The sequence below is a fragment of the Talpa europaea genome (assembly GCF_964194135.1).
Source record: "Talpa europaea genome assembly, chromosome: 5".
In the NCBI taxonomy this organism is placed as follows: domain Eukaryota; kingdom Metazoa; phylum Chordata; class Mammalia; order Eulipotyphla; family Talpidae; genus Talpa; species Talpa europaea.
In genome coordinates, this window is record NC_140071.1 from 142,582,992 (window position 1) to 142,650,187 (window position 67,196).

Consider the following 67,196-nt stretch of genomic DNA (forward strand, 5'->3'; position numbering starts at 1 on the left):
GGGGTGGGCCTAGGGAGATGGGCTTCACCTGGGCTGAGACTGGGCTTTTAGGGGCGACGTCACGGGGACGCCAGCAGAAGCCGAGAAAGAAGCAGAGGAGCAGGAGAAGAGAAGAGCAGAGAGAACGTGAGAGGTCGCCGGGGACCCCAGAGTGAAGACTTGCTGGGGGCTGGGACGCCTGCCCGCCTCCCGGCCCCCCGGCACCCCTGCCTGCCGTGTGCCTGGTAAATCCCAATAAAAGCCTACAAAAGCCACCGAGGGCTCCGGGACTCTCTCCTCCTTTCCCCGGTCCGCTGGATCATAGAAAACCTGCTCAGTGCCCTTCCTGCCTCCACACAGGGCCTGCCTCTACCCGTGGCCCCAGAGCCTGCCCCAGGACACCTGCTGGAGGGAGAGGGCCCGCATTCTCCACCCTGGGCCACTCCAGGAGCAGAGGTAAGGCGGGAGGGGCAGGGGCCGGGTGGGTGCCGGGGAGAGGCCTGTGCCCCCGCTGTGGGAAGCGCATGGGCTTCCTGGGGGCCAGGGGCCAGACAGGAGCAGCTGGCCTGAGCCAGGCCCGTGCCCTCGGGGACTGAGGCTGGGGGACGAAGGGCAGCCAGAGGCGCGGCTGGCCCTGGGGCAGGGGCGGAGCCGGAGGGGGAAGCCCAGGTCTAGCAGAGTCATGTCCCCCATGCTTCGGCTATGCCTGGTGAAGCCCTACAGGGGTCCCTCCCCAGCAACACCCTGACACCCCCAGAGATGGGGCCTGATGCCCGCTGCACAGGGGACTTCGAGCGTGACCGTGGGGTTTGCTGCAGAGACAGGGGCAGCGGCCGGGCAGGAGCTGGGGCTACAGGACACCCCCTCCAACCACGGCCCCCAGCAGCAGGGCTGGAGTTGTGGGGGGAGCAGCACCCTAGCTCTCCACTCCCGCAGCCGACCTGCTGCAGCTGGCCTGGAGCCCGGGGAGGGGCTGAGACGGAAAACAAGATTGAGATGAAAGTGCTAATTGGGGCGACTTTCCACAACCCCGGTGGCCGCCCCGACCATGGGTGATGTGAGCACTGGATCGGGGTCCGGCCCTCCTGGGCGCAGGGCGTGTCCTCACAGGCGTCCTCCGTGTGTGTCTGTGCCCTGCTCTCCCTGGGGGCCCGCCAGGTGGGGTCAGGGCCCGCCCAGTGGCCCCATCTTGCCTCTGCAAACAGCCCCGTGCTGGGCAATGGCTGAGCAAGGCGTGTGCGTCCCGAGGCTGAGCCAGGTGGCCGCTGCCCCGCAGCAGGGTCTGCGCCTGCCCGCGGCGGCTGGGCACTGGGGGCACGTGCCGCCTGCCGTGCCAGCTCCATATTTACACCCTCAGGCTCAGGTTTCTGCTCTGACGCGGTGACTTCAGATGGAAAATATACTGTTCGTCTCCTGCCAGGGTGGAAAGTTGTGAAATGCCAGGCGCTTCCCTCATCGGGGGCCGAGCCAAGCTGGGCTTCCGCACGGAACCCGGGGGTGGTGGCCGCGCGTGCCGGCTCCAGACAGCACTGGGCCCGAGGCTTCCCAGGGCCCCGCCGGGGCAGGCGCCCAGCAGTTGGAGCAGCGCCCCAGAGCCTCCCGGTCTGGGGGCCCGGCCGTGGTGGGAGGGGCTGTGGGTTTGGGCTCTCGGACTCTTCCATTTCAAGAAGGAAAGTGAGGCAAGGGGGTGTGCTGGCCGACCTGAGCAACCTCGCTCCCAGAGCTGCAGACTCAGCGCCTGTTCCCATGGCAGGAGGGACAGGCGGGCAGTAGAGGCAGGTGTCCGGGACTTGGTGTGCGTGTCCCAGGCAGGTGGAAGGGACAAGCCAGGGGGCTCCAGGGTCCGTCTGCCCCCTGCAGCCACGTCCAGCCTGCATCGAGACGTGGACACAGGCCCCGGGGCACAGGAGAGGGTCTGGTTCTCTCTGTGATGTTTGTACTGTGACCTGGACGAGAAAGCGCTGCGCAGGAGCCGGGTCCTCACCAGGACCCGCATTGGGGAGTGGGTATCAGGGAGAGTGGCTGCAGTCGGGCCAGCACTGGGCAGCGAGGACCCAGGGGCTGTGCTGGGCTGGACGTTCTCGTCTCCCCCTCCTCAGTGTCTCCCCTATAGCCAGGAGGCGACAGCTCCAGGGTGGTGCTCAGCCTCACCCCAGGCCCCCTCCCGGCTGGCCACGGGAGCACTGGTGGCCGAGAGGACCTTTGCTCGGAAGCCGTGACCCCAGCCGGGAGGGGGGACGAGCCCTCTGTGAGCACCAGGCGTGTCCCGCCCAGCTGTGGCATCAGGCCGGCCCGGGCTGCGGGCGCCATCTCTGCGCTGGTCTGGAGGCCGTCTGGGGCCAGCTGGTCTCAATGACCACAGCCCATGGCCATCAGAGCCACATGCCCAGCTGCCCCAGCCCTCCCCGGCCTCCCCCACCAGGCCCAGCCGCCCTCACTGCCCCCTTTCCCGGCCAACCAGTGTCCAGCCCCTGCCTGCTGGTCCTGAGTGCAGGAACTGGCCGTGTGCGGCACCCCAACCAGAGCCCCATGTGGAGAGCGGCCTGTGGCCCCTCAGCTGCCCCCAACCCCCAGTGCGGTGGGGCATGGGCCCAGTGGGAGGCCAGGGCAGCAGCACAGTGGCACCCAGCCCTCCCAGACCTCTCGAGCGCCCATGCGGCAGCTCCGGGGCCAGGATGGCTGGTGCCCACTTCCAGGCCTGATGCCCCAGCCGGGCAGCACCCCCAGCACCATGGCCTCTGCACTCGCCCTGCAGCCCAGGAGAGCACAGAGGACCCAGAGCCTCACGAACCCCACAACCCCATCGCGGTTGGTAGGTCCCTGGCCCAGGGCTGCTGAGCAGGCCCTTAACAGAAGGGGTCCTTGGAGGGGCCGGGGCAGCACGTGGACCCCAAGCGCCCGGGGCGGCCTCCTCATGCTCAGCCAAACGACGCGCCCTCCATCACCCAGCACCCCGAGGCAGCGGCAATGTCCGATGGAGGGGCGCCAGGCGAGGGTGAGTGTGCAGGCTGAATGGCCAGGCTGGGCAGATGCCTGGCTCTGTGGGGGCCCTTGGGTGCAGCCCAGGCTGACCCTGGAGTCGCCTGCCAGCACCTGCCGGGAGCAGGGACGGCCCAAGAAGTGCCCTTCCTGCAAGTCTCACTCTGGGGCAAGAGGAAGACTTGATTTCCAGAGGAAACACGTACACCCAGGGCCGGGGGGGGGGGCTCGCTCCCCACGGGACACCCACCCAGGGCAGGGGAGGCTCACACCCCACGGCTTTGTGAGGCCTCAGGCCAGTCTCTCTCCAAAGTGAGCCGTGGCCGGGCGCTGGCCTCCTCGTTCCAGTGTGGAGTGGACTGACACCCAAATCCAGTCAAGGGCGAGAACAAGCCCGCCTGACCCCCCGGGGCCAAGGGCGCGGCCCAGCTGGCACGGTCACTTCACCTTTGGCCGTCACGTCCTGGCCCCCGGCCCCAGAGGAACACGGGCGCCCGGGTGCCAGCTGGGCCTCCTCCCTGGGCGGCACTGGACAGTCGGGTGGAGCAGAAACCGGCTGAGGTCAGTCCTTGCACTTGAGTGGAAACAGCAGTGGAATGTTCTGGAAACCAGTAGGAACACTGGGTTCTCGGGCTCACCGACCTGACTCGGGCCACGCCCAAAGCCCAAGACCCTGCTGCGCTGCAGGACGGCAGGAGACGGGCGCAGGGGGAGCAGAGGCCGTGCGGTGGGGCAGCCCAAGGCCCTGGCCAGGCTGAGGACACCCGGTCCCACACGTCTGGGGGGGCCGTGGGCCAGGGCTGGGGTCTGAAGGTCCAGCTCCTGGACACTGTTGCCCCCTCCCAGCCTGGCAAGGTCCAGTGAAAGGGGGAGATGGCATCTGGCCCCACACCCCACGTCACCCTAAGGACGTGGCCCCACGGGACCTAGGGTGGGCCGCCGCTGGGCCAGTGAGCGGGCGAAGGGAAGAGCGAGGTGAGGGGCATCTGCCCTAGAAGCCTGGACCAGCGGGGTGCCCCCGGCTGGGCAGGGGACCAGGAGTAGGTGGGCAGCGGAGGCCCACTCCACGTGCCATCGTCCGGCCCCCACCCTGGGGAAGACCCCCTCGCCCTCCCTCCAGGGTGCCTCCGGGTCAGCGGGCAGCCTGTGCCTGCCGTGGCTCACCCTCCGCCATTCCCGCTGCCCTCCTGGAGGGCGCAGCCTCGCCAGCCCACGTGCGGGGAGATGCAGGGGCGCCAGGAGCACTCGGGCGGCCCAAGCAGGGCCCTAGGCCCTGGGCCCGCGTGCTCACTGGACCAAGCGTCCGCCTGACGAGGGGGCGCTCGCGGGGAAGCCCGACACGGGCCCGCGCGCGAGCACAAGGCTTGGCACAAGCACCGAACCCTCACTGGGGTGAAGCCGCCCGCGGTGCCAGCGTGGGCCCCGGGCAGGCATGGGTCTCGTCAAGGAAGCCTGGGCCCCGCGGCCGGCGGTCACCTCTCCCGCGGGGCGTCCGACTGCAGGCGCCCGACCAGCGTGTGGCTTTGCCGCCCGGCGCGGGGAGAGGGCGCAGGCGGTGACATTCAAGTCTGAAAATTTATTCCAATCACGTGGGTTTTTACCGCGGGATGTTTTCAAATGTCTCCTTGATTGAGGGACGCGCAACGCCGTCTCCACACCTCCAGATGCTGCACTGGGCAGGCTGCGCGTGGGGGCAGCTGGGTCCACCGGCTCCCGTCAGGCGGTCAGGGCAGGACAGACCAGGGGGCGGGGTCCCCAGCCCGGGCAGCCAGCCGGCACCGCCCCAAGGGGGCCATTTTCCGAGACAGCGCACTCGAGCGCTGGGCCCGGTTGGCCTCTGTGCCCTGGAGGCGGACTCCGTGGCTTGAGGCCCGAGACCGCCCGATGTGGCCGTGGAAACAAGCGAGGGTCTCGCCCCCCGTGGCCCCACGCGGAAGCCCGCGGCACTGAGTCCCGGAGCAGAGCTCTGCGAAGACCCTCCGGGAAGACGGGGTGTGCAGAGCCAAGGGCAGGCGCCCCGGCCGTGGGGAGGGGCCTCCCACGGGCTTCCCCAGCAGACGCGGCCGGCTCAGGCCCCTCGGCGCCCCCGCCCTGGGACGGGGAGCCCGGCTGGGGCACAGAGGCAGCAGGCGCAGAGGTCGGTGTGTCCGGGCAGCTTTGAGGGTCTGTGGATGGGGCCTGCGGGCAGGGCTGTGGCTCCGCCGGCCCAGGGCGCGACGGCCGCTACAGCTTGGACCTCAGACGCCCCACGACGGGCTTGTTGGTGGCAAACTCCGACCACCACGACGCCCTCTCCAGCACTCGGCTCTCCTGAAGGACCGCGGTCCAGAGGTTTCTGTAGAGCTGCAAAGGCCGGACGCCATGATGGCGGGGCGGGCAGGTGCAGCCGTGTTACAACACGGGGCGTCTCCACCGCGCTTTTTAGAAAAACCTCACGGGGACTCCCATGTCGTCCGCACGGCCCCCTCCGCCCTCCAGCACCTGAGCCATCAGAAAATGACGGTGCGGGAAACAGTTACGACGCACACGTCCACTTGCCCACTTGCCCACTCGCCCTTCGGGGGCGTTCTGGTGGGAGGTGGACATTCTGTCCTCAATCTGACGCAGCCCCAGGGACCCTGCCAGTCTGCGTGAGGCCCACACTGTGAGGTGGCCCCGCACATGCCCTCCTGGCTGGGCCCGCACACCCTCCCTGCCAGGGCTAGGCAGGCCTCACCGGGGAGAGCAGCTGTGGCCTTGGGGGAGCAGTGAGGGGCCCCGGCCCCCGGGGCCAAAGGCTGAGGGGGGCAGCAGACCAGCCGCCTCCTCGGGAGCAGGGAGCGGATGAGGCTCATTTTCCTTTAAGCCCACACCTGCTAAGAGCGTTTGGCAGCTGCCCCAGCACCCTGCTGCTCTTGGCCCAGAGGACACGGGGCCTGGCCGTCCTCCAGGGGCCGGACTAGGCCAGGTTTCACGACCCAACACCCTCTGCCTGCAGCCTCTGCCTGCAGCCGGGGGACTCTTCCCTCGCAGCACCTGGTCAGCGCGTCCCCTCACAGCCGGGAGACCCCCTCTGAGGTCAGAGGGCACAGCTCACGTTCCCAGGGGGTGGTTCTGGCCCCTCAGCGTCAGGCTCTGCCCAAGCACAGCCCAGGGGTGGCAGGGATGGCACGGGCTCGGGCCCGGCATGGCCTGGGGGAGATCCTACCCAGTGGTCATCACTGGGAGACCACAGGGTGTGACCTCACCACTCTGAAATGACCGTGTTGCCATGGGGACGCTGGGACGGCATGGGTGGTGGCACTGGGGCTGCGCACACCTAGGGATCACCGGGCATAGGCACCCTCACATGGGGCGAGGCTGGGCCGCACAGCAGGGCAGCCTGGCGCCTGGCACTGCCCAAGAGGTGTCTGCTGCTCAGGCCCAGAAGAAGAAAGCGGGGGGTGGGGTGGGGGGGGGGACAGCAGGCACCGCGGCCGGTGCTGACCGGGGCGTCCATCACGTGGAGGGCAGGCTGGGGACTTCCCAAGTGCCACGAGTCCCTGGAGGCACCAGGAGCTGGTGCCCAGCGGCTGCCGGCGGCCCCAGGTGCACTGCAGGCCTCCCCCACAGGCAGGGTGCCCTCACCTCGCCGTCCGCCCTGGCGATGGGCGAGTTCAGGATGAAGTCGGGGGGCGCGATCACGTCCACGAGGGCCACCGCGTCATCTTTCAGCTGTCGGGAAACAAAGCCCACACACTTGGCCAGGCCCAGAAGCCCCGACGGTGACTGCTGAGTGACAGCAGCTGGCGCTGGCCCTGCAGGTGGGCCGCCGGTCATCGGCTCCCTGCCCCAAGGCGGCCCGGGGGGCGGGGCTCTCCAGGCGCCCGGCCCCCTGCCCCAGGCGGAGGCAGCTCCTGACATTGCGGCTGGACCCTCACTTAGCGAACGGCTGAGATATCAGAAAATACATCCGAAAAATGAAGGCAAGGCAGCGTTTACAAGGGCAGGGAACGGAGCCTGCGAGGGCGGCCACGGTGGCCTCTCCTCATCGTCCGCAGATCGTTTCTCACATGCGTGACGGAGTTTAGAAAAGGCGCCCGAGAATTTTCCTAAAATGCAGGTTTTTTCCTTCAAGTTACGCGCCAGGCGGGGCTGAAGGGAAGGCGGACTGGGGCGTGGGTGTGACATGGCCGCCCCCTGGGATGAGGAGAGCCACGCTGCGTGGGGACCCCCACTCGCCCGGGAGACCCCCACTCACCTGGGCGCACAGCTCCAAGATGGTGTTCTCCACGGCTCTGCCCGCCTGCTCCCCGGAAAAGTAGCCGCCTGCAAGCACAGGCGGGTTCAGGGCTGGGTGCTAGGTCACCTGCAAAGGGCAACTCACCCCCAAACACTGTCTCTCAGGCGCCCCCGCCCGGGGACCACCCCCTAGGGAAGCGGTGCCGCTCCGGGCGCCCTCACCTTGGTAGAGCAGGGCCGTGTGCTGGCTGAGGGACCAGAAGCCGTAGAGCGCGCCGAGCCGCCCCAGCAGGCCGCGCAGGGAGGGGGGCACGCTGGGGCCGTGCGTGAGCTGGTGGAACCTGCGCAGCACCGTGAGCTCCAGGAAGGCCAGCGCCAGCGGGCGGCAGCAGTAGGCCTGGGGGAGCAAGCACGGTGCTGAGGGCAGGCCCGGCACGGCGGCATCACCCTGGGCACAGGACGAAGGTCTGCGCCCCGGCCCCAGGCCCCCGGCCCAGGGTGCAGGAAGCAGCCTCTGGCCAGGCCATCTGCCGGCCCGAGCTTTGGTTGCTGTCCAATGGACTGACGTCTCACTGACCTGGGCCATGCGCTGAATTCACAGGTCTAAGCCACAGAGCGCACCTGTGAAGCTCACAATCTAGCCGCCCTCCGAGGGGCCTCTCCGGTGGAGACCCTCCCCTGCCCACCCCCACCCCAGGCAGGCACAGCAGCAGGGTGGACACCGGGCTTGGGTGGCTTCCCCGGAGCAGGCGTGGAGCCTCGCAGACAGTCCCGAAGGGCTGACCCAGTTGGGGAGCGCCCCAGCTCCCCCACCCACAACCTCCAGACGACCCTGAGACCCCAGGTAAGGAGCGCCCTGCATGCTGGACCACAGAGGACCCGACGGGCGGGGCAGGGGCTCCCGGGAGCAAGCCAGGAGGCCCTCCAGCGCCAGGGCCAAGGCCTTCCATGACCAGTGCTCACGCCTACCCACCAGGTGCCGTGGTCCAGGCCAGAGGAGCTGAGAAAGCGAGCGGGGCCGCCGGGAGGCGCCACAGCCAGGTCCCACTGGTCACTACCTCTGCCGGCGGCCAGCACCGCCAGGCGCGCAGCAGGACACCCACGCTGGCCGGGCGCCAGGCCACGGGCCGGCCAGAGTGTGGCACCCGCCAGGCGTGGGGCCGGGACCAGGCCACGGGCGGAGGGGCTGCAGGCGAGGCGGGCAGCTCACCTGGCTGTTGTTCCTGGCCTCGAAGTCACTGCCCCTGGCGCTCCTCTCCCGCTCCAGCTTCTCGTGGCTGCCACGCAGCAGGTAGCACACCAGCCACTCGTACGCTGCCAGGGGCACTGGGGCGAGGGGGACGGTGACGGGGCCTGGCACAGGTGCTGCAAGGTGGCCCCTCGTGGCCCGCAGCCCTGGACATGCACACCGTGAAGCCGGGTGTGGCCTCCCCGCAATCAGCGGGATGGTGACGTGCGACAGGCGCGGGCCTCCCGCATCTCGCACACTTGCCGGCCGTAACCGAGCCCTTCTGGGTGGCCAGGCCGAGCCAAGCCCTCAGCACCGCTGCCCTGACCCCGCGCTGGCCCCCGGCCCCACACAGAGCCCACCCGGGTCACGGGAAGGCGGGCAGAGTACCTGAGGCGTCCACGCGGTCAGCGCCGCTGAGACCCGTGAACCTCCGGCCCAGGATGTCGGGGTACGCTTCCAGGAAGTCCACAGTCTTCAAGGGGCTCCGAAAGCGCGTGCCACCTAGGGGACCCGCAGGCTGAGGAGCAAGGACCCCAGGGTGTCCTGAGGGGCCACCCCCCAAGCTGGCAAGACAGTCGGCCACAGCTAGTGACCTGACACAGCTGTCCTTCCCGCCAACGCAGGCGCAGGTCACGGGCCAGACACCGGCGGGCCAAGCCCCGGGACCCTGCAGGGGCCTTGCCGGGGTCCTCATGGGGGCCTCAGGGCCTCTCGGGGGCCTCATGGGGGCCTGGGGGCTTCACAGGGTCTGGGCTCATGGGGGCCTTGTGGGGGCTGGGCTCACCGGGGCTGGGGGCCGCCAGGAGGCCGAGCAGGTAGTTGCTGGTCTGCTGCAGCAGCACATTGTTGTCGCCCTCGTACGTGCAGTTGGGGTCGTTGTCGTCCCGCAGAGTACCCAGGCGGTTCACTGCAATGGGCCGGGTGTCACCCCCGGCCCTGGTGGGGACCGCCGGTGTGCCCCAGCCCACCCGCCCCAGCCCCACCTGCTCCTCCCAGCCCGGCCCCCATCCTGCACCTCCCAGCTCTGGGCACACAGAGCGCGGCCAGCAGGCAGTGCCCGCAGTCAAGGGTACCCAGCAGAGCCCCCCAGCGCGTCAGGGAGCCTCCTTCCACAGCCGCGCGACCCCTCCCTTCACACAGACTGTCAAGAGTCTGGAGATGCCTGGTTCCTTCCTGGGGTCCCTCCTGGAGGCTGGGCAGAGCGGGGCTCCTGGCCTGTCTGGTCAAGCAGAGGCTGCGAGGGTCTAACCCAGGCTCTGTGCAGGCCCCGGCCCCGCAAGGCTGTGGCCCCTGCCGCCCGACTGTCCTCCCCGCACGCTGCCCAGGCGGGGCTGCCCACTGACCCGCACAGCTGGGGGACTTTGCAAAGGGCACTTTCACTGGACTTGTGAGTCTCCTCTGCAGACTTGGCCGCACAGGCCGGGCCCGGCTCCCTCGCCTGGGGACTCTCGGCTCTGCACACCTCAGCTCCTCTCCTGTTTAAGACCCGAGTGAGGGGGCCTCCCTGGTGGCGCAAGGGGTTAGGACACAGCCTCTGAGGCTGTCCGCAGCCTCCGCAGCGCGAGTCGATCCCTGGCCGGCCAGGGAGCTACCCACAAGGCGCAGCAGACCTCTCCTGTCTCCCCGCTGCTCCCCTCAGCAGTGTCAGTGGATCTGCCTGCTCTGCTCCCCGCTCTGTCTCTGGTAAATCCTCTCACCCCCCACACCTCTGGCCTGCACCCCAGTTCTTCTATGCGTAAATAATTAAATCTTTAACAAATAAAATAAAATCTCAGCAAAGCTAAACAATTGGCAGCCTCACCATGTGTTACAAGCAGCCAAGGGAGAACAGACGAAAGGGGCTGACATGGCCACAGGCACCCACCAGTCAGCGCGGGGAGGGCGGGCCGGGCCCAAGGCCTCGAGCCTACTGCCCACCGCCCACTCAAGGCCCTGACAGACCCTCGTCATCCATGATCACCTCGGGCCACTGCCCGGGCGCCTGAACTCGGCCAGAGCCTCCAGCATGGCTGCAGGGGAACGGGCGCTGGCCCTGAGGGCCGGACAGGCCCCCTGCTGCCCAGGGCCAGAGCACAGGATGCCGGCAGGGGCACTGCACAGTGACGATGGCCATTCCAGGGCCAGGGCAAACCAAGGCGCCGCACAGGCCCCGCCCCGTGCTGAGCACACCCGGCCTGACCGGCTGCCCTCTGAGCCCTGCCCGCCGTGCCTAGGCCACCCCACTCGACACCGGCAGCCCCGCGGGCCCAGGCCACCGAGGCCGGGCTCCAACCACACGCCAGCTGCCCACACAACAGCCAACACCAAGAGAGACAACTGTCCTCTTGGGGCGGCCTGGTCAGAAGAGACGCGGTGGCCGCGGCCCCCAGCTCTGCTCGGGTGTGCTGGGCTCGCGGCTTCTCCACGCGTCGTCATTCCAAGCCAGGCCCGCCTGGAGCGGCGGGCATCAGGCACAGGGGCTGGGGGCAGGGGCCGGCCTCGGCTCCCGACAGGCCCGACCCTCAAGCGTCACGACTGCTGGCGGGGCCGCAGAATCGCGTGGTGCCGACCACCAGGCAGCTGAGGGCGCAGAAGGGCGTGGGCGCCGAGGTTGCTGGCGCCTGGTCGGGCAGGGAAAGGACAGGAAGGCGCCCCCCTCTCCAACACCTACCGGCCAGGTAGCCGTGTCCCCCACAGGCCTCGCGGCACTCCTGGATCCCCCGCTGGGCCGTCCATGAGGCCAGGGGCTTGCCGCCCGACGCCAGCGCGTGGATCTCACGTCCGAGCTCTGCCTTGGGGGCGAGCAAGGTCAGGTGAGAAGAGGCGCCGCAGACACAGGCTCAGCCTGAATCAAGGCCCATGGCCCTGCAGCCTGACTGCAGACGCCCCACAGGCGCAGAGACTCTGCGGGGACCTCACAAGGACCCACCTGGCCTGACACCCAGTCGCCCCCACCCAGGGCGCACACTCAGCTGCCCTGGTCGCCCCCCCCCACCCGGGGCGTGCACTCAGCTGCCCCGGGTCTCGGGGCGCAGCCCGGAAGCCGATGGCAGAAGAACATCCACCCTGACTCAGTTTCCCTACAGCTCACACACGAGGAATGAGCAGGCGCTGTGCAAGGGCCAGCCGCGCCGGAAGACCAGGACGAAGGGCCAGGACATGGCAGAGATGCAGGGAGCAGCGTGGGGCTCAGGGGCAACACCTGGCCCACACCGGCTCGCAGGCACCCCACTTCAGGAGTGCAGCTGACAAGCCCCACAAGGCCTGAGCCCGGTGTGGGCCACAGTGCGGGTCCGAGAGCACTCCAGAACATTCTTGCAGACCCACCCGGTGTCACTGGCAGAGGCCCGGGGCTCATGCTGAGGGGAGACAGGCTCCCCCACTGCCCAGCAGCAGGCCCTGCCGGCCTCCCCAACACCACCCGCCTCCTGGGGTCACACGGACTATTCCAAGTGTGTGGTCGAGGTGCCACACCCCCAATCTGTCCCCACATGCATTTCTGACTCCCACTTTACCCCCAGGCTGCAGCGCCAGGGGCTGCGGAGAACCTACCCCCCCAGCAGACACCCAGAACCACAAGGGCTCCGTCCGCAGGGCCCACCTCCGACCCGCTGGATGCTGTGGGCACCGGCCCCCCGTCAGCCCCACTCCCACCAGCTCCGCCCGAGATCTGCTGAGGGCGGGGAGGGTGGGTTGTGTCCAACCACATGGTCCAGGAGAGCAGCTGAGCTCACAGCAGGGGTGGGGGCGCCGAGTCAGCACAGCCCAGGAGGTGGGAGTGGGGGTGGCGCCTGGACCCCTCCCACGGGCACCCCCGCCCGCGCCCACGCCCTGGGACGGACACGCTGGAGCCCCGCAGGCCCAGCCCAGCCAGAGTCCACCAGCAGGCCCCGCGTCCGCCTCACCTGCTGGGTGCTGCGGTCACCGCCCAGGAGGCCCCGCTGGAGCTCGGCCAGGTCCAGGAAGAGCGACTTGGAGAAGTGATCCAGGGCAAAGGCGGCGGCCAGGTACGGGAGGAGGCGCCATTGCTGAGGGAAGGGGCGCCCGGAGGCCGCGTGGGCAGGTGAGGCCGGACCCGCCTCCTCCCACCTGATGCTCCGCAGCCTGCACTGCCCCCCCCTTCACTGGGAAGGGCCCCCCAGTGCCCACTGGGCGGAGGGGTCCGCAGGAGGAGGGCCCGGCCACCTGCGCCTGTGGAGGGTGGAGCTGGGCCCGAGCCAGACGGGAAAACCGCAGTCGGGATGCCCTCCTGGCGGGGCGTCTCTGCCCGAGTGTGGCCCTCGGCTCGGCGGGGGGGCTGGGCCGGCACAGTGACATCACACACGTGGGGGGGGCTGCGGGTCCCGGGGCTCCCACACCCCCAATCCTCCCCGCGCCCCCTGCAGAGGCACCGTTGCCAGCGCCAGCGCCCACAGGGTGGAGGTCAGGCGCCTGAGGGGCCCCCAGCAGGGTGCAGGCCACGCACACGGCTCTGGCGGGAGTGGGGTGCCCGGTGGGTCAGGACACCCTGCTTTTCCTTGTCATCGACGGTCCAGACAGTTCGCGGCACAGGAAAGACGCGAGCTGGGAAGCAGCGGCCTTCTGTGCTGGCTTCCTCGGACGCCGTCACCTGCCCCTGCCAGCCCGGCCCACCCTGGGGCAGACGGTGGGGGCGGGGGGCACAGCTGCTGCCCGCCGTGTGGGCCGCTGCAACCGCACGCAGGCCCCTCCCAGGGCCACTCGCCGCCTGCCTGCCAGGGGCGCCGCCGGCAGCCCTCACCCCGGGGCCCGCGCCCAAGCAGACCAGCCACAGCCCACACGGCGCGTCCCGGGAGCGCCAGCTGCGCACCCACCCGGAAGGTGAGGGCGTCCACTGCCCTGGCCCCCGCGTGCCCCGCCCGTGGTGAAGGGGGAGGGTGGAAGCGCATCTGCACGCGTCCGAGACGGCGCAGTCACCGGCGCGCCCGCACCTGCATCTGGTACTCCAGCACCGGCGTCTCCTCCCCGTCTGTGGGGCCGAACTGGCGCCGCGTGGCCGAGAAGCGCACCGCAATGGACACGGCCAGCTTCAGGTTCACCACGGACATGCCCACGATGGAGACCCGGCCGGAGGACAGGCTGCCCAGGGAGGCCCCAAAGCGCTGCCTGGAGTCCTGGGGGAACAGAGGAGGCAGCGGCCAGCTGGTGCAGGGCGCCCGGGGCCCCCCGGGGAAGGTGAGGGAGGCCCCGGGGGGATGGGCGCACCCGTGTGGCCACCAGCCGACCGGGGAGCAAGCGGGCCCCCACGGGGAGCAACGGGGGTGGCGGCCCAGGTGGGCCCCACAGCTGCCCACCGGTTATCACGTGTGGACCCTGCCTGACAGCCCCATCCTGCCTGGACCACGGCTCTCAGGGCGTGGGGACCCTGCCGGTCGGTGCCCCCTTAGAAGGAGCCATCACGGCAGACGCCCACCTCCAGCCTGCCGTCAGGAGGCGTCCCTGGGGCAGAGGCACATGGACCCCAGCCCAAGCCCACCCCCTCGCCCTGCGGCCCCACCAGGGCCCGCTTCTTCCGCTCTGGGCCTTTCCTAATACTGTGTCCACTGCGGGGTCCGCACGGTTTCCTTCAAAGCCACAGGTCATTCTGTCACATCCCTGCATGCGGCCAGGGCCTGGGGGGCTAAAGTTACTCCCCCAATGGGGACAGCACCCCCGCCCAGCGCTCAGGCTGCAGAAAGCTGAAGGCAAAATTCGTCCTGCGCCCTGGGGTCAGGTCGCTGCCCCTCGGGACAGTCCAGACTTTCCGGGGGAAGTTCTTCAGTCCCCGGCCGGGCGTGGGGGCGAATCCTGCCCCCCCCCACCACGGGACTCCCGAGGCCTCGGTCCAGGTCACCTCCCCGTCTCAGCGTCTCCATGCAGGTGTTTCTGGCGATGAGTCTGCGGGAGTGCCCCCTGCACCCCGGGCCCTAGGCCTCCATCCGCCCTCCCGCGGGGAGTGCCCAGCGCCGGGCTCTCTCCCGCCACCACGTGTGTTTTGGACTCTGGGGCATGACCAGCGACTCCAGCCCGGGCCACCTCTGAGAAAGGCCTCAGATGTGTCCACCACACAGTGAATTTTAGGCTGTGGGGAGCCCTGGACACCACAGAGAGCTATTTGCCCCCGCCCCCATTTGTGGGCAGTCAGAGAGGTGATACTTCACCTTTCAACCCTCTGGAACCAGCACTGGCAGGGCAGTGAGGCGAGTGGACACTCCTGGGCAGCGGTGAGGCTGCCTCCACGGTCACTGGGGGGCCCTGGGGGTGGGCCGACCCAGAGCCCCTTCCTCGTGGGATGCCAATCACAGAGGCTGCCCCCACTGACCCGGCAGCCTGTGGGTCTCCATCCCCTCAGAGAGGGGCTCCCCACACCCGCCGGAGACGCTGTACCTTAAAGGGGGTGACATAGGCACCCTCGGGGGTGACGTCTCCAGTGCGGTTCAGCAGGTCCTGGCGCGGAATGCGGACCTTGTGGAACATGGCGAAGCTGTGGGGACAGACCCGTGGTCAGACGGGCCCAGCGCACAGCCCCGTCTGGCACACAGAGAATGGAGCAGAGGACGCGGGAAGGAGCCAGCACCCTGAGACAAGGACAGTGGGGGAGACCCAGCGGACAGGAAACCCCACCACTGTGAACCAAAAAAGCTGGTCAAAGTACAAGGGGTCAGCGTGGGGTCAGCTTGGCCTTCAGGAGTCGAGCTCCCGGCGCTGGCACAGGGTTGGGGCTCCGGGGCCCTGGGTGGGGGGGACGGCCCCTGCGCACGCATAGAGCGGAGCTACAAGCAGGGGGTGCTGCTTCTACAGGGCAGAACCCCGGGCTCCCAGGCGAGTCTCTGCCAGGTGACAGGTTTTAAACGGAGACCTTAGCCCCAGAGCCCAGCGAGAGCCGCCCTGGTCAGCCTCCTGGGAGGGCCGCGTGGCCGCCAGGCAGCTGAGTGAGGGTTTCTGCGGCTGTCCCCATAGGAGGGCCTGGGCCACTGCCGTCGAAGGCCAAGGTCACACAAAGGAGCAGACGTTCCACCGATGGCCGATGCACCCAGACCGGCCCAGAGCCTGAGCCCCTCCAGGGGCACACCCCATTTCTTAAGGCACTCCCTAGATCAGACAAAACACTGTCCTTGTCCTAAACCACAGGACACAGCGAGTCCCCTCCGCTTGGCCTCTGCCCACTGTCCTGCACCCAGGCCCCGCCAGGGTCAGAGCCCTCACCTGGCCCTCCTGGAGGCCCCCAGCCTGCCCTGTGCTCCTCAGCGGACCCCCTCCTGCCTCCCTCAGCTCCCACGTCCTGTCTTGATCACAGTGCTCCCTGCGGCTCTTCCCAGGCACACCCCCTCAGCTGCACCCGTTATGGGCAGACACAGGGGCCGATGGCCACGTCCCGCCTGAGAAGGTCCCATCCTGGGCTCATCCTGTGGCACCAAAAGCCTGTCAGAAGAGGTGGCGAGTCCTCCAAGGGGCCCTGACTGCTCCGGCAGCTGGCTCCTCGCAGCTGCAGGCACTCTGACCCACGGGCAGCCAGTCAAGTAGGTGCCGAGGGCTGCCGCCTCCTCCAGGAAGCCCACCTGGATTCTCTACCCCCACGACAGCACTCTAAGTGACCCTGCTGAGTGATGGCCAATGTCCAGGCTCCTGGCTGAGCCGCCTGCTTCTCATCAGCAGTGCCAGGGGCTTATTCACCGTTTTATGACAGGGCCCTGGGCAGTAGAACCTCCCAGACATTTAGTAAACACTGGGGTGAATCAACAAGGTGAGCTGTCACCCTCTGGTGGGGGTGTCTCCCCAAAGCCCCACTTCCAGGGCAGCCTCTGGGGAGACACAGTGGCACCTGCCAGGGAAGGGGGCCGGGTGCAGGCGGCAGGGATCTGGGAGCCAGGCTGGCGGTGTCCGTCCAGAGCCCAGCTGTGTGGCCGAGGTCAGCGGCCGGCCAGCACCTCAGAGGCCGCCCAGCAGGGAGCCACTGGACTGGGGCCCCACGGGGCTGATGGGCATGGTGGAGGCCGTGAGCCCCCCACCGGTTTGCCACACGGGAGCCGAGGATGCAGGGCCAGGAGCCTCTGCGGAGGCAGCACGCCCCTTGCAGAGAGTGGACCCCGTCACTCTCACTCCCAGAGACGGGGAGGCCCGAGCACAGTGGCCAGCAGGAAGGGGCTCGGTGCCACGAGGGCAGCCCCCACACATGCTCCTCTAGGCCGCGTCCCCAAAGCTGCCCAGAAAAGCCAGAGGGGCCAGAGTGATGGCCAGGCAGCCGGGGCTCCAGTGTTCCAGCTGGCCTGGGGTGCGCACGGCGGGCGCAGGAGCCCTCAGCCTGGCCCCCGTCTGCCCTGCGGCCACGGCCTCCCCTGTGCCCGCGCCCCACCCAGGGCCCACCCTCCCGGACGAACAGGGCGAACAGGGCTCGCCACGCCGGGGTCCCGGCTCTCACGGGGCAGGGCCTCCGGGCCTTGCTTTCCACCGTTTGCCCAGCCTCATCCGTGCTTTTGCCCTGGTTTCCAGAAAGCCGCCGTGAACTCAGGAATTCCTATGAAGTGACAAAATGTATCCTACAAATTGTCAAATTATCTTTTTTTTTCTTAAATAACTGACTCAAAAAATCCCCACGGCGGCGCAGCGGTTGAGCGCTGGGTTGCGAACCTGCCCGCAGCCCTGCAGCGCCGGTTCGATCCCCGGCTGCTCCCCGGCCACCGGAGGAGGGTCCCGCATGGCGCGCAGACCTCTCCTGCCGCCCGCTGCTCCCCTCAGCAGTGTCCTTCGGTCCTTCTGCCTGCTCTGCTCCCCGCTCCGGCTCTGGTGGATTCTCTCACCCTCCCGCGCTTCTGACTGTGCCCAGTGCTTGTATAGATAAATAAATTAATTTAAAAAAAACAAACAAACAAACTCCACTGAATTCTAACACTGATGAGACCTCAGGATTTCAAAGCCAAGCAGCGCTCCAGACCTGGGGTGCCCCCTGCTGGCCGTCCTGGGGAGGCCGGGCCTTGGCCTGCCAAGTCCTGGCTGCAGAGGCTCCCGGACCGTGTGTGGCCACTTCGTGACCTGCATTCGGCCATGGAGCAGAGCTGTGGACGCGAGGCTGGCCCCACTCTGGTACTCGCCGCGTGTCCCCACGCGAGCAGGAGGGGGCCGGCCCCTGGTCCACTGCTCGGCGCACAGTGTGCCTGCAGGTCCCCTGCTCCCGGCGCACGCGGTGAGAGACACCAGCCAGGAGCACGAGTCCCGGGGCACCCAGCGAAACTCCGTCACAGACTTGATTGTAAGCCAGGTGGGCGGCGAGGAGCGCTGCTCCAGAGGCCCCACCGTGGGGCCCCGGCCTGGCCGCACACGTGCCCACACGCTCGGAGTCAGCACACGGAGTCAACGCCGCACCTCCTGCGCCCGGCCTGGCCCCAGCACGGGTCCAGGCGAAGGCCAGGTTCTCGCATCCAGGGTCGGACAGCGCCTGCCCGCCGCCGCCCGCACCTGCAGCCCCAGCCACACCGCCCCCAGCCCTGTGAGACAGGGCCGCGTGGACATGGGGGCCCCGCCGGGCCTGGTGGGAACCCAGCGGTGCCAACACCAGCTGGCTCTGTGCACGGCCCGGGCCAGAGGGGGTGGATGGGCCGGCCACCTGAGCCCAGCAGGAGGCAGCCCCGCGGCCAGGTGCGCAGCTGCGAGGGGTGTGCGTGTCCCCACTGCTGGGGGCGCTCCCAGGCCGGGACTGTGTGAGTGGGTGGACAGGAGCCGGCGGAGCGGCCCACAGCCTGCGCTGCGCAGGACCCTCCATCCTGGGCCCCGACCCCGGGGAGAGCAGCACCCCCCATCAGGGCAGCGCGTACCCATTGTCCAGACCGTTCTGCCCGAGCTTCCTCCCGATGTCGCCAACCATCACGCCCGGCATGGGGAGAAGGGTCTTCGGGTCCCGGATCTGCACAAAGCACAAAGCCAGACGGCAGCGTGAGGACCGGGACATGCATGAGTGCTGCGCCCCGGCCCTCCACGGGGCTCCAGGGACGGGTCAACAAGGGCCCCCCGGAGCACACCCCGACACCAGAAGGGCCCGAATGCATTGAGGAAGGCGCTGCGGAGTCGGAGGAGGAAAGACGAGGGGGCGGGGCCCAGACACGTGTGCAGCGGGCGCCGCAGCCTGCCCGGCCTCCGGAACTGGGGGCGGGTCCCTGCCTCGCTGCTGCTGCCTGGCTAAGACAGGAGCTGGTCGGCGTGGGCCACACTCGAGCCCGGGAGGCCCGGCTCCCCGGGTGGCAATGACTGACAGGACGCTGGGCGCCTGCCTGCCGCACGTCTGCCCGAAGGAACGCCCCACAGACTCGCCCACAGTCTGCAGGGAGGGAGGCTGAGAGGCCGGCAGCGCCCCTGGGGACACCTGTCAGTGGCTGGCGAAGTCCGCGGTGTCACAGCTTGGGACGCAGGCGTGTCGGGGTGGCCCCTGATGCCCCCCATGGCAGGGACAGCCCCCCAAAGCGGGCCCAGCCCACGCCAGCTGCACAGTGCAGAGTTGGTGCGGACGGCAGAGCGGCCTGGAGCTGGGCGCTCAGGGTTTGGTTTATTCTCTCGTGTTCCAGCCTCTAACTTGCTTCAACTTTACAGTCGTGATATTTAAAACAAAATAAAGGCTAAAACCCAACAGAAACCGACTTCCAGTAAGAGTTGTCCAAAGTCTTCCACTAGGGTTGTAAACATTTAAAACGTTTAAAGACTTCTTAAGACGGGATAAAAACCGGAGGAAGGTGGAGAGAGGCGAAACCATCTCCAAAAGGCGATTTTCTAACAACGAAACAAAACCATTGCGGGACAAGTGCTGGCCATCCAGTGACCACGCAGCTCTCACAGCCCGGCCTCCTGCTGGGAACAGGCCACAGCCGAGGGGGCTCCACCCGCGAGACTCTGTGTGACCCTGGCGGGCAGCCCGGCGGCCACTCCCACTAAGGCAGGAGGCGACTTGGGCCTGCACTTGGGGAAAGGCACCCCGCCCCAGGCCCCGGCGCCCGCCCATGCGGCGCACCTAACCTACCTGCACGATGAAGGGGTGCAGCCCGTGGCACCGGCCCCCCGGCGTGTGCAGCTGCGCGAACACCACGGCGTGCGTGGCTGTCTTGCCCATGTTGCCTACCCAGAACTTGGCGGCTTCGAAGTCGGGGGAGTGGAGGACGAACTCCTGCAGGGCGGGTGGGTCAGGGCGCTCCGGGCACGTGAGCCCCTCCTCCCTCCCCCCCACCCCCGTGGCTTCCATGTGCTCGTATCTCTGCCTTGAGAGCCAGGCCCACCGCGGGACTCGGGGAGGTGGGCGGGCAGGTGGGGGAGCCCAAACCCAACACCCGGCGCAGGGCGCTGGGTGAGCCAAGCAAGCTCCAGGCGACATCACCCGCCTGACCAGGACGCGCGCCCACCCGGGCCTCAGGGCAGGAGCTGGGTCTCCCGGGCCCCTCCGACCCCTCCCCCACGCGACGGTGGCCGTCCTGTGCCTTCTAGGCTTCCGCCCAGCCCATCCCACCCCGACGGCCAGGGGCCCGGGCCCACCTGGGTGGCGGGGTCGTAGTGCGCCGTGGTGCGGATGGCTCTGCTGTTGCTCCCGTGGCTCAGCTCCGTGAGGGCAAAGCAGCCAAAGATCTACGCGGAGCAGAGGCTGGCGTGAGGCAGGAGTTCTCCCTGCAGCCGCCGGGGCCGCCGCCAGCTTTCCTCGAAGGGCCAGCCCCCTCCCAGCCCCAAGCCGCCCCTGCCCACTGAGGGGCCGGGGCCACCCAGCACCACCCACGAAGGGGCCGCTGCGAAGAGGGGCTCCGAGGCCGGGAAGGCAGGCTGCCGCGGAGAGGCTGAGCTGAGAGCCGGGCCCCACAGACAGGGGAGAGCCGGCGTCACTGCCCCAGGGCCCGGTGACCCGCCATCACGCCAACCTCTGAGGGGCTCACGGCTGCCATGCACCTGACTCACCTCCATGCTGAAGACCTTAGGGATGTACTTGAGGTGCCTTTCGGAGCCAGAGCTGTAAACTGCCGAGGCAAACGTCTGCAGACAGAACTCGGCCTGTGAGCGGCAGGGGCGCCCCTCCGGACCCTCCGGCCCCGCGTGCCTCCCGCCCCTCACGTCTCAGGATGAGGGCCGGCCAGCAGCGTCTCTCCCCGAGAGCGGCCCTGGCCGGAGCCCTAGGTGGCGGGCCCAGCTCCTTGTCCCAAGCAGTTCATGATGCCCAGAAGTCAAGGGTCTGAGGACAGCAGGAGACAGTGGGGGCTGGGGGGCGTGAAGGGCCGAGAGTCCTTCCACCCAACAATACCCCGAGGCGCTGGGGGCACCGGCAGCACCGCCTCCACAGCGACACGCAGCCCAGGACCCAGGTTCTGCCTCCCACCCGCCGCCCCTTCTCTCGCTTAACGGTTTTCTTCTCTTTCAGAACAAAGCAAAGAAAGTCCCAAAGCCCCTGTTCTTGCAGGACCTGACCCCCCACACCGAATGCTGACCCTCCCTCCACACACAGGGCTGCCTGCGCTCCAGCCTGGGCTGGTTTTGTGTGTTGTTTTTTAGATACCTCTAAACACCCCCCGAATGCACGAACCCCTGCGGGGCCTGACCGGCCGGCCCACACTGGCCAGACAAGGCTGCCCCCTTGGCATGCTGAGCGCCCGGACGTAAGGGCCGCACCACCGCCACTCACCAGCATGTTCAGGAAGAACTTGGTCCCCAGGGACCAGTCGTACATGCCCAGGCACCCGATGAGCGCCAGCGCCTTCAGAGGGCAGCTGACCATGTCCTCCAGGCGCAGGAAGTCCAGCTCCAGGAGCCGCCGGCAGCGCAGAAAGGTCAGCTCCCGGTACTTCTCCAGCGGGAGGTCGCCGCCCGGGGGGTGGGCGAAGAGGGGGTCGTTCTCCAGAGCCGTGAAGACGGTTTGCTGCAGGTGGGGAGCCGGGGCGGCTGTGAGGAGGCCTGGGGGGTCTCCCCACACTCTCCTGCTGTTTCCCAAGCCACAGCCTGCTGGGCACAATGTGGCCCAGAAAAGTGGGGACAGCTGGGCCAAGGCTCAGCCAAACAGTCTATGTCTGTTGTTCCTGCGTTCCTCAAACACCCCCTGGGGCTCCCCATGGGGTGCAGAGATGGGCCTGTGCTCTGTCAGGGTCAGGACAGGGCCCAGGGCTCATGGAGCAAGAAAGGCCCGTCCTTGCTGATGAAGTGAGATGCGCCAGACCCCACCTGGACAGCGGGCTCACAGCTGCCCACCAGACCCCGCCCGGGCAGGGTGCCCACAGCTGCCTGCCAGACCCCACCTGGACGGTGGGCCCACAGCTGCCCGCCAGACCCCTCCTGGACAGAGGGCCCACATCTCCCGCCAGACCCCGCCTGGACGGCGGGCACACCCACACGCTCTCACCTTAAAGCGCAACAGGTCCTCCCCTTCCAAGAACAGCGCCAGCTCCTTCCAGCTGAAGGAGGCGCAGGCCCGGTAGGTCTGCAGGGGCCCCGGGGGGAAATCTGGCAGCAGCGTGTCCGGGCCGCCTTCCGACATGGGCGCCATGGCTTCCATCACCAGCACAGACCACAGGGCCCGAGGGAGCGTCCAGTCTGTGTGCTCACACCGCCCACCGTCTCATCAACCTTGTAAGTAAGAAGCTTCAGCTTGTAAGTAAGAGCTCCAGCTCCGAGGGAACTGCCCGCAAGAGTCGACACCGGCCCGGGAGAGCCCAGGGGCAGCCCCGCTCCCTCCCGCATGGAGGTCAGCACACCCGGGAGGGCCAGCACCTGCAGCCCGGGGGAACCCAGAAGAGCCCAGAGGCCATGGCCCTCCCAAGAGCTCCCTCTTCCAGGTGCTCTGGCCACTCCCCAGCCTCAACCACACCCCTGGCCCAGGAAGTTCTCTCGGGCTCCAGCCAACAGCACCCCGTGTACCCTGACAGCCCTCCTGGACGGAGACATCTACCCCAGAACCTCTGAGCAGGCTTCTGTGCTGCCCCTCTCCGACAAGTGGGCAAACAGACATCTGGTGCCCACCAACAGCAACCCCACGGCCCAGCTCTGTCAACCAAAGCACTCACTGCCTTGGGTTTGCAGAAGGTGGCACCTCGCTGACAGGGCAGGCTCCAACTGTCCACCTCCGCCCCCAGACACGAGCTGGAGGACACCAGGAGAGTGAGCCTGGGCACAGAGCACCCCCCTCCTTAAGACCCAAGGGAACTTTAAGATCCTCCCAGTGGGATCTTACAACAGTCTAGGACGGCACTCTGAGTGTGGTCAGTCCCCACAGCCGATAAGCAGTGGGGGCACCATCTCTGCCCTGGTTTTTCGATGTGAGGGGGCACAGGAACGGGGGCGTTGGGAGCGCCCGGGACAGACCCCATGGCAGCTAGCCCTCCCAGTAGCTGAGCGGGCACTTACCCCCTCCCGTGGCAGAGCTGAAGCTCAGCAGAACCTGGTCTGTCTGGAGCTCAGAGCTGAGACCAGGGGAGTAGGAATCTGGCCGCAAGGGGATGTGCATAGAAGGGGAGGGGCCAGTTCCCGGCCCACCTAAGGAAGGGGGTGGAAGAGGACTAGGCCAGCACCCCACTGGGACGGGCCCTGGGGCAGAGATGTGGGAAGAAGGTGCTGGCTCCTCGGCCTTGGGCTTGCCCCAGGGACTCGGGGGACATGGACTTGAAAGTGACAGAGACGTGGGGGAGGGGCCGTGGGAGGCTGACCATGGTGGCCTTTGTCTCCACTTGGGTTTTGATTTTACTCTTTCATCCCAGATCTGCCTATGGAGGGCAGAACCCATTTAGAGCAGGCAGGTTTGGGGGTCCCGGGGTGGCCCTCTTCCTGCCCACTAACCCAGCAGAGTCGACCCCCAGTCAGACAAGCTAAGCGCAGTGTCAAGGTGCCCTGGCCACCCCAGAAATACCAGGACACTCGTTTTTTGCAAGTGAGAAGACAGGAGGCAGGCAGCCGCGAAGCAAGCTGCCCAGGGTCAGTCGAGGTGCTCAAACACGACCGAGCCCCACGCTGCGCCCTAAGCCCCTTGGCCGTGTCGCCCGAGCGCCAGGGCAGGTCGCCCCAGCGCCTGGGCAGGTCCCCCGAGCGCCAGGGCAGGTCGCCCCAGCGCCAGGCCAGGTCTCCCGAGCCAGGGCAGGTCACCCGAGGGCCAGGGCAGGTCGCCCGAGCCGGGGCAGGTGGCCCCAGCCAGGGCAGGTCGCCCCAGCCAGGGCAGGTCGCCTGAGCCAGGGCAGGTCCCCTGAGCGCCAGGGCAGATCGCCTGAGCCGAGGCAAGTCCCCCCGCCGGGGCAGGTCGCCCCAGCGCCAGGGCAGGTCCCCCGAGCCAGGGCAGGTCCCCCGAGCCGGGGCAGGTCCCCCGAGCCGGGGCAGGTCCCCGAGCCGGGGCAGGTCCTCCGAGCGCCGGGGCAGGTCCCCCGAGCCGGGGCAGGTCGCCAGAGCCGGGGCAGGTCCCCCGAGCCAGGGCAGGTCCCCCGAGCCAGGGCAGGTCCCCCGAGCCGGGGCAGGTCGCCCCAGCGCCAGGGCAGGTCCCCCGAGCCGGGGCAGGTCCCCCGAGCGGGGGCAGGTCGCCCCAGCGCCAGGGCAGGTCCCCCCGAGCCGGGGCAGGTCCCCCGAGCGGGGGCAGGTCGCCCCAGCGCCGGGGCAGGTCCCCCTAGCCGGGGCAGGTCGCCAGAGCCAGGGCAGGTCCCCAGAGCCAGGGCAGGTCCCCCGAGCCGGGGCAGGTCGCCCCAGCGCCAGGGCAGGTACCCCGAGCCGGGGCAGGTCCCCCGAGCCGGGGCAGGTCCCCCGAGCCGGGGCAGGTCGCCCCAGCGCCGGGGCAGGTCCCCCTAGCCGGGGCAGGTCGCCAGAGCCAGGGCAGGTCCCCAGAGCCAGGGCAGGTCCCCCGAGCCGGGGCAGGTCGCCCCAGCGCCAGGGCAGGTACCCCGAGCCGGGGCAGGTCCCCCGAGCCGGGGCAGGTCCCCCGAGCCGGGGCAGGCCGCGCGCAGGGGCTGCGACCAGCGAGGGCCGGCGCGGCGCGAGCGCTCGGGGGCAGCGTCCGCCTCTCGTCCCGGCGAGGGCACCGGGCGCGGCGGGCCGGGAGCGGCTGCGGCTGCGGCCACGCGCCCGAGGCCGCGGGGGACAGTCTCCCCCCCACGACAGCCCGCACTCCCGGGGCGCCCCCCGCCCCCCCGCGGGCCCCGGGCCGGCGCCGCGACCGCAGGCCCGCGCCCAGCGCCGGCACGAGCCGCCCGCCGCCCCCACCGCCCGGGCGCGGGGCCCACCTCGGCGCCGGGGGCCGGGGCCGCCGCCGATCTCCGCGCCGCTCGCGGGCCGCGGGGCCGGAGGGGGAGCCGGGAGCCCGGCGCGGGGGCGCGGGGGCGGGGCGGGCGCGGCCCCGCCCCTCTGTGTGGCGTCATCTGTCCGCGCCGCCCGCGCGTCGCCCGGGAAACTCCTGACGCCGGCGCGAGCGCGGAGCCCCGGGCTGCGGTCCCTGCGCCCCGCTCCGCGGCGGTCCGAGCCGGTGTTCCCCGCGCGGCCCGCGCCGCCCTCCGGGCCCCGCCGCCTCGCGAGTCTCGTGGCAGCGCCCTGGGCCCGCTCCGGGGCTGCTGAGTCAACCCCCGGCCGGGCTCCGGCCTCTCCCGTGAACGCGCTCCCCAAGCGCGGGCCGCTGCCAGCCGGCTCGACTCAGGCGCCCGAGCGCCCGTGGGACCTCGGATGCCGGAGCAGAGGCACTTTGGTCTGATCTGTCAATGTAGAAAAGACTTGGGGATGCGCATTCCAGGCGGGGGCCGCGGGGCGCCCGGAGGAAAGGCCCGGGAGGGCGGGAGGGAGCCACGCGGCTTCCAGGCTTGACAGGAATGCAGCTGGGAGGGGAAGGGGGGGGGGCAGGGGCAGACACCGTGACCACGGCCAACTGCTAAAAACGCTCTCTGAGCCAGGTGCACACAAGAAACTCCCTGTCTAACTTTCTGGAAGTTTAGTTTCACAAGCACCCTGGGGCCTGACCCTTACTGGCAAATGCCCTGGCCTCAGCAAGCAGAGGCAAATCTTGAGCTGAACCCCGGGGCATGTGAGCAAGCAGAAGCAAATGACCCAGAGCTGGGCCCCAGGGCACGGGAGCAAATGCAGAGAAGGGGTATGGGACCCAATAGCAGAAATTTGGAGCCCCAGTGCCCTGAAGACGGGCAGTTCTCCATGTCAGGCGGCCAGTGGCCAGCCAGTGACGGCAACCCCCCTCTCCCCCACATTACCCGGCTCTTAGCCTGCTCCTGTGCCAATTAAATGTAACATCTTTGTTCTCAAGCTCAGTCCCCTAAACCTGTGTAACTTCATTCCCTTTCTTGATCCGGTAGGCTGATCCAGTTACCCTCCTGCCTCCTTGCCAATTGTTTTGCAATAAAAGTTTCTTTTCTCAAAGCCTGGTGTCATGGTCCATCAGAGTCCAAGGCAAGGCACAGTGGAGGTGGGAGCCCAGAGGCAGGTGAGCTGTGTCCTTAGTAGGTGGTTTCCAGCAAGGTGCTCACGTGATCTTATGCAAGGATTGCGGCCTCACACACTGAAACTTTCCACAGCCACCTAAACATTAACCTCTGGATTTGTGACCTCTCACTCCAAAGGCCAAGGCCTCAGGTTTCATCACAGCGATTCAGAGCAGCAGGGGCCTAACAGTGCCAGGGCATGGTGAAATCTCGGGACCACAGAAGTGTCTGGAAGCATAAGAGCACAAAGACTGAAAAACAAAGATATTTTTGAGGAATTGACCCCAGATTTAAATAAAACTGTTCTTACTATCCAGGAGAAACCAAAGTGGACATTTGCCTTGCTTCTGTTTTAAGGACATTACAAAGCCAGCTGAATGAAAAAACGAAAGCCCTCTGCATCCTGATAGGAACTAAAACAAGCGAGAGTGCCCATCTAACACCAGCCCCAGAGTCAGTGGAGCCTTTCCTGTGAGTTGCAAGCTCCCTGATGAAAACATTGCTTTGGTGGCAAAAGTGTTATTTGCAAACATGATGATCTTTGCAGAGAGAAGAATGTTGGGAGAACTTGCTTTTCACCACTGTGAACTGTTGTTCCTAAGGCACAGACTGCTGCCTTAAGAACTTTTTTTTTTTTTATTCTGTGCGGTTATTTGGGCAGCCAGGTCTTCTGAGGTCAGCAGCACTCCCTCACAGACTTTTTTTTAATAATGTTGGTTTTTTTTAACCAATGTTGGTTTTTAACAATGTTGGTTCCGTTAAGCCAGTTGTGACAGAATCCTCCTTTCTGGACACCTTCCCTTCAAGATAGGCGGCTCGGACAGTAAGAAGCTTCCCTTTTCCTGCAACCTCTGACCCTGGGCTGTCTTGACAGCTGCCTTTTTCAGACTCATCATCACTGTTTCCACCTCCGCGAGGGCCCGAGGGCTGCCCGAGGGCACGATCTTACTTAGCTCTGCACCCTCGGGGCCTGGCCCAGTCGCCATCACGCCTGCAACGAGGAGCAGCAGGTCAGGTTTTCCAACCTTCGGCCCGCGAGTAGGCGCAACACCTCCGGACGGTGCTGGGCCGAGGCGGTGGGCAGGGGCCTTTTTTCCTCCACGAGACAGCGTACCCAGGGCCCGCTCTCGCCCACGGCCCGCGCCCCACCGAGTTCCCTGAATTCGCGGGTCTTCCTCCCCCTGCCCTCGCCACCCCCGGACCCTGCTCCCTCCCCGCCCCCTCTGGAAGGGGAGTGGCCGTGCGCGCCCGCCGACGCGGCTCCCGGCTTCCCGCACGGCCAGTCCCGGACCCCACCGCCGCCCCCCACTGCGCACAGCCCGCCCGGGGCGCCTCCCCGGGCCCCGGAAGGGGACGGGGGTCCGCGAGGCCGGGGCGGTCCCGAGCTCGGCGTGCGCCGCGGAAGCCCCGCCCCCTCCGCCTGCGTGACGGCGCCGCGCCGCGCCGTCTGCGACATCTCGGTGCGTCATCTCTGTGCGTCATCACGCCGCGCCGCCGCCGGCCGCGGACGCGCCTAGGGGCCATGGCGGAGGTGGGGCGGGCGGCGGTGCCCGCTGGCGGCGCGCCGCTCCCCGGGGGCTTCTGGGCGGCGGTGGCCGTGTGGCTGGAGAGGCCGCAGGTGGCCAACAAGCGGCTGTGCGGCGTCCGCCTGGAGGCCCGACGGCGCGCCGCCCGGCCCTGGGCCCAGGCCCCCGAGTCCGGGCCGGGCGCAAGCCCCGAGCCGGAGGAGCCGGCCCCGGCGCCGCGTCCGCGTTCCCCGGAGGCGGCTCCGGACCCCACGCCGCGGGCGGGGCCCCGGCAGGGCGCGGCGGACGACGGGCCCCGGGAGGCCCAGGACGGGCGCCAGCCAGGGGAGGCCCGGGACGAGGCCGCCGCGGGGCTCGGACGGGACGACTTCCCCGCCCCGGACCTGGATTCTCTCTGGGACGGCCTCTGCCGCAGCCTCGCCGCTGGCCATCGGGAGTTGCTGGCCTTTCTCGCCGGCCCCGGCTCCGACGCGGGACCGCAGCCAGAGGATCAGCAAGAGCTCGACGTGGTTCTCAGAACCGTCATCCCGAAAACGACCCCGCAGCGCCCGCTCACCGCTCCCAGGAGAGAGATCGTCGTGCAAGGTAGGAGAATGACGCCGGCACGGACGCGGCCGGGCGGGTTGAACTGGTAGTAACTCTGCAGTCGGGAGAAGAGTCCAGGGTGGCTGCTGTCAAGTCGGGTTTTTACAGAGACGCCTGTAAAGGGAGATGAGGGATCAGGCCGGGCGTGGGGCGGGACTCCGAGTCTGCCGAGAGACAGGTTGCTGAGAGCAGAAAGGGGGTGGTCTGTGTGAAACCGTCTGGATTTGCTTACAGGCCCTTCTGAAGTCAGGCCCCTGCCTTCCCCAGGGCTGGGAGACTTGCGCCCCTGCTCAGGTGTGGGTTCAGAGTCAAGACTTTGACTTTGAATTTCCCCAGATGGACACTTGAAGGGGGTCTGGTCTGCCCTGAGCCCCTGGGAACTACCCCATGTTTGGTTATGGGCTGTGGACTTCTAGTGAGTCCTGACCCGCGACGGTGAAGGAAATCAGACATGGGGGACTGTCATGTCCAGCATGCAGCAAATCTTTATTGTCTTAGTGCTTATTATATACTATTTTAATTGTAGCAGGTGTAACATCAAAGCATACCACATAATGATAACACGTATGAATGATTAGTCTATTTTCTTACTATTATCTATTTACTTCAGACAGTAGGATACCAGGCGGTTAGTTCTCACACACATAATCTTGTCGCCTCCTAGCCTGAGCCTGGGAAGTTCGCTCATTATTTTGTTGTTTGTCAATCTGTGGAGATGTACGCAGTTCACTTCCAGGCTCTCAACACCAGGTCCTGTCACCCAGAGGTTTTCGTCCGAGACACATGTGTTTTCACATGCCTTAGGGACTCGGGTCAAGGCCCTTCTGCTTACTACGCAGGGTGGCCGCCTCCAACATCTCCCCCTTTTGTCTTTAATAATTTAAGAATCAATTTAGCTGAGTCGAACCGGAGGCTTGTCCGTCGTCGGAGGCAGTAGTACCCTATTCCAAACAACAAAAATTACATATTAGTATCGCTATAATTCCACTACCAATACTATGAGTCAGACTTTGATTAAATGAACGAGGGTCCATACCCTTTAGAGCATTGGCAATACCCTCAGCCAATCCATCAATAGAATTTGTAGGCAATTTTTTAGAAAAGTATTGAAGTACTTGATTTTGCAAAGACTTTACATCCAAAGACAAATTACCATGAACACAGTTAAGGTGATGCTGAATTTGAGACCATGAAGTAGAAACATTATTAAATTGCACAGGAGTTACACAATAAGTACTAACATTCCAAACACAATGTAACAATTTGTTGTTGCACAGTTATAAATTGATCACCCAATTATTGAATAGTTTGTTGTAAGTCTCCCACTCGTTTTTGTAAATCTTCATCAATGCGGACTTGTTGTTGCCAGAGGAGTGCGGACTTGTTGTTGCCAGAGGAGTCGAGAGTCATGAGACCAATTAGCAACAAAATCATGAGTCTGTACTGCAGGATGAAGTGCCGCTCCTGCAACCGCTGCCATAGTTGTGATTGCAATCAGTCCAAGTATGGCAAGCACAAGCCATTCCACAAAACATCTAGTGCGGCGGAGGAGTTTCCCAATCACCTTAAGTAATGTCCCAGTCACTGGAGACTCCTCCCAGGGTCGAGTCAGGTTCACAGGCAGCCACAAATGTGTTCTAGCTTTTAACACAATGAGAGAGTGTCGGCTAATATTAAACTTAGCCGATGAGTTAACACAGGAGTATAAAGAGCAGTCATTACATGTTACAGTTTTAACTTTTTCATCAAAGGAAACAGTGCCAATAACTATTACATAAGGGAATCGAACACAGGCTTGTATATAGAAACTGGTATTATATATAAAGTGATAATGAGACACAGAACGTGATGTTCCCGAGAAGTTGCCTTTCCAAAATTGCATAAGGGTGGTGGTGACTATTAGCTTCCAAAAGTCCCATTGTTCAGGTCCCCACCATCCGGGAGCAAGTGACAAGCGAGGTCTCGGGGGTGCCATGCCTCCATCATGCCAAGTCATGAGTTCATATTGGTTCCTATCTTTCACAGTCCCATTCTTTGACAAATTCCAAACTGCATTTGTAACATAATCACAGACTGTAGAACCATAGTCATCAAAACAGTTAGTTAAAAAACTTCCCATGAAGTCCCCAATCAACAAAAACATACTTTCCTGATCTTAACAATTTTTCTTTTAATCCACGGCACTGACTCCAAAAAGTAGGGGAATATGTGTAATTCTTATATGAAATTTGCTGACAAACTGGCTTTTTGCTGCGTGCCTTGACACTACCCCATGTAATGGGTGCAACAGGACTATTAGTGGCCTTCCTTTTTCTTTTCATTGAAAGATGGGCCATGCCTTGGATCAATGGCTTCTGTGTCTCCCATTGTAGTGGCTGAGAAGTCCTGACCCGCGACGGAGGGTCTCTCATGGTATTGTCATCCAGAGTCTGGGGTGGTCTCTTGGATGGCCGGGATCCGGGACCGGACAAGCTAAAGAGGTGTCCAAATTGTTTTACAGGATCCATCTAAAATTACAGAAGCATAGCCTTTTCCCTTTAAAATCATCACCCCCGCCTCCCACTCATTTGTTTCTGGGGTTTTTAACCATACTGGTTCTTGCACACTGCGTGCTGGTTGAGTGGCAAAATGCTTACTGCTGCGTGTTACAGGGTCCCCCTGTGGTAAATTCAGAAAGTTTAAAGTAAAAAGAGCTGATAACAGGGTTTCTTGTATCCAGTGATGTCATCCTCCCTGTGCTCCCCCTTTTCTGTTTATAATTAAAGAGGAAAGCAATGTTTTTAAAGTACGATGAGAACGTTAAACAACGGCTTGGCCACGAGGATTGTAAGGAATGCCTGTAAGATGAAGAATCTGCCATTCCCTGCAAAAATCAAAGAAACGACGCGAAGTGTAAGAAGGACCATTGTCTGTTTTGAGTTTTGTGGGAAGGCCCATAACAGCAAAGCAAGAAAATAAATGAGTTTGAACATGAACAAAGGCTTTCCCTGACTGGGCTGTTGCCCACAAAAACCCTGAAAAGGTATCAATAGTAACATGTAAATATGATAAAGGGCAAAAAGCAGGGAAATGGGTGATATCCATCTGCCAGATCTGATTAGGGCACAAACTGCGTGGGTTACTTCCAGCTGGAGAGGTCCGGCATAGATATGGTGCACAGGCAGAACATCTCTGGAGGATACAACGAGCTTGATGTAAAAGAATATGATAGGCAGAAGGTAACTGAAAAGCATTGGAGTGTAGAACAGCATGCTCTTCTTCTGGGGAAGAAAACACGGGAAAAATTTGTTTGGTGAATGCATCAGCTGTTTCATTGCCTCGAGATAGAGGTCCAGGGAGGCCAGAATGTGCACGAATATGTGCAATATGGAGAGGATAATCATAAGATCGCAGCGCTGATCGAAGCTGCTGTAACAAGGAAGCAAGAACAGGGTGTTTAGAATGTAAAGTACCTGTAACAAGACGAGGAACCAATTGGGCAACATATAAAGAGTCAGTAATAATGTTAGCTGGGCCAGGAGGCAGTTGCTGCAAAAGATGAAATATAGCAATTAATTTAACTTGTTGAGCCGATGAATAAGGGGTGTGGACTGAAAATTAAATTTGTGGTCCCACAGCAGCTGCAATACCGGAAGAAGAGCCATCTACAAAATAAACAGGAGCTCCAGGTATAGGCTCAAGAACAACAGTATCAGAAATTATCCATTTTGTAGACTTGAGAAAATCCCATAACTTTCCAGCAGGGTAGTGACATCCAATGTCATTAGGATAATCGGCCAATGCAAGCTGCAGTGTATCTGACAAGGGAAAAAATTTGTTGAAACCAAGAGGAAGAAAATGGCAAAATAATAACAGAGGGGTCAAAGCCCCATATAGATTTAACACGGAGCCTTTCTTTAACAATAATTTCAGCAATGAGTTCAATATATGGAGTTACAGTTTGATAATTTGAATTTTTAATATATATCCATTCTAGTGGCTTGTCCTGTTGTGCAATTATTGCTGTAGGACTTTTAGGAGTGCCAAAAATCAATAAATTAAGTGGCAAATCAGGCTGGTATTGATAAACAAACTGTTTTTTAATTTGTTGCTCCACAAAAGAAAGTTGTGCTTGGGCCTCAGGGGTTAAATGCCTCGGGCTTCGTAAATCTGAATAGCCCTCTATGGTTTGAAAAAGATGGGTTAAAGCATAATTAGGAATGCCCAATGTAGGGTGTAACCAGTTAAAATCTCCAAGTAACTTTTGAAAATCATTTAAGGTTTTTAAATGCTTTTGTTGCAGTTTCATGCATTGAGGTCGCACAGTGTGCCGGTCAACAAGGCTACCGAGATATTTAAAAGGTGATAAGGTTTGAATTTTCTCGGAAGCTATTAAAAGACCAAACTTTGGAAGTCCCATTAATAAAAACTGTACAACTTGAGAAAGGACAGAGTTACTGTCAGCAGCTATTAAAATATCATCCATATAATGTAAAATGGGAGCATCTGGAAATCGCTGCCATGAACTAACTAGAGCCTTGTCAACATAAAACTGACACAAAGTAGGAGAATTTGCAATTCCCTGAGGCAGCACCTTTCATTGATATTGCTGGGCAGGCTGTTCATTATTTAAAGAGGGCACCTTAAAGGCAAATCGAACAGTGTCCTGTAGAAAAATTCAAGCATAGCCTCTCCCACAAGTTAAATGAATTAAAAAATTTTTTGAAGGCAAAGGAGGTGTAATCAGGTGCATTATTTGTCTTAATAGTTTATGCTTTTCTGCACAAGCAAAGCAAAACATTAAATGTTGAGACACATTTTTAAAGGCTTTTCCGGTTTTCACTGTAGCCATAATCAAATGAGAAAAGGTGTCTACAGAAACATGTACATAACTTAATTTTTTTACAGCTGGGAACATAAGGTTTTAGGAGGAGCTGCAGCATTAGGAGAATTAGTTTCTCTACAAGCGATTTCTGATTTCCGAGGGGAATTTACTGAAATGGCCTGTGTGGCCACATGAAGACAGGCTTCAGTAATAATTAGTCTTTTTCCATCCAATGAATAAATTGATCAAATAATGCAATACAGTTAAATTTTCAACACATATCATTGTTTCTCTTCAAGCCCATTATTTGGGTTTTATAAACCAAGGCAAATAAAATTAACTTTCCCTCAAACCTTTTACCACTTACTACGTACCCTTAATTTTAGCTTTTCTCTGTTTTTTACATTCAACAAATTATGATGGTGGTTTCTTTTCAGTAGTTCAGAACACAAGAAGGTGCTTTGTGTGTTTGTCACCCCAAAATGCTACTTTAAACATTGCAGATTTTTAAAATTGACTTAAAAACAGTATAGCTGAGTTTCACTTGGTAAAGTTAATATGACAAAAAATTTACATATGTAAGTATACACACACACACACACACACACACACACCTTTTTTAGTCAAGAAAAGAAAAGCACTTTAAAGATACATTTAAGCAAATTATTAATATTTAACATAACCTTAATGCATATATGCTTGGAATTATATTATAAAATTTGAACTAGTTTTTGTATATCAAAAATTTTGGATCATGATCTCAAAATTTGTTTTTATGAGAACTTATATAGGCGCCGTTTATGATTAGTCCTCCGGAGGTAAAAAACAAAACAAAACAAAAACACAAAAGCAGACACAAACAGACACAGAGATCTTTTGATATACATTTAAAATTTTGGCCATGTGTATATATTTTAAAACATAGTTATTTTACCAATATGTGTGAAGATACTGAGGTTTTTAATGAGTTAACAGCTAAAATTTGTACACAGAGTAAGTATTTAATCTTAATTATTACCAAAGACCTTGGGCTCGAGACCACAGCAGTCACGGCAGTTTTTACTAACTTTTTTGATGAGAAAATATTTTGGGAGTTTATATTTTTAAGAAATGATTTTTTGGCTTTAGGTTGTTAATACATTATCTCGCTGGGAACGGGCATATTTTAAAACATAAAAGAACACTGTTATCTTGAGAACAGGAGAAGAGGTAAAGTTTTACAGTCTGCCTGTTTGTAGGCTTTTATCAAAATTTGAGGTTTAGAATTTAGCTCAAAAATGTCTGTATTAATACTGTATATTTTACCAGGTTAATTAGTTTTAACAAGAAACGTAACCTTTTATAGGTCTAATAAGTAAATTCAAAAGCTTTTATTTTACCAATAAACATTTTGTATAGTTTGTTTGCAAGTCCAAAGTTACTCCACAGTTTTTACCTTAAACAATGTAGACTTTAAAATGAGAAACACCCAGGGAAATAGAACTTTTTTTTTTTTTTTCTAGAATGAACCAAAATAGTTTGTTAAGGTGGACAAAAGGAAAGTCCAGTCCTCCACAATGGGAAGGCAGTAGAGACCTGCCAGTGATCCCAACACTGGAAAAAAAAATCCAGGCAGCTGCTTGTTGAGACCAGGGCAGCCCCCACCTGCCTGCCACAGTGGGCTTATACTATTTTAATAAAAACCTTTTAGTCATATTATAGTCATATAGTCTCATATAGTCAAATTTAACCATTTTCTTTCACTTTAACAATTGTAAATGAACTTTGAATACTATTATTTAGAAAGACCTTTTTTCTTTTTATTTTTTCTTAAAAGGAGCAAATGGCAAAACTCTGGTGGGGGGAACCTAGCCTCCTCCCCAGTGTCAGGTAAAGACACATCCTCAGGCCGAATTTCATGAGACCTTGTTGTTTTTATTTCCTCCTCCTCATGAAGAAGGACGGGAGACCTGATTTGAAGTCCCTGAGAAGTTGAACCCCCTAAAGTAAACTCTCATAAATTCTCCACAGCTGATTTGAGACCTGAGCACTGTCTTCGACCCTGTTTAAGGGAAGGCTGCAACATGAACACCACTCCTCTGGTGACATATTTGAAAAAGGTTTGGCAGAATTATTAGCAGGAGCTACAACAAAAGGCTGAGCCCCTTGATCACCCTTATTGGATTCTTGCAAAGGAACATCATCATCACAATCTTCTAGAGATTGCTGAACAGCTTGAGCTGCCTTAGCCAGAGTGTCATCATCAAGGTCATACTTATGTAAAGATTCCTGTGCCGTTTGAACCAAAATGGCTGCGTCAGGACGGAGTTTTCCATCGACAGCTAACATAGCTACTCTAAGTATAGCCCATGTGGACCAAAGCTTTACAGGGATCTGCTCCCCCTGCTTATGTTTCCGGACCATTGTCTCTTGGACCTGGTCCCTTGTTTCAGTATCAAAAGTACCGGTATCAGGAAACCAAAGATTAAATTCAGTCACAACATTCAAACATTCAAGAATTTGAGAGAGTGGGACTTTTGCCCCATTTTCAGCCAATAAATGTTTCAACAGAGAAGCAAAAGTAGGAAGATGAGAAGAAGAATACCCCATTCTGTTATTTTCTCCTTGTTTACTCACCACCTTGTGTAAACTATCACCCGCCGCTGCCACCACCTCGTCACTCCGGGTGGGAGGTATTAACTTCAGGCCACCTCGTCACTCCGGGTGGGAAGTATTAACTTCAGGCCACCTCGTCACTCCAGGTGGGAGGTATTAACTTCAGGCCCTGTTCGGGCGCCACTGTGGACTTCTAGTGAGTCCTGACCCGCGACGGTGAAGGAAATCAGACATGGGGGACTGTCATGTCCAGCATGCAGCAAATCTTTATTGTCTTAGTGCTTATTATATACTATTTTAATTGTAGCAGGTGTAACATCAAAGCATACCACATAATGATAACACGTATGAATGATTAGTCTATTTTCTTACTATTATCTATTTACTTCAGACAGTAGGATACCAGGCGGTTAGTTCTCACACACATAATCTTGTCGCCTCCTAGCCTGATCCTGGGAAGTTCGCTCATTATTTTGTTGTTGTCAATCTGTGGAGAAGTACGCAGTTCACTTCCAGGCTCTCAACACCAAGTCCTGTCACCCAGAGGTTTTCGTCCGAGACACATGTGTTTTCACATGCCTTAGGGACTCGGGTCAAGGCCCTTCTGCTTACTACGCAGGGTGGCCGCCTCCAACAATGGGCCAATACTGAGGCCCAGCGGAGAGCAGGTCAGCGCCGGGGGCAGGCTAGGGTCAGCTTCAGACTGGGGCTCTGGCAGAAGGAATTAGGTGGAAAACCTTCCCTGGCCCTAGGTGGATGAGAAGGCTCTGTGGGTACCTGCTAGGCCAGTTCCTTTGCCACATCCTAGGGGGCTCCAAAAACAGGACAGTGAAACAGAGTCCTCGGTGCTGACACCAGGATCATTCATGGGGTGAGCCCGAAAGGGTTCTGGGAGAAGCTGGCCATTGTGTGAAAATAGGTAGCAGGCAAGTGAATGAACAGAAAGTCTGCCCCAGCCAGGAAGGCCCCAGAGTGTCCGTGTGTGCCCACAGGGTATGATGCCTGGCTTTGCCAGGGGTGAGCTGCATGGGGGGCGGGGCGGGGGGGCACCAGGCGGGCTGTGCCTTTTCTGTGGGTCAGGCCCCCGGGGCGGAGCTGCTCGACCACGTGGTGGTCCTGTTGTTGAGTTTCTGAGCGTCCTCCCTGTCGTTCTCCACCAAGATTGCGCCATACACGGTCCCCCAGCAGGGGGTGAGTCTCCCATCTTTTTGCAGCATCCGCCACTCGTCTCTGAGTTGATATCCTGGCAGGTGAGTCTGGATTTGCAGCCCTCTGGGATGAATCGAGCACCTTTCCGTGTTCCTGATGGTCAGCTGTGTCCCTTGTCTTTGGGAAAGTGGCAGGCCCCGTTTTTTAATTTAAAAAAAATAGTTATATGAGTTTTTGTGTGTGTTGGGTGTGAAACCCTCACCACGATGGAGCCTGAGGAGCTGTGTCGTGAAGGCGCCCACATGCCCTCGCCTGCCCCTCCCGCCCGCAGCGCTGGCCGAGGTGCTAACGCCTCCTTCCCATGTGGGGCCCTGGCCCACCCGTTTTGTTTTTTCTTAATTTTTTATTTATTTTTGTGTAGAAGAACTGGGGAACAGGCCAGAGGTGCGGAAGTGAGTGGATCCACCAGAGACAGAGTGGGGGGCAGAGCAGGCGGATGTACTGAAACACACTGCTGAGGAGAGCAGCAGGGAGACAGGAGAGGTCTGTTGCGCCCTCTAGGCAGCTCCCTGGCCAGGGATTGCACTCAGGCCATAGCAGTGACAGCCTGAGAATGACCCCTCTTCAGGCCACCCGGGAGGCCCACCCACTTGTTTATATTTGCTTTATTTTTTTTTAGATTTATTTATTTATGCATACAAGAGCTGGGGTACAGGCCAGAGATGTGGGGGGTGAGAGGATTCCCCAGAGACAGAGTGGGGAGCAGAACAGGTGGATCCACTGAAACACACTGCAGAGGGGAGCCGCGGGGAGGCAGGAGAGGTCTGCTGCGCCCTGTGGGTAGCTCCCTGGCTGGAGATTGAACTCGTGCTGCAGAGGCTGCAGATTGCTTCATAGTGCCGGGCTTAACCCCTTGCGCCACCAGAGAGGCCCACGTTTATATTGATGTCAAATCCAAAGCTCAACACAAGCTGGATGCCGCGGAGCTTACTGCCTATTTTCTGGGAGTTTCACGATTTCAAGCCTTGCGTTCGCGTCTTTGGCCCATCCTGAGTCACCGAGAGTTTGACGGCCTGTTTTCTCCATCTCTCTCTGACTTCCGGCAGCGGCAGGGCCCTGTGCGCCCTGAGCCCTGTCACCTGAGGCTTGTCTCACCCTCCCCTGCTCCTTGCACCCGCGTGCGCCCTGCCTGCCCCGGCCTTGGCAGCGGCGGCTCCTCTTCGGGCCCCGCGGCCCCGCTCTGCTCGGGCCGCCGCTCTGCTCGGGCCCTGCCCCATGCAGGCGGCAGCTCTCCTGACTGCCATTTCCTGCCCCCTCCAGTCTGCCCACCAGGCCCCTTAGCGGGCCTGTTCTCCTGCGGCTGGCGCGGTGGGCTTCGGTGGCACAGGCTGTCTTTAACGGAAACGGGTGTGTTTTTACTTGACATCGAAGGCGAGCGTGGTCGATGCTAGAGACGAACTTTACGCGGCGGATCTTTGCATCCGCGCATGTCGTTGGACGCCACGGCGCACGCAGGTGTTGTTCTGCTTCTTTTCAAAGGGCGGTCAAGTGGCCAGCCCCTCAGTGGTGGGAAGTCCTGGGCTGGAAGGCCCTAGAACCTTCCAGACGCCCCCTCTGAGCAGGTGGCGGAGAATCCCCATCCTCCGATTGGCGCTTTCGAGCCCTGGCAGCTTGTGTCACGTGACCCCCAACAAGTACCCGTTGGGTGTGTCCACGGGTGCCCGTGCAGCGTCCCTGCCTCCTGCCGTGCGTGGCGTGGGGACCCCGGGAGCGCGGCGGTCCGGCTGACTTCGTCCTCACGGTCTCTGCCGCAGGCGTCAGGGGCGGGCGCCGAGCAGGCTGCTCTGGGGTGGCCTTACCGTTTCCTTCCCAGATGTTCTCCGCGGAACCGTCACGTTCCTGCCTTTGGAGGAGGGCGCTGAGGGCCGTCTGACGGCGCAGATGGGCAACGTGTATCAGATCCGGCTCGGCCGCCAGGAGGAGGAGTGGTGAGTGCGAGCCCCTCCCGTTCCACTCCCCGGCGACTTGCTCTGGCAGGGGCTGTGTGTGGCCTGTGCTTCTGGGGGCCCTGCCGGGCGGGCCTGGTTTTCCCGTGGGGCCCGGGCGGCCGCGGGGCCAGAGTCTGTGCTCCACAGTGGCTCGTGCCGGCTGAAGCCGCGCCGCTCCAAGCCTTTGCTTTGCTGTGGCCACAGCCCGGCGACCAGACGCGAGCGGCGCCCCTTTCCGCTTCGTGGCTGTGGGTGGCGGGGATAGTCGGGGAGCCGCAGTTCTGCGCCCCCCGGGGCTTGGGGTCAGCGCGGAAAGCTAGATGCCTGTGTGCGGCCACTGGCGTTGTTAAAAAGCCAGAGGAAGGGTGTGTTTGCTCCCGGCTTAAAGGGCTTCATGGAGAGCCACATCCGGTTCGTATTTTCTAGAACAGTCTTGGGGACTGTGTCTGTTTAAATGTGTTTATTTCTGTTAGATGAAAATCCTGTCACTATTCCTGGGTGGTTTGTGTCCGGAGCAAAGCGTGTGGTCGTTGCAGGCGGCCGCGTCCCTCTTCTTTTGGCAAATGTTGTGTGATTTACACGTGACGGCTGAGCGTAGCTCTGCTTATTACTCTTTCTCTTATTTTTGAAGGTTCATATCTGTTTTAATTTTCTGTCCAGAACAATGGCATTCAGACGGTATTGTTTACCCCAAGCCCTCCTGGCTTGGGGGCGAGCTGCTGGCCAGGCTGGCCAGGTGGGCTGGCGAGGGCAGGAAGAGCGGGTGTAAAGGCACCCTGTCCCTCATCTCCATGGCCAAGTACAGCAGCACTTACCAGGAGCTGAAGGCCAAGTATAAAGACCTGGTGAAGGTAACCCTGGGGCGCGCCTGAGGCTTCTGGGCGAGCCAGGCTCGGGGGTGGTGTTCCGGAGGAGCTTCCACCCTGCCGCAGGCGCTGACATTAAGGGGTGCAGCCTCCGGGCGCTGCTGCGTCATGCAGACTGTCAGCCACTGTTGGTGGGTGCCGGCGCACCCCGAAAGTCACGGCTGCAAAACAGTAACCTCGTGTTCCTGCTAAATGTCCTTCGGTTACGGGACTGGCTGAGGTGGGCTGGGCGCCCCTCACGCCCCGATCCTGGTCCGGAGCCCTTTGTCGCCTGGTCAGCAGCCAGCGCCCTCTGGCGGCGCCCCCTCCTTTGCCGTGGGTTGGCCACGCCGAGACCATTGCCCACCTCCGCCCGCTCCTCGCCCTGTGGGAGCAGGAGGCTGAGCCCCTGGGCCGGTGGCCGTGTCTCCTGTCCTGCTGGGCTCCCTCTGCACGTGCGCATTTTCCTGCCGGGACCCCCACTTGCGCTGCCCAAGTTTGCCGTGTTCCCAGCACCCGTGATCGTCCTGGAGCGGTGGGGCTTGTCCCGCCCTGCAGGTGGGAGGCGGACGTGGGCAGCTCGGCCACATGCCCGACAAGCGCGCCCAGTCACTGCGGGCCAGGCCCAGGAGCGCTGGCCTCCCGACCCTGCTGTCCCCGCACTTCCCCAGCCCCTCAATTTCTTGTCATCATCCTCATCTACAAAAATGACGCAGTGGAGAACTGCGGGTCAGCCTCCTATGTCCACTCGCTCATCCAGAGGTCCTCTGGGCGTTTCGTTTTGGCAGTCTTGGTCCCAGCCCTGCTGCCCCCGGCGTGGCCATGACACAGACGGGAGGCTCGGTGGCCTCCAGCGTGGCCACTGGGAGCAAGGTTTTTGGGTTGATTTCTTTTCAGTGGCAGGATGGGTGCATCCTGGGCGATGCTCGGTCTTGCTGGGGGGAGGGCCCAGCTCACCTGCGCTCCTGATCATCCTTAGGTGTGGCCTGAAGTCACTGACCCTGAGAAGTTTGTGTTTGAAGACGTGGCTATCGCTGCCTACCTGCTGGTGAGAGCTGGGGGGGGGGGGCGGCAGGGCACTGCCCTGGGGCGACAGTCGCCAAGCCCATACGGGGTGCAGAACAGCCTGAACTGTGAATGTGCAGGCGCTCCGGGGAGCCAGCATCCCCGTAACTCTGGGGAGCTGCTGCTGCTGCTGCCGCCCAGGGCTCTCCGCAGCCTCCGGCCTCCGCGCCCGCTCGCTGCCTCACTCCCTCCCGCCACCTGCACTCCATGGGCTTCACTGTCTCCCCCGCACCATGCTTAGGGTGGATGCTCCCGATTTCCTTTCCGCTGTGGCTCTAGCCTTGATAGAATCGGCGTTGTGCTTACGGGCGTGACGGCGTAGTAAACCTGAGGGCTCTGGAGAGGCACAAGGAAGTCAGGGTTACCTTAGAAGGCGCTGGCCAGAGGTGACCACGATAAGGTGGACTCTGGGCGCGGGAGGAAAGCGGCACCCACATGGCACCAGGCTTGTTGTCAGCCGCCAGAAGCCTGGGCCCGGGAGGGGCCGCTCGCTGCCCTGGGGTGAGTCTGAACCGGTCCTGGGTGGGTGGGTGGCTGACGGCGCCGTGTTCTGTGTTTTCCTGGCAGGTTCTCTGGGAGGAGGAGCGCGCCGCGCGAGCACTGGCGGCCAGGCAGTCCTTTGTTGACCTGGGCTGCGGGAACGGCCTCCTGGTCCACATCCTGAGCAGCGAGGGGGTAGGGCCCCCCCCCCAGGCCCTCCCGGGGCCCGCGGGCTGTCCTGCTGTGCACTGCCGAGGGCGGCCTGCTGCGGGCGAGGAGCGGGCGGCTTGCAGGGGGCTCCAGCTAGACAAGGGCTGGGCACCTGTGCGCATGAGGCGGGCACAGGCTACAGAGCCCAGGCGTCCGTGGCAGGTGTTTCCTGCAGAGAGCCAGTGGTTCCAAGGCCCTGGGGGGAGAACAAAGGACAGGTGCGCCATGCCCTTGAGGGGCCGGGGTTCTGCTTGGAGCCCAGGCACCTGGCACGTGGGGGCCCGGCTGCTCCCTGAAGCGGTCACACGTGCTGGTCAGTTTGCACTACACTGTAGTCCAGTCCGGGCGCACTCGCCAGGTGTGGAAGGCAGTGTATGTACACCCGAATGACGTGCGACAGGGTCACCCAGTGGCGTGTGCACTGCAGACGTGGCGCCCGCTGAGCCTCCGCCTCTGTCTGTGTAGCGGGGCTCCAGGCACACAAAGGGCCGTGTCTGCGGAGGGGAGTCGCTCTCGGGGGCCTCGGGAGGGCGCTGTTGGACCCTGTGGGCCAATCCCAGCCCCACTGAGCGCCCCCTGAAGCTGACCCCAGGTGTGCGGCCTTCTCGGGACCCCAGCCTGATTGTCTCCCGGTGGCAGCTGCCTGATTGGGCAGACACTGGCATGCCTGGGGGTGTAAAGTGGGGGCTGAGATGCTTTTGACTGGCAAGAGAACGAGCTTTGCAGCAGCTGCCTGTGGGGTGTGAGCGCATCCAGGGGCACCTGGCAGTGGCCGGTGTGGGTGGGCAGTCGCACCCTCTGAGTGCTGGTGAGGCCGCCCAGTCTCCAGGGCGAGAGGCGGCCTTGGCATGTGGTCTTGTCTGGGTTGGCAGCTACAGAGGGTCCTGGAAGGCTGCGCCTGATCGAGAGCCGAGATAGCACCTCTCCAGGGGCATTCCTGGGCCTCCGGCTTGGGGGTGCTCCTGCCCCTCACCTCCGTTTCCCTCCGGGAAGAACCACAGTGGCCGCCCACCCTCGATCCCGGCTGCCAGTCTGCAGAGTTGGGTTTGGACTTGCTGGCTCATCGTCGTGTCGTGTGGTGAGCGTAACCGCGGGTCTTTAAATTGTCTCAGCACCCGGGCAGAGGGATTGACGTCCGGAGAAGGAAGATCTGGGACATGTATGGCCCGCAGACCCGCCTGGAGGTACTGGCTGCCCTGCCCCGTCCATCTGCCTCACATCCGCCGGCGCACGCGTCTGCATGTGTGTCAGGCACACGCGCAAGTGAACGCAGTTAGGACGCCCGGGTCTGGGGGGGAGGCGGGCTCTGCGGGTAGGCACAGGACCCCAAAGGCAGCCTTCACCCCAGCAGCGCGCCAGTGCGGGAGCACACAGACTCCAGGGGGAGTGGTAGGGACGCCCCGGAGCTGTCCTCCAGGCAGTGCGGGCCGGGATGGCTCTCGCCCACTCCACGCCCTGGCTTCGCCGCCCACAGATGAAGGCCCGGCCCCTGGGCCGGCAGTGGCTTCAGGGTCTCGCCCACCGCTCTTGCACTTGCTCGCCGCCCAGGCACGCGTGTATAAGTGTTTGTGTGTGTGTGTGTGTGTGTGTGTGCGCGCTGCTTCCAGGAAGGTGCGGTCATGCCCAGCGACGAGGCCCGCTTCCCTGATGCCGACTGGTTGATCGGCAACCACTCCGATGAGCTGACCCCCTGGATCCCCGTCATTGCTGCCAGGTGAGTGGCCGGGAGGCTGGGTGCCCGCTGGCACCAGCAGCAAGCTGGTCGGGTCGTTGAAGCGGCAGCACGGGACGTCTCTGGTGAAACCTGAAGTAAATCCCCCCTGCTCCTGTGTGAGACACGGCTGCCGAGACGCACGCGCGCCTCAGCTCTCCGCTGGGCGGTGTTGCTGTCTCTGCAGCGATCCCATCCAGCCACAGGGAGTGTCTTTTTGGAGCATTTTCCTGAGGGCAGGAGGGTCGTCAAAGGAGGCCGTGGGGCTGGAGGTGCCGAGGGTGCCCCGGGAGGTCCTGAGGGCGTGCCCTCTGCTGGGCCTTCCTCCAGGTCCTCCTACAGCTGCCGCTTCTTCCTGCTCCCCTGCTGCTTCTTCGACTTCGTGGGGAGGTACCGCCGCAGGCAGAGCCAGAAGACGCAGTACCGCGAGTACCTGGACTTCGTGCGCGAGGTGGGCGCGGCGTGCGGCTTTCACGTGGAGGAGGACGGCCTGCGCATCCCGTCCACCAAGAGGGTGCGTCCCGCTCGTGGGTCTCGGCAGGCCGCGCGGGCCGGGCTGGGAGCCGGGCCACGTGGGGACACGGGCGGCTCCTGTGCTTGGGAGGGGTGTTCCCAGGACGCCACGCAGTCAGTGTCTTCTTGCGAAAGCTTGGGCGCCGCCCTCCCTGTCCACGCGAGCCCCCTCTGGGCCTGCAGCAGGTCAGCACGGGCCTGGCTGTTTCCAGAACTGCAGGTGGCCCTGAGCCCCACGGGACCGCTCTCCCAGAACCCCAACGGCAGCCTTCACCTGCCTGTGGGAAGAGCACAGCACCATCGACCCCCCACGGTGTCAGGCTCTGCTGGGCCTCCCTCCCTCTGCCAGGTCAACAGACGGTGGCGGGCGTGACTGCCCCCCGAGGGCTCTCCAGGCCACCCCAGGGTCCGCACCTGGGCGGGGGTGGCGGGCTCGGCTTCGGGCTGGCAGAGCTGCGGCTGGAGCTGGCCGGCCATCAGTATGGCCCCGCCACGCAGCTGCTCCTGGGCCTCCGGGCGTCTGAGCCGTGAGCAGCTTGGTGGGCTTTGCTCTGAGTGGTTTGGTTTGCGTCGGTGTTAGTGTCTGCAGCGAGGATTTCTTTTCTGTTAGGTGTTAAAAACTTCCATGTAATTTTCCTCCGGAGCGCGAGAGCACCGTGGAGAACAGGGTACAAGGTGCTAATCTTGCTCTTCACGATTGCAGGTTTGTCTCATCGGGAAATCCAGAACGTACCCGCCTGCCGCAGAGGTTGCCGCCGACGCGCGGAGAACGCAGTACATCAGCAGGCGGGGCTGCCCCGGGGGCCCCCCTGGCCCGGTCACCGTGGGCGGGACCCACCACCCCGACAGTCTCCACGCCCGGAGGCAGAGTCTGCACGGGGCAGAGGCCCAGGAAGCCCAGGACGCAGGACTCTGGCTGCCCGGGTTTCGGCCCCGAGAGAAGGCCGAGCGCGTGAGGAACTGCACCGCCCTCCCACGGGACCTCACTGACCGGGTGGTCCTGCAGGTGGCCAGCTTGCTGCTGGGGCAGAGGCCACTGGACTTGAGTTCCCCAAGTGGGAGCACGAAGACCTGGAATCGAGGAGGTAACGCTTCCCGTGGCACGTGTCGGGTCTCCCTCGCGCCGGCTCGGGGCCGTGCGCCGTGGTGTCAGCGCGTCCCAGAGATCCCGGGGGCGCGTCGGCTGCTCCCCTGGCATCCAGGGCTCCGCTCAGCGCGGGCCTCGGGTCTGGCACTGCCGTCTTGGCCTGTAGGTTGACCGCTGCAATCAGTGGGTGCTGGCCCTCGAGTGCATGGCTGTGGCTTGGAGGCGCTGTGATAACGGTCCTCTGAACCCCCGAATGCGGGAGCCAGACGTGACACAGGGCGGGAGCATGTTGCAGGCCCCCATAGCAGCTCGTCTGACAACCCCCCCCCCCCCCGCCCGTCGGCAGCCACCAGGGGGCACTGGGCAGCTGCCAGGTTGGGGATCCTGCCAGGCTTGCTGAGAGGAAAGGGAGGCTGCGGAAGGGGGAAGAGAGGCTGCGCTGCTGGGGGGGGTGGGGGGGTGCCGGCTGCTGCACCTCCCCCTGCAGTGACCTTTAGGGCTAATGGCTTTCGCCACGGTCCCTAGGTCCGGCTGGGCAAGGAACCGGCGCGCAGGGGGGCTTCTCTCAACCCTGAGACGGCCTCATCGTCTACTGCTGTGCTGGTCCGCGGCAGCCGGCAGCCCCGCGGATTCATGGGGCCCAGGGCCCAGGGCTGCTGGGGCTTTATCAGATACTTTCCTTCATCTACTTGCGCCCGGAGGGCTGGGCAGCTGAGCGGTGGCCTGCAGGTGGCCGGGCTCTGATGGACAGTGGGGGACAGCCCAACGCAGCCTGATTGGGCTCAGGCCACACCACTGCCCCCTGGGGGTGCTGACCTCATGTGGGGGCACGGCTCAGCTCACTCCCCATGGGGGCTTGGCGAGGCAGGAAGGGGTGGGGTCCCGGGGTCCCGCCAACCTGCCGAGGGGCTCTGCGCACAGTTGCAGCTGCCATGTGGTGTGGCCTAAGCTTAGCTGCCGGGTCCTCCCGCCGAAGCCCAGGGGGGTTGAATAGGGTCCCGGCCTCAGGGCGTCTGCCTCAGCATCTTCTCACTGTTGTTTCGGGGGAACCCCGCTTCAACAGGGAGCCTGTCCTTGGCAGAAGTGGCCAGCAAGCTGGACAGGGGGACGCTGCAGAGGCTGAAGCGGGAATGCGGGGGCTTGCAGACGCTGCTGAGGAACAGCCACCAGGTGTTTGAAGGTACGGCGGCTCCTGGTAGGAGGCCCGCCCGGGCCCGCTCTCTGGTCAGCAGGCTGCGGCCCCTGGGACCCATGCTGCGGCCCCGGCAGGCTGCCCGTTCCCCAGCACGTTGTGGCCTCACAAGGCAGCGTCCTCGACCCGCCATAGACACGCGCGTTATTGTGGCCCCTCCGGTGCAGCCCCTCCAGCACGGCTTCATGCCACGGTGCCCGCTCCCGATGGCTCCCGGCCCCCCGGAGCCCGCCGCTGGGGTCCATCTCCCTCACACTCACCTGCTGGTGTGAGGGTTGAAACAGCCTCGGGGGGTCTGGGGTGCCTTGAGCCCTCAGCCCGTGTTCCCGCTGGACGCTGAATCCCCGGGCCACGGGAACCCCGTTGTTTCTTTTTTTATATTTACGTATTTTTTTACATCATTTTTATTTTTACACGATGTACACGCTTTCATCTTGGTTATAGTCCCCGTGCAATTCCCGCCCCCCTTGTTTGATCCTGCTCCCTTCTCCCCGCTGTGATGTGTCTCTGGTTTGTAGTTGCCTGTCGGTTTCGATTTTTACTTTATTATAATTAGCTTCTTTCAAGATTTATTATACAAGAGCTGGGTACAGTCAGAGACGCGGGAGGGTGAGAGGATTCACCAGAGCCAGAGCAGGGAGCAGAGCAGGCAGAAGGACCGAGGTACACTGCTGAGGGGAGCAGCGGGCGGCAGGAGAGGTCTGCGCGCCATGTGGGTCTCTCCCTGGCCGGTCGGGATCGAACCCGCACTGCAGAGGCTGCGGACAGCTCCACAGCGCTGCGCTCAACCCACTGCGCCACCAGGGAGACCCTATAATTAGTTTTTTTTGAGCCCCGTTCTCTGGGGGCGGGCACAGCCTGTGGCTGACGGGGCTGGCCTCTCCCCGCCGCAGTTCTGAACGGGAGAGTCCGCCTTCGCGACTGGCGGGAGGAGGTGCAGCGGGAGGCAGAGCGGCCGGAGGCCAAGCAGAGACTCTTCTCCGAAGCTTTCAAGACCCGCCTCTGCTGGTTCTTCACTCACCACCCCGACGGCTGCGTCCTGTCTGCGCTCAGCTGCCCGTTTGCCCACGGGCCTGGGGAGCTGCGGCCACCCCGGGCCCCCAGGAAGAAGCAGTGATGAGTCCTGTGACAGGCCGTTGCGTGCGGGGGCGGGGCCTGGCCTCCAGGCTGGCCGGCGCAGGGAGGCCCGCGCACTCCGCCCTTGGGCAGCTGGGCATCTTGGGATTTTAGACAAAGGGCTCCAGCCAACCTCTTGTTTGTTTGATTTCCTAGGGGCGGGGAGGGGTGCCCCCTGCTCCCCATCTTCCCTTCTGTGCCATCTGCACGCTGGGGCGGGGGCAGCTACTGCAGGGGTTACATCCTTGCTCATGGTTGCAGGCCCCACATTGGCGGTTCATGAGCCAGTGCCAGCCTGGGGCAGTCTGTGCCTCGGGGTTCTGGGCAGGTCCCGAAAGGCCCCCAGGTCAGGATGGATGGGAAGTGGTCAGTTCTGGGCTCCCTTGGTTCCTCTGTCCTCTGTCGGCTTGTTCTGTGCAACCATGTTTGTTCTTTAAACTTCAGACAGTCGGCGTTGTCCCTTCTTGGTTTCCGTCCGGCTCTTCCATGCGTGAGCGCTCCTGGCACCGGTCAGTGGCCGCCCCCTGGTTGCTTGGTGGCTTCCTGCCCTCGGGCCCCGCGCTGACTGGCCTGCTGAGCCCGGTGTCCGTCTGTTCACGCGGCTGCGCCCGTGTCCTTACTCCGGAGGCCGAGGGCGGTTTCTCGGGGAGCCTCTGGCTTCTAGGCGCTGCCCAGAAGAGCGTGGGCCTGGGCGTCCGCGCCCGCCGGGTCAGCAGCTCGCAGACCGGGTGGCATCACGGGCCTGGCCTGCTGACCACCCTCTCCTGCCTGGCACGTGGTCCTTGCTCCAGAGGCCGGCCTTTCTGGCCTCCCCAGGCCCACAGGCTGGGCCGGCCTTGGGCTCACAGCTGCTTGGCCCGGAACACAGCTGCGTTGGCTCCCTCGGCCAGGCTTGGCTTCTTGTTCCCTGAGGCCTCGGGCACCGGTGCCCGTGCGGCAGCGCTCACCCAGACTGCAGGCGCGCAGACCCTGCAGGCCGTGAGGCTTCTCTCCCTGCACCCCTTCACACGTCCCCTCTGTCTGGGGGTTGACTAGCTCAGGCTCCCCCGACTGATGCCCTGGGGGCGAGCGGCACACTCAGCCTGGCCCAGAGCCCGTGTCCTTCGCGGACCAGGCGTGCCCTGGGGAGAAGCCGTACAAGCGCAGCCCTCAGCAGGCGGCACCGCTCCTGCCAGCACCTCGTCTGGGTCACTCCGGTGCCCTCATCCCATGTTCCTGTCCAGGCTTAGAGTCCTTTTCAACAGGAAAGTTTGTGCTATTGCAGCACTGAATTCTGGAACCCAAATCTGTGGGGTGGGCTCTGAGGAGACGGGCCAGCCGGGCCCACACTCCTCCCCTGGCCGGCCGGCTGCACCCTCCCCTCGGCCTCAGCTGAGCTCTCCCCACCCCCGGCCTGCGCCGAGGGTTCCCTACTTGAGGACGTTTGCTCTCGAGAGCTGACGTTTCTTTCCTAAAGTAAGAGTGAGTTTGTTTGGCAGGGAGAGGACGGAAGCAAGACGCACAACCATTCCTGTGGCTGGGCGAAAACTAGGGTGGACTCCGGGTGTAGGCCTCAGCCAAGACCAGGCCTGACGCCCAGCGGCCGACCCCAGAGGGGGCGGGGCCTTTCCAGAGCACCCCCGTGGGTCCCCACACCCCGACTCAGACGTGCTCTTCCCCTTTGCAGACACACCCCCAGAGAGGCCCTTGCCAGGGGTCAAGATCAGGGGTGGCTGCCCGGGTCGGGGGGCAAGGGGTCACCCCAGCCAGCAGGTGCTCCAGCCGGAGCCTGGGGGGCATCTCCCACGGCAAGCCCTCCCCCGGGCCGGCAGTGACTGGCAGGTGCCCGTCGGCGGAGCTCACCCGCTGCAGCACCCCGTCTCCAGGCCCCACGGCTGCTGCAGTGGAGATGCAGGGGTAGCTTGGCCTCTGGGCCGCACACCTGGCCCTGCCTCGCACCCCTGAGCCCCCAGCGCCCACTCTGCTCTCACCTGCGCGGGCTGGGCGCCCAGGGCCACCCCTGATTCCGCAGGGAAAAGGGGCGCGGCAGGGCTGCCAGGTAAGCCCTCCGTCTTTGTGCCCCGGGACTGCAGGGCAGTCGGGGAGCCTCAGCTCCCCCCAGGGGTTCTGGGCCGTCTCCTCCCCCTTGCCCGGAGATTCTCCCCGAAGACTTGCTGGTCGAGCCCAGCCCCCGTGGCCGCCTGGACCCCACCTGGAGCCCCGGGAAGGTCCCGGCGCCGCCGGGCGCGTGCACTGGCCCCGGCTGCCGGCAGGCGGCCCCCGCGCTCAGGGTTTCCCTGCGGCCTTCGGCAGGCGCTGGGGCGGGGCGTGCTGGGAGCTGCCTCCGCCCGGCCGAGGGGAGAGGGTGGTTTCCAGGAACTGAGGCGCGTGCAGGAATTTTCATGGCCCGAGAGTACCTCGGCTGCCACGCTCCAGAGGCTCCGGCTCCGCCCGCGAGGGAGGCGCTGGGGCCAAGAGCGACCCGGCGGCAACTTGCAGGCATCTGGGGGAGAGGAGACCGGCGGGGAGCGGCCAGCCCCGGGTCTCCTGCTGCCGCCGCCTGGGCAGGGGCTTCTGGGGCCCCGTGGGGGTGGCAGGCGCCCTGGGCCGCGCTCCGCTCACCTGAGGCTCGCTTCCCGGTGTGCGGTGCGGGCGCCCACGCCGTCAGTCACCTCGCCAGGCCCCTGCGTGTCCCGCCCGGCCTCCCGCGCCAGTGGTGCCTCGGCTGTCGGAGACCGGCCGGTGACCCACAGATCGGGTGCGGCCCCAGGAAGGAAGAAGGGCCCGGCCACGCCCCGTGCACACACCCCCAGCCCCAGCAGGAGGGGGCGCGTGCGGTGGGGGGGGTCACTCCGGGTCCCCAGCCTCCCAGTCACGCTCCGCGGGTGTGGGGGCCTAGCACGCCTGCCCAGGGTGCCGGTCCACCGACTGGGTGCCCGGGCCCTGCAGCCCGCCCTCTGAAGTCCCCTCGGCCGCACGGGGTGTGCCGCCGGAGCGCGCTCCAGGTGGCCGCGAGGGCGGCCTCAAGGGTCAGCGGCGCCCGTGGCCGCAGCTGGGAGGTAGTAACGACACGGTCGCCCCGCAGGCACCGGCTTCGCGAGAGCCCTTTTCTCGGGCCTCCGTTTCCCCATCTGTAGCTGGTGCAGAGGGCCCTGGTGCGCCTCGGTCGGGGAGGGGCCCAGGCCTCCAGTGGGGGGAAAGCAAGGCCGAGCCCCACCGGCACGGCGTGGGCGGAGACAGGCGCGGGCAGGAGCGGGTGGCCCTGGGGTGCCGGCCCGGGGCCAGCGGGGTGTCCGCAGGGACCCGAGCCAGTGTCCCGCGATGTTCCCCGCGGGGCAGACAGCAGGCGCTCGCCCCCTGCCCCCCGTCTTCCTCCAGCGGAGCGCAGCAGGCCAGGCGGTCACGCCTCCCGACGTTCCCCGGACAGCGAGCCACCGCCCGTGAGGCCGCATCCCTGGGGCTCGCGCCACAGCTGCCCCTGCCCGCCCTGCCGTCCGGGCGCAGCCCCCGGGAGAAAGGACGAGCCCCCGAAACCACCCGGGCGGCTCACGGGGACGGGCGCGCACCAGGGGCGGCGTTTCCCAGCACGTCTCCTGGGCCCTGCGGGAACCCGATCCACAAGGAAAAGATAAAATGGCCGAGACAGCGGCTCCCAGGAGGGCAGCGCTGGCCACGGCTTGAAGAAGCAGCACTGTCGTGCCCACGGGCACTGGCCAGCGGGCCCCGCGCGGTCCTCGCAGGAGAGGCCGGGAGAGCTTTGGCACGCTCCAGCCTGCGTTTTCAAAGAGCTCTGGGCACTCCCGCCCCGGGCTGTCTGCTGCGCAGGGACACCCCCCCACCCCCGCTGGGTGGCGAAAGCCCGGACCCCCCTGCAGGGGGAGGGGGGCCCTCTGGTCAGCCGCCGGGCCCGCCAGCGCACGGAGGGGAGGCGCGGGCACCCCGGGCCGCAAGTCCGTGGGCTCGCGGCGTCGCGTCTGCGGAAGCCCGGTGGCCCCTGCGGGGAAACTGCTGGAACTGGGACGGGGCTTGGCGAGGCTGCGGGGCTCGGGCGGTGAAATGTCTCACGTGCTGCCACGAGCTCTCGGACGCTGAGGCGCTCACGACCGTCGTGATCCCACAGGGAGCACGGTGCCCGCGGGTGGCTCCGACCACAGCCCCGCCGGACGGGCGCCCAAAGCTCAGGTCGTTGCTGCAAGACGCGGCCGAGCGCCCGGACTCCTGCCCCGCTCGCCTGCTTTCACCGCAGCCCCAGCAGCGGCTCCGCGGGCTTCCGGGGGGAGGACAGATCCTGAGTCCCCAGCGCCGCTCGTCGCACCCTCCGGGCCCTGCTGCGGTTGGGCTGACGCAGCCGGAGCCCAGGGCGGCAGCTGAGAGGCAGGGCCGTGCTCGCCCTGCTCAGACCCTCCTGCGGGGACGCGCCCTGGCCTCACACAGGGCCTCCCCCCTGCAGGAGCCGGCGTCCTTCCCGGGGGCGGGGGGAGCGGGCAGTTTGGGCAGGTGTAGCCCCGCCACCTCTGTCCACTCCGAGCGCACCCTCGGGCGGCTCCTCCCAGGGCCCAGTGTGGCGCCGGCCCCGGGGAGACTCGGGTGACTGGGTGCTGGCACCCCCAGCCCTTTGTTGACGTGACGGCGGGTGCCGGCTGCCATCGCCACCGCCAGCGGGCTCCAGCCCCGGGCAGGGAGAGTGGCCGGTGAAGGCTTCTTCACACCCCGGCCGTGCACCCAGCGGCCTTGTGGGCGGGGCTGTGATGGGGAAACTGAGGCACGGGTAGGTGAAAGGATGACTGAGCACAAGGACAGTTTGCGGCCAGAGCCTGAGCTCTGAATGGACGACCTGCCAGTGTGGCGGGGTGGGGGGGGGGGCGGCTTCCGCTGGACGCGGCTCTGGCCACGCTGGGTGGGGAGGACAGACCTGGGGGGTGCCCTTCCTGGGATGGGCTGGCCTGCGCCCCCTCCTTCCGCGGCGCCGCCCCGCGCTGGGGTCTCGGCTTGGGGCCGGGGCAGACCCTGAGGGCCGAGGAAGCCTCGTTCAGAGACCGGCGGGGGTGAACGCGTCCTCGTTCGTGTTTTGACTTTCGGAGCAGGAGCAAAGTCAGGCCGCGGCTCCTCCAGCTGGAATTGCTCGGCGCGTCCCTGAGGGTGACGGGCTGGCGGGGGCGGTCCTGGATCCAGCCCCCCGCACCGAGCCGCCCCTCCACGCCCCGTGGCTGGCGCGCCCCACGGCCGAAGGCGAGCAGGACGCCCTGGGGCCAGCTGGAGGAGAGCCCGGGCCGGTTCTCCACCGAGAGGAGAAACCCTGGGAGGGGCGGCCACGTGGACGGCCGGCTTCCCTGCCAGGGGCGGCTGCTCTTCGTCAGAGCCGTCCTCCCGTCACGCGGCCATGGCCACGAGCCCTGTGGTCCGGGCGTGAGGCTGCGTGAGGCTGCATTCCACGCGGCGAGCAGACGCCGTGAGGAGCAGGCGGGCCCTGTCCCCAGGGGTGCACACCCGAGAGTCCTGTGACCCCAGGCGCACCCGTGGCCCCCGCCCACCCGTGACCCCAGCCTATCTGTGATCCCCGCCCACCCGTGACCCCCGGTCCACCCGTGACCCCTGCCCACCCGTGATCCTCGCCTACCTGTGACCCTCGCCCACCCGTGACCCCAGGCCCACCCGTGATCCCCGCCCACCTGCAACCCCAGCGCACCGGTGATTTGGAAGCACAGCCTGGGGTGGCCAGGGCCGAGAACACAGCCTGTCCTGAGGCGCCCCCCGGGCCACGGCCGTCCTGGAGCCAGAGACTCATCCCGGCCTCGGGGGACAGCGGCTGCAGGACGCAGGACAGAGGAAGGCACATTGCTCAGGAGGCTCAAGAATGTGCTGCTCAGGAAATATTTCTGGAAAGTCCAGTGGGGCGACCTGTGGAATCTCAGCTATTCCAAGCTGGAGCGGGGTGGGAGGGTGGGGGGGGTCCGTGTCCGGGAGGCCTCCAGAGCTCGGCCTGCCGGGCTCTCCTCTCACAGGCCGGTGCTGGCGCTGCTGGGGGGGGAGCAGCCACCCTGGAGGCACGCGTGGGGGGTGGGCCTGAGCAGGGGGCTGCCTGCCTCTCTGCACCCCACCCGTGCGTGCGGGTGAGTGTCCACAGGGTCACTGCTGTGGCCTATGCCCTGGGCAGTGCTTTGTCCCAGCCCTCGACAGCGGCTTTCCGGGCCATGTCAAATGCCACAAGCCCCGACTGGGGCGCTGCACGCCCACCCCACCCACTGCCTGGCCCCTTGAGGCTCCTCCAGCGAGCCTTCCTCTGGGCACCTGAGAGCCTGTGAGCGGCCCTGAGGGCTCTGCGCATGCCCAGAAGGCAGCTCCTCGGGGGTCAGCCTGGGGGAGCGGAGCGTGATCGCCAGGACAAAGGTCCCTCCCCAGGTGGCTGGATTGGGGTGGGGAAGCCACAGCCGCCTCCCAGGGGGCCATTTGGAGGTGAAGTACGGTGATGGCCTTGGCAGGGAGAGAATGGGGAGGCCGCGGGGCCTGTGGCAGCCCGTGGTCTGCTGAGGAAGCACCTGCTCAGGGCGCAGCCTGGCGGCAGCCAAGCCACGCAAAGAGCATGGTGAGGGGCCCGGGGGCCGTGTCTCCAGGGTGGGCGTGACCAGACTGTGTCCCGGAGGCAGGAACACCTGTCCTCCGAGCTGCCCTTCGGTGACGTGGGAGGCCGCGGTACCCTACTTCCGGGAGGGGCGTGGTGTGGACACCCTGCCGGGCTCGGGCCCACAGCCCCTCTCAGCAGTGCAGCCCCTCCCAGAGCAGCCACAGGGGCTCCGGGGCAACTGTGTCTGTGCCCTGCCCAGGGCTGGCACCCAGCACGTTTGTTGAATGAATGCGAGAGCGGCCCAGTGGCTGGTCGTGAGCGCTGGCCCGTGGCCTGGGCTTTTGTGCATGAGCAGTCTTTGCTGCTTCAGGTTGGAAAGGAGGCGTGATCCCTCTTCAGCATCGTCAGGACTGAGGGGGATGCACGAAGAAAGCCCCCGGGGCCCAGCCTGGGGCCGCCGTGCCAGGGGGTCAGCTCAGGACTGCAGAGTCAGGCCTGGGGCAGGGCCAGGGTGGCAGGGCCTGGGTGAGCCCCAGCCAGGCTGCTGCCACCTCAGCGGCTCCACCTCCAGGCCTGCCTTTTCCTGCCTTGGCGCCTGCCCCGCCCCTCCCGGGAGGACCTCCAGATGATGAAAGGTGGGGGGAGGGCCCCAAGAGCTTCCCAGGAAGTTAGTGAGGTTTGGGGGCTGCAGGTGAGGGTGCCAGGTGTGTCCTCAGGGGCCAGGGTCTTTGCCACTGCATCTCCTGCCTGCTGGGGCCTGGCCACCCCCAGGTCAGCTGGGCCTGCTCAGCCACCGCAGGACAGGGCAGTGGCTGGCTCCTGGCAGCGTGGGCCTGGCCAGGGGTGACACAGCCCTGACCACAGCCCTGCAAGGCACGACCAGGTGGCCTGAAGCTGGGCAAGGTGCTCAGAGCTGGCCGGTACCTCCAGGTCCTGAGGGCCCTAAGCCTCAGCTCTGGTGCACACCTGTGCCGTGGGCTCCCCTGGAATGTGGACCTGGATCTGAGGGGATTTTGCTGCTGCCTTACAAAAGGGGACGTCCTGGTGGGCCAGCGCTCGTCGGCGCTCCCCCTGAAGATCAGGCTCCAACGGGTGCCTGTGGCGGTGCTGGCCGGGCACTACTGCCCCCGCCGGCCACCCTGTGCGTCTGGATGGGGCTGGGACTGCGGTGGGCTCACAGCCGCTGGGTGAGACCCCGCAAGCCCTGCTGGGCTCCTGAGCCACCGAAACCAGCTGTGAGATGGGTGCGGGCTTTGGGTCATTTGTTGTGCCCTGCAGACAATGGCCAATTAGCCAAAAAAAACAGGCCAACGTCTATGCGTTGGACGTCTGACCTTCCAGGGCCCTGATGACCCTGGAACCGCCCAGCAAAAGTGCCATCGCTTTGCTCAGGCCGCCCTGCCCTTGTGTCCCAGCCGCCTGTCCCCGGAAGAGGCTGCAGCTCCCAGCCCAGGCTCTGCCTCGCAGTCTCCCTGGTGTGGGTTGAATTAATGGCGGTTTCATTCATCGTCAGACGCGGCTGTGAGTCGCCCGGTCCCCTTGGGCAGCCTGCGCCCAGGAGGGAGGCTGAGGGGCGCCCCTCCCCTCCACATGCGCCTCAGAAGCCAGGACCAGGGAGGACATGGGGAGGCGCCTGCCGCGCGGCTTCTCGGTCCCCCCAGCAGTGCCGAGCGGCCCCTGCCCTCTGCAGTGAGGAGGCCGCGACTGTGCGCCCAGGACCGGGCCGGGACCGGTGTCAGGCCAGCTGGGCCCAGGCTGCCGGATGTGGCTCCCGACCGCACTCACGCCACCGGCGGCCCTGGGCACCGTGCCCGCTGCATGGGCAGCGAGGTTGGCCCATCGCCAGCAGGCTGGGGGCGTGCCCAGCCCCCTTAGGCCGCACGTGGGGGCCACGCCGACGCCTGTCAGCCTCCTGCCCGGGGCCAAGGATTTCGGAATGTGGGACAACGCTCAGGGGCGACCCAAGCAGGGCGAGTCAGGCCTGTGCCGGCGGAGAGGGCAGCGGAGGTCTCTCCGGGAGGCCTGCTCTGAGGCTCGGCCCCCAGGACCGCCCCATCCGGCGGTCGGAAGGGAGGAGCAGGCCTGTGGGCGGGGCCTCGGAGGGCTGTGGGCGGAGCTTCGGGTGGGCCTTGTGTGGGACTGCGGGGTGGTGGGCGGGGCGGTGGGCGGGGCTATGGGGCGCTGGAGGGGCCTCGAGCGGGCGGGGGCGGGGCCGCAGGCGGGCGAGGGCGGGGCCTCCGGCGGGCATGGGCGGGGCCCGGGCGGGCGTGGGCGGGGCCGCGGGCGGGCGAGGGCGGGGCCTCCGGCGGGCGTGGGCGGGGCGTGGGCGGGGCCGCGGGCGGGGCGGGGCCGCGGGCTGCTCCGGGCCGCGTGGTGGCCTCAGGCGCGGCCCCTGACCGCGGGGACCGCATCCGCAGCCGCCGTGCCGGCCGGGGCGCCGCCTCCGCTGAGGGTAAGAGGCCCGCGAGGCGCCTCGGCCGGCTCCAAAGCGCCTTCCTCGCCGCCCCGCGGGTCAGCCGCGGCGGGCGGGACCGGGCGTGGGGCCGGCCTCGGGGTCGGCCGGGCGGTGGACGGGCCGCGGCAGGGAAGGACCGGCCCGTCCCGGCGGGAGGACGAGCCGGGCCTGCGACCCCGCCGCGGGGCTCCGCCCGCCCGCACGTGCCCGGGGTGCCGGGCTCTCCTGGACGCCGGCTCGGGAGGGAGGCCGCGCGGCCCGCGGAGAGGCCCAGGCGCCCGCGGGTTCCGGGCGGGGAGGCCCGGGCCGGGCCGGATGCCCGTCACGCCCCAGCCGGCCACGCCCCCAGCCGGCCGCGCCCACAACACACCCCAGCCGGCCGCGCCCCCAGCCGGCCACGCCCACAACACACCCCAGCCGGCCGCGCCACGCCCCCAGCCGGCCACGCCCACAACACACCCCAGCCGGCCGCGCCACGCCCCCAGCCGGCCACGCCCACAGCACACCCCAGCCGGCCGCGCCACGCCCAGCCACGCCCCCAGGAAGGGGCTCTGCCCGTCCCCTTGAGAGTCCACCTCCCGCTGGCCACGCGGTGCCCCTCGTCCCGCCGCCCACGGGCTGCGCCCTGGGTCTCGGGTGCTCGGCCACGGAGGCCGGGGGACCCTCTGACCCCAGCCGGAAGGCCCAGACGCCCCCACCGCACGCGGAGGGCTGGTCCTGACCTCCCTGCGGGCAGGTGTGCGGCCTCCCAGGGGCCCCGAGGGGCGCGCCCCGGCCCCTCTTAGGCGTCTCCGCCCCGGCCCACTCACCCAGCCCCTCCTCCTGCCCGCCCCGTGCGCCCCACCGCCTCCCCTGCTCCCCCCCTCCCCGGGCAGGCCCTCCTTAACCAGAGCTGCAGGCTCTGAGTGTCCCGCACCCCGACTCCTCGGAGCCTCCCGCTTGGCCTGAGGTGGGGAGCCTGGGAGATCGGCGTCGCCGAGGCTCCGCAGCGCCGGCTGCTGTGAGTGGCCTGCTGAGGCCGGTGCCAGCGCGAGCCGCCAGTGTCCCCAGCAAAGGCGCCCGGGGGGAGCCCGAGGACGCCCGGCCGGGGGTGCCCCAGGCAGCCCTGCCCACTAGCCACACGTTGTCCCCCGCAAAGGGCCGTGCTGCTGAGCACGGGGCAAGGCGGCGCGCGGGGCGGGCTGCGGCCAGGCCTGGCTTCCGGCCTGTCACGTCGCGGCAGCGGCCACCCCGGGCGATGCCCAGAAGCGGCTCCTCACTGCCTTCCCCCCCTCGTGCTCGCACTGGCCCTCCGGCGGCTGGAAGACTCCCACGGGGCACCGCGGCCCAGAAGCCTAGAGGGGTCCGTGGGGTGGGGGAGACCCCGCCAGGGCCGCATGTGGCCCCAGGCTGACTGGGCGCCCCCCCGGCCCCTTCCTCTCCCTCGCCCACCTTTCCAGGCTCTTCCCCTTCCTTCCTCTGGGCCCTTCTTCCCGGCTTCCTCCCAGCCCACGTCCACTCCCCGCTGCCCTTCCTGGCCTGCGAGAAGCCGGGTCAGTCCTGCCGGGGTGGGGGCGGGGGGACAATGCCACCCACCGGGGCCGGCGCTCTCCCCAGATCCCTCCCTGTCACTCCCTCTGGGCTCACAGCCCTGCCCCTGCCCGCCTCGGGCCACCCCAGTTTGCTGCCGGCAAGCCAGGGGCAATAGCAGCCCAGCTGCCCCTGCGTCCCCGCAGAGGCTCCGGCCGAGGCGTGACCATCGCAAGGGCCGACCTGGCCAGGAGCAGAGGGGTGTGGAGCCCCCTCCCGCCAGCCACGGAGAGGGAAAGGGGACAAGGCCACAGCACGGGCACGCGAGCTCCCGCACCCGGCGCCCTCCCTGCCCGCCTCTGCCACGGGAAGGTGGGCGCGGGGAGCTGGGCACCCGACCCAGGAGTGCCAGTGGCTTCAGCACCGCGGACAGCGCCCGGGCAGTGACCAGCGCGACAGGGTCGGCTCTGGGCCGAGGCTGGCCGCTGGGGCAGGGCACCCTGGCCGGCGCGTGACCTGTTCTTGTGCTGCTCCGGGCCCTGCCGCCGGCCCTGGCTCTCCGGGTTGCGCCGGTGCGTCCACTCCACCTCCCCGGCCCCACCCACGCCTCAGCTGGGCCCCGGGCTCAGCAGCAAGACCCCAAGGGACTCCTGGGGCTGGGGGCCCGGCCCGGGCTGCCCCTCCTGCAGCCACAGCAAGCAGCCCAGGGGTCCGGCAGTGCGCATTGGGGCTGCCGCCTGCGCGAGTCCAAGACCTGGAAGTCTCCCTCCCTCTGGAGCGCAGGGGCGTGCGTGCTGTGGCCGATGCTGAACCATCCAGGGCTCCGCCCAGGCCGCTGGCACCCCGCCTTTGTCCCCATCGGCGCCTACTGGGGTGCGCGCAGCAAGAGCCTGAGCTAGGGCGAGGCGGCAGTCACCCCAGCCCGCCGTGGGTGGCCCTTTCCAGCTCCGGCAAAGCCAGGGGGCCTCAGCCACAGCCCCCCTTCTGTCCTCCCCCCTGCCGGCCACCACCTGCCAGCGCAGCCGCTCATGCCCAACGCCAGCCCTGTCCTGTCCCGAAGCCCCTGTGGAATTTTCTAGAAGACCACTCAGCCGCAGGGGCAGGCGGTCAGCTGCGCCCATGCCTGGCCTTTCAGGGTTTCCCGCCAGCTGGGTGGCTCGCCTGTGCCCTGCTCCCTGCCAGCTCCCTGCCTGCTCCGCATTTATGAAAGAGACCATCGGGCAGGGCTCCAGGCGCCGTGGGTGTCTCACGAGGGCGCTGGGGCCGCAGCCAACCGGCACTGCCCAGGTCTGGTCACCCACACTCAGGCCACACGGGGCACCATCCAGGGCCGGGACAGTGGGTCGCTGGGCTCCCAGGTGCCAGACTGGGCCTGGACGCACGTGCCAGGCGGCTACTCTGGGGCGCCCCGGGCCGACCTGGCGCCTGCTCCGAGGCGGGTCCTCAGCTCCCGCCCACCACAGGGCAGGGCCCGCGGAATGGGCGTGCCCCGTGTCCAGGGGCATCTGTGGCTGGAAGCCTGCGGGGACGTGGCGATGCCGACAGTGGGGGGGACAGGACCTGCCGAGCGGGGTCTGGGGTCTCCCAGAGGCCTGGGTGCCCCAAAACCACCTCCCGGCTGGAGTGTGGGGCCCCCGCCAGCACGGGGTCCTCCTGGCAGCCCATGCTGTTGCGCTGCGGCCCCCAAGCTCGCAGAGGCCAGCCACTAGCCTCCGCCCAGGGCGCTCGGGGAGAACGGGTGGGAGGCGGGTCTGTGCTCCCCAATACCGGCTCCCCCCTCGCAGCCCCTGCCACCAGCACCAGCCACGCCGGGCTCACCCCAGCCCGCCAGGCACAGGCCCCGCTGCCCCGCATGCTGCCCCGCCTGCGGCCGTCTTGGGCGCGCGCTCGCGGGCCTCTGCCTCCGGAGTCGCCCTGCCCAGCCCAGGGCTGCCCAGGCCAGGGCCCCGGGGGCGAGAGGCTGCATCTTGCAGCCTCACCAGGGAGGAGGTCGGCCCCGCAGGGAAGGGACCAAACGCTGCCCACGGGGTCTTTGGAGCGGCACCGGCCCTTTCCCGTGGAGCCTGAGAGGCATTTTCCATACTGTTCAGAAAGAAAAAACAAAAAGGGGTGTCCTAGGGGACCCCCTCGTGGAGCCTGGCACCGAAGGGCTGCAGGCCCCGTGTCCAGGCGCCCTGGACTGAGCCAGCCTGCAGGGGGGACGGCGAGGGGCCCGCGCCCACTTGGCTCGCAGGCGGCGGGGAGCAGCCCCTAGAGACCGGGCACCACCGGGGGCCCTCGGGGCACTGGGTCTGAATCCCCTCCGGGGGGCAGGAGGGGCGGGGAAAACGCCCAGGGCACCGGCGAGGGCAAGGGCGGGGGAGGCACCCTCCTCTCCCCGCCCGGACACGGCTCCCAGGGGCGGCCGTGCCGCTGGGCCCCTCGGCCGCCCCCATCACTCTGCTCCCTTTCAGGGGGGCACCTGTGAGTCTTGGCTGCCACCTGCGCCGCGTGTCGCCCCTTCGAAGCAGGGACTCCGTCCCGCCTCCTCGCCCGAGCCCCGGCCGGGCTCCCCTGGCAGCGAACAGGAGGGACGGGCGTGTGTGCGCCCAGGGGCCGAGGGAGAGGCGCTGAGGGGCGAGCCCAGGCCCGACCCTGCGGCACAGCCCTTCCGGGGGCACCGCAGCCCGGGGCAGGGCAGAGGCGGGACAGCCCCGCTCGCTTCCTGGCCCCCGAGCCGGGGCCACTCGTGGGGGAGCCCCGCCCGCACGCCGGAGACCAGCGGGGCTTCGCGGTGTCCCCCAGTGCCCTCGGCGACAGCCCCAAGGGGCGTGACCCTGGGGCGGCGCTCATGGGCGCCCTCCCGGTCCCTGCTCCCCGCCCGCATCCCCTCCCGCCAGGCCGCGCTGTAACCTGATCTGCAACGTGGGGGGGCGGGAGGCCTCTGCTCGGCGCCCAGTGCCACATCACTGCGCGCTGCCCCCACCATGCTGCCCCCACCGCTGCTGCTGCTCGGCCTCCTGACCGCCGCCGCCTGCCCCGCGGGGCCCGGCTGCCAGCCTGCCCAGCACCTCCCCCGGGACCCCGGTAAGGCCGGCCCGCGGCAGGCTGGGGGCGGCACCGGGACGGGACCCCGCACTTTCCTGGTGGCCCATGGCCCCGGGGGGTGCCCCAGTGGGTGCCTAGACCCAGGCCCAAGAGGAGCCCAGGCTCTCCAGGCACCAAGGCTGGGCCTCCCTGGTCAGGGCACAGCAGGGGGGTGCCCTGCACGTGGGTCCTAGCGGGCAGGGCCAGGACATGGCAGGGGAGCCAGAGGTCACCCTCGTCCCAGTCCTTGCGGGAGCAGGCGGGCTTGGGGCAGCGGACCCCCGACCTTCCTCCCCACCCGCTGTGCTGTGGACCAGACCCCCCCGGAAGTGGACCCAGGGCTGCCGGGGAGGGGGCGTGGGTGGGGGCTTGGAGGGCTCGCCAGGGCTCTGGGGGCGCTGGAGGGGGTCAGGCATCCCCTGTGAGGGAGGGGTGGGGGGGCAGGGGCTGGCCCTCCTGGGTGGGCCCTCTGTCCCCCTTCATTTTTGGGGGGTGCCGCAGCCCGCTCAGGAGCCCACTTCTGGGCCTCTGCCGGGTGGGGCCCTGGGCACAGGGTCCAGGCAGGTCAGACACAGAATCTCCCAAGTGCGGGGCACTGGACACCCGAGAACTTGCTAGACCGGCCGCGGGGGTGGCGGGAGCACAAGGCCCCTCTCCAGCGCCTCCGCCTTTCCTGGCCTCCCAGCTCAGCCCGGGCTCGCCCTGCTGCCCCCCGCCCCCCCTGCAGAAAGGCCCCGGCCAGGCAGGCGTGCCCGTGTGTGTGTGCGTGTGTGTGAGTGCGGGCAGCGTGCGGCAGGTGTGGCCCTCGCACACGCGGGCAGGCGCACTCGCTGTGTGCATGTGTGTGGTGTGCACCGTGTGTGCAAGGGCAGGACACGTGTGACCTGCAGCCTCGTGGACGGACTCTCCCCTGGAGACCCCAGGAAATGCCCAGAGTCCAGGCCAGCCCAGGCCGCGGCCCCTCCTCCAGGGAGCCCTCTCACCGGCCCCTCTGCAGGGTGCGCCGGGCCCTGGCCAGGGCTGTGCTGTGTCCCCCTCCTCATCAGGGGTACGGGGTGGTGCCTCTGTCCCCATGCAGTCTGCCCTCCTGGCGGGTGGGCGTGTAGTTGGGGAAGCTGATGTTTCTGGACGCAGGCGCGGCGGCTCACACGGGGCTGCTCCCTGGCCCCATGCACAGCCCCAGCTCTGGGCCTGCGGCGGCTCGGCCCCCCTGGTGGGCCCAGGTGTCCTGGGGGCCGGGGCCGCGCTCCTGCTCCTCGGGTGCGGGTGCAGGGCAGAGCCTGGCCAGCGACTGCGCTGGGCCCTCCGCGGGGCCTCTGACCCCCTCCAGGGCTCCCGCGGGGCCGTTGTGGCCCCAGAGCAGCGGTCCCTGAGGAGGGAGCAGGGGGAGGGAGCAGCCGGTCGGTCTCGCCCCCTGCCTGCGGCGGTGCTGACCCCTTGCGTTCCACCGGGGAATGGCCATGCCTGGAGTCTGGTGAGCCGAGCCTGGGTCCTTCCGTCCAGCGCTCACGCCCGGGCACAGGGCCCAGGGCTTGCGCGTGGGCTGCCGGCCCTTGGGCCTGGCCCCGTGGCAGCGGGACACCCGCGCGGGCGGCCGCTCCAGCAGAGGTCTGGGTGCCACGGCGCCGCCTCCGTCAGTCCCCTGTGGGCCGGGGGCACCAGCGGGGGGCGGGGCTGGGCAGGCTGAGCCCCCAGGAGCGCCCCAGGGCAGCTGTTCACAGACCGGGCTTGCCAAGCTGACGCCCCTCGGGGAGCGCCGTCCCCCAGACCCCAGGGTCCTCCCAGCCCTCCTCTGCCTACAGGGGGCTCCCCCAGGAGCGTCCACACCCCGGGTTCCTCTCTATCCTGCCTTCGGGCTCAGAGCCCAGCCGGGAGTCTGGGCCCCTCCCCTTGTGGAGGCAGGGTCCCCCCATCCGGAGCGGAAGCCAGCGTTCCCCAGGGGCCGGCCCGGCCGGGCTTGGGCTGCAGGGCGCTCAGGTGGGGGGCTCTGTTTTCTTAAAAAGCAGGAAAATATTTCCCCAAAAGTTGGCAAAGCCCTGAGACGCCTGAGTGGGCGGCTGCCCCCCCAGCACGGCAGCGCCCCCTTCCCAAGCTCCCACCTGAGACATGGGGCGGAGGGCGGGCTGGGGCTCGTCCGCGAGGGTCCTCTCTGCCTCTGCCGGACACCCGCGGGCTCTGCCCGGCATCCCCGCTGGAGCCCATTTCCTGCGTGTGCCCAGGCGTGGGAGTGGGCCTGGGCGGCCCTCGGCGGGGTGCTTGGCTCCCGCCCGCCCGGGGTGCCCCTGCAGAGCCCTGGGCCCCTCTCGGCAGCGCTGGCGGGGTAGGCGAGTGCTGCCTGGGCCAGGCGGGGGTGACTGGCGGCCCCTTCCCGCAGCCCCCTGCGAGGACCTGCGGCTCGGGGCCTGCAGTGACGCCGCCTACAGGCAGACCACCTTCCCCACCCCCCTGGGGCACCGGTCCCGGGAGGCGGTGGAGTCCAGCTCCGAGTACATCCTGCTGAGCGTCCTGCACCAGCTCCTGGAGGGCCAGTGCAACCCCGACCTGCGGCTGCTGGGCTGCGCGGTGCTGGCCCCCCGCTGCGAGGCCGGCCGGCGGCTCCGGCCCTGCCGGGGTGTGTGCGAGCGGCTGCGGGGGGCCTGCCAGCCGGCCTTCGACGCCATCGACATGGCCTGGCCCTACTTCCTGCGCTGCGACCACTACTTCGCCGGCGAGCAGGAGGGCTGCTACGACCCGCTGGAGACGCTGAGGGGTAGGGGCTGGACGGGGGCCCGGGGAGGCCGCGGGCCTCAGGCGGGGGACGCGGGCTGGGGAGAGGAGGCCGCAGGGCGCAGGGCCTGGCCGTGGCCCTGGGGAGCGGGCCGGCTCCGCCAGCCAGCCGTCCAGGCTCTGCTGCCGCTGGCCCGTCCCCCAGGCCGGGCGCAGACACCGCGGGGGCAGGAAACCTGGGCAGCTGGGGCGCCAGGTGGGTCGGGCAGGTCGGGTGCCGGGGACGGGGCCAGAGATCCCGCCCGGGCCCACCGCCTGCCCGAGGGGGCGGAGCAGCTGCGTGGGGCAGCCCCACCACGACCGGCCAGCCCCACTGCGTCCTCCTCGGGTCCTCCGCGAGCAGAGAGCAAGCCACACGGCTGGGGGGCGCCAGCCAGGCGGCCGCTGCCTCCGCCCACGGGCCCCGCCGCCGGGCAGCGGACCCCGCCCGCCCCCGCACGCTCTGGCCAGGGCTGGGAGAGCCAGGGGCGCGCTCTGTGCCCAGGGGGAGGTCAGGTCTCTCCCGGGGAGCTTCAGCGCTCGGAGAGGGGCTCCTTGTCCCCCACACCCTCTTCTCCCCCCATCCCGGAGGGCGAGCCGGCCCCGGAACAGCAGCCCTGGCAGGCCCGGCGGACAGCAGGAGCCCCCCAGCCCCGGCTGCCTGCGGGAGGTGCTGCCACCAGAGCAGGCGGCGGAGCCACAGCCTGAGGCACAGCCGCACGCTAGTCCCGGGAGCCCCCAGAGATGAGGGCGGCGGCGCGCAGGGCTCTGGGGCAGAGTGGACGCTGGCGGCTCAGGACCGTCCCGGCGCGCCCGGCTGGACGCCGCCCGCCACGGGGGGCTGAGGGCACACGGGGACCGGTTGGCCGGGAGCCTCCCGGGGCCCAGAGCGCCGGGGGCAGGGCCAAGGCGCCGGGGGGTCAGGGCCCCGGGTGGCCACCGCGAGCCGGGGTGGGCAGCCGGCAGCCAGCAACGCCCCCCGCCCCTGTGCCCCCAGGAGGCCTGGAGGCCGAGGAAGCGCCGCCCTCGGGGCTGCCACCCACCTTCGTCCGCTTCACGCACCACTCCCACGCGCAGATGGCCCGCGTGCTGCGGAGGACGGCGGCCCGCTGCGCCCACGTGGCCAGGACCTACAGCATCGGGCGCAGCTTCGAGGGCAGGGAGCTGCTGGTCATCGAGTTCTCCGGCCGCCCCGGCCAGCACGAGCTGAGTAAGCCGCTGTCCCCTGCACAAGCGGCCGGGGCGTGGGCCGGCGCCGGGGCAAGGGCTCTGGGCCTCCGGGCTTGGGGCGCACCCGCCGGGGCTGGGGGGCAGGGCCTGCGGGCTCTGCAGGGTGCACGGCCACGTAGGCCACGTAGGCCTCGCGCGGCAACTGCCCAGCGCGGCTGGGAGGCGAGGCAGGTCCCCGGCAGGAGGTCCCGGGGAGAAGGGGCGCGGCCCCGGGGTGCACAGCCAGGCGGCGGGAGCGCAGACCCCAGGCCTGGCGGGCGTGTGCGGCCACGGCTGTCCCCGGGCCCTCGGGGAGCCGCAGGGCCGTGTGAGAGCAGAGCGCGCACGTGGAGTCCACGTCCGCTCGGATCAGCTTAGAGTCCCCTCGGGAGAGGAGAGGGGAGCAGCAGGTCGCCCTGGCAGCGGCCTCCGGGAGAGGCGTGCCCTGGGCGGGGCGGGGGCCGAGGCCCGCCTGTCCCACAGACCCAGCTGCTGGGCAGCCGTTTCCCGGTGGGGCGGTCAGGCCGGCCGTGGCTCCCCCTCCCTGTCACTAAGGGCCCAGGGCCAGGCCTTCGGGGGACCGCGAGGGAGGAGCTGCGTCCACTCAGCCTCGTCCCGGCTCTGCTGTCCCCGGGGCCACGTCAGCCAGGAGGGCCCGACAGAACAGGCCTGCCCAGCTTTGTCCTCGCACAGAGCAGGCCTGCCCGCCGCGGTGGCCGGGGCACGTACCTGGCCAGTTTCCATCCTGCACGCTGTGGCCGCGTGGACATTGTGACCCCAAAGCCCTTCTCCAGGAGCCAGAGGTTGTCCAGGCACACCCCGGCCCCCAGGCCCCTCCCACCGCTCGCCAACTGGCGTGACCCCAGCTGGGTTCTCCTGAGTTGGGGGGCTGCAGCCTTAGCGTCACGGCCCTACGCACAGTCCTGGGGGCTGCTGAGGAATCCCGGCCACTCGCATCCTCAGCGGGTGGGAGGGACAGGGGCGTGGGCGCCCATGGGGCAGGGCCTGGCACACTCAGAGGGGAGACCCTGCAGCTGGTGGGGCTGCAGGCTCCTGGTCCACCTCCCCACCAGCTCCCCCACCCACCCACCTCTGAACCCCCGCCCACCTACCACCCGTCCCCCACCCGCCCGCCCGGCCGCTGTCCTTCCTTCCAGCCACCCTCCACCGGCCTCCTTCCTTCTAGTCACCCGCCCAGCACCCGCCGCGGGCCGGGCCTTCACCTGCCCCACTCGCATGCCCACTCGGGGCGCAAGCAGGCGGCCGGCTGGTCGCGGGTGCACCTGCTCGGCCAGTTAACGCGGGTGGGAGCGAGGGGTGAGCCCGAGCGAAGGCGACCTGACGAGGCCTCGCCGGCCAGAGCAGCTGGGCCAGCCCGGTATAAACAGGTGCCGGACACCTGGGCGCCGTGCAGGGCCCTCGAGGCTGCAGGGTCCCCGGCTCTCAGCCAGCCTGGTCCCCCCCCAGTGGAGCCAGAGGTGAAGCTCATCGGCAACATTCACGGCAACGAGGTGGCGGGCCGCGAGATGCTCGTCTACCTGGCGCAGTACCTGTGCACTGAGTACCTGCTGGGCAGCCCGCGCGTGCAGCGCCTGCTCAACACCACGCGCCTGCACCTGCTGCCCTCCATGAACCCCGACGGCTATGAGGTGGCCGCCGCCGAGGTGAGCGCCGGCGGGCGTGCTCCCCACTCCCGGCAGCCGGCAGCCCAGGCAGAGCAGGCGCCCAGCCCAGGCCGCTGTGGACCCAGCGGGAGGGCCGGGGGCTGCTGCGGGGCGGGGCCCCTGAGCGGTGAGGCCTGCTGGGTGGGGCGGGGAGCGCGGCCAGGGGCCAGGGGCGGCGGGGCACAGCGCAGGTGCTCCCTAGGGTGCTCCCGAGTTCTGCCGAAACTGGCCAGGCTCGCAGCCCCTCCCCCTCGGGTCGCTGACCCTGGCTGGGCTGGCCCGCCGGGCAGGGCGCTGGCTACAACGGGTGGACGAGCGGGAGGCAGAACTCGCAGAACCTGGACCTGAACCGCAACTTCCCGGACCTGACGTCGGAGTTCTACCGCCTGATCGCGGCGCGCGGCGCCCGCACCGACCACATCGCCATCCCGCACCACTACTGGGGGGGCAAGGTGGGAGCCGCCGCCCCCACGGCAGTCCCGGGCCCTGGGGGTGCCCGCGGGGGGCAGCCGCCACCCTCCCGGCCTGTTTCCTGGCTGTGAAATGGGGGTCCCTCATCAGCGGGCGGTGGTGAGATTCGGGAGCGCTCGCGGAGAACCAGGCGCGTGGAGACATGGGGGCGCGCTCCGTGCGGCTTTGTGGGGGACACCGCTGGTGCTGTCAGCTCACGCTCGGCGCCTACTGTGCGCCAGGCACACTGTGCGGCAGGGAGGAGGGGTCCGGCCGCCAGACACCCCTGCTGCAGTGTCAGGAGCTGCAGAGGCGCGAGGAGGCGCCTGGAGGGCTGCCTGGACCGGGGGACGTCCTCCAAGGCGGGGAAGGGCCTTTGGGCGGGAGGGGCGCGCGCAGGCCGGTGGGGCTGACCCGGAGCAGGTGCGCCCGTCCCGGGCCAGCTGGGTGCCCATCTGAGGACGCCCCCCGTCCTGGGCAGGTGGCCCCCGAAACCAAAGCAGTAATGAAGTGGATGGGGACCACCCCCTTCGTGCTCTCGGCCAGCCTCCACGGGGGCGATCTGGTGGTGTCCTACCCCTTTGACTTCTCCAAGCACCCCGAAGAGGAGAAGATGTTTTCTCCCACGCCCGATGAGAAGGTGAGGGCTGGAGCGGCCGAGCCGGCGGGTCACCCCGGGCCCCGTGTCTGATGCCACCGCGGTGAGGCCAGGGGCTTCCAGAACCTTCAGGCGCCTTCCGGGCCCGGCCAGGGACACTCCTCCAGGAAGTCTCTGGTCCAGCGAGGCAGCCCCCGCGCCCTGGCCCCTTCCTGCAGTGTCCCCAGCGGCGAGCTCCGGCGGGGCCGGGGGAGGGGCCTCCAGGGCGGGCCTGGCTTTCCCTCCAGGGGAGGGTCTGGGCTCGGCCAGCAGAGGGCAGCGCGGCCCAGGCC

At 65.9% G+C, this 67,196-nt stretch overlaps 3 protein-coding genes across 5 annotated transcripts in view; 2 read left to right on the forward strand and 1 right to left on the reverse strand.

Moving 5' to 3' along the window:
* Positions 1-4,525: 4,525 nt before the first annotated feature.
* ACOX3 (acyl-CoA oxidase 3, pristanoyl) lies at positions 4,526-21,857 on the reverse strand (the record flags this gene model as incomplete). Of its 3 annotated transcripts, none has more annotated exons than XM_084233199.1 (17): positions 4,526-5,301; positions 6,565-6,651; positions 7,178-7,245; positions 7,381-7,555; positions 8,369-8,484; positions 8,777-8,890; positions 9,174-9,296; positions 11,040-11,160; positions 12,274-12,396; positions 13,318-13,500; positions 14,753-14,849; positions 18,175-18,263; positions 19,368-19,511; positions 19,874-19,963; positions 20,285-20,359; positions 21,075-21,236; positions 21,714-21,857. In XM_084233199.1, the coding sequence occupies 17 exons, from the start codon at positions 21,855-21,857 to the stop codon at positions 5,182-5,184; spliced, it is 2,031 nt and encodes a 676-aa protein (XP_084089325.1). In that variant the 3' UTR covers positions 4,526-5,181. The 3 variants fall into 3 exon arrangements, with proteins under 3 accessions (XP_084089325.1, XP_084089324.1, XP_084089326.1); XM_084233198.1 differs by having other exon boundaries at positions 21,003-21,236; XM_084233200.1 differs by lacking the exons at positions 6,565-6,651; positions 7,178-7,245; positions 7,381-7,555 and having other exon boundaries at positions 21,003-21,236.
* A 5,426-nt stretch (positions 21,858-27,283) lies between these two features.
* TRMT44 (tRNA methyltransferase 44 homolog) lies at positions 27,284-46,628 on the forward strand (the record flags this gene model as incomplete). The annotated part of the gene is made up of 11 exons (XM_084233037.1): positions 27,284-27,872; positions 38,294-38,408; positions 39,040-39,259; positions 40,233-40,301; positions 40,886-40,993; positions 42,121-42,192; positions 42,616-42,722; positions 43,050-43,233; positions 43,936-44,317; positions 45,383-45,499; positions 46,405-46,628. The coding sequence occupies 11 exons, from the start codon at positions 27,284-27,286 to the stop codon at positions 46,626-46,628; spliced, it is 2,187 nt and encodes a 728-aa protein (XP_084089163.1).
* A 15,850-nt stretch (positions 46,629-62,478) lies between these two features.
* Positions 62,479-67,196, forward strand: part of CPZ (carboxypeptidase Z) — a gene marked incomplete at its 3' end in the record, with an annotated part of 9,943 nt that continues 5,225 nt past the window's right edge. Inside the window, exons 1-5 of the mRNA XM_084233384.1 lie at positions 62,479-62,947; positions 63,941-64,153; positions 65,620-65,816; positions 66,107-66,268; positions 66,748-66,906. Of these exons, the coding sequence (XP_084089510.1) occupies positions 62,863-62,947; positions 63,941-64,153; positions 65,620-65,816; positions 66,107-66,268; positions 66,748-66,906 (816 nt within the window). The 5' untranslated portion in view covers positions 62,479-62,862. The remainder of the gene's footprint in view (positions 62,948-63,940; positions 64,154-65,619; positions 65,817-66,106; positions 66,269-66,747; positions 66,907-67,196) is intronic.